The sequence below is a fragment of the Takifugu rubripes genome, chromosome 14 (genome assembly GCF_901000725.2).
Source record: "Takifugu rubripes chromosome 14, fTakRub1.2, whole genome shotgun sequence".
Classification (NCBI taxonomy): Eukaryota; Metazoa; Chordata; class Actinopteri; order Tetraodontiformes; family Tetraodontidae; genus Takifugu; species Takifugu rubripes.
The window spans coordinates 895730-964519 of record NC_042298.1 but is presented as its reverse complement, the minus strand read 5'-3'; the positions used below and the strand labels follow the sequence as shown (position 1 = coordinate 964519).

General features: G+C 41.2%; 7 protein-coding genes across 14 annotated transcripts; 3 read left to right on the top strand and 4 right to left on the bottom strand.

Annotated features, from left to right (window-relative positions):
• The first annotated feature begins 2205 nt into the window (after positions 1 to 2205).
• hars (histidyl-tRNA synthetase) lies at positions 2206 to 8187 on the top strand. 2 transcript variants are annotated; one of them, XM_029847305.1, is made up of 14 exons: positions 2252 to 2401; positions 3594 to 3918; positions 4039 to 4128; positions 4279 to 4398; positions 4506 to 4601; positions 5269 to 5394; positions 5497 to 5604; positions 5677 to 5775; positions 5904 to 5997; positions 6195 to 6322; positions 6401 to 6673; positions 6804 to 6920; positions 7007 to 7153; positions 7459 to 8187. In XM_029847305.1, exons 2-14 carry the CDS (start codon positions 3814 to 3816, stop codon positions 7513 to 7515), a joined length of 1560 nt encoding a protein of 519 aa, XP_029703165.1. In that variant the 5' UTR covers positions 2252 to 2401; positions 3594 to 3813; the 3' UTR covers positions 7516 to 8187. The 2 variants fall into 2 exon arrangements, with proteins under 2 accessions (XP_003977109.1, XP_029703165.1); XM_003977060.3 differs by lacking the exon at positions 3594 to 3918 and having other exon boundaries at positions 2206 to 2401.
• A 1895-nt stretch (positions 8188 to 10082) lies between these two features.
• On the bottom strand, positions 10083 to 18566 carry dnd1 (DND microRNA-mediated repression inhibitor 1). 2 transcript variants are annotated; one of them, XM_011618126.2, is made up of 5 exons: positions 18487 to 18566; positions 11972 to 12077; positions 11464 to 11789; positions 10890 to 11022; positions 10083 to 10793 (listed from the first exon to the last, which is right to left on the bottom strand). In XM_011618126.2, exons 1-5 carry the CDS (start codon positions 18490 to 18492, stop codon positions 10294 to 10296), a joined length of 1071 nt encoding a protein of 356 aa, XP_011616428.2. In that variant the 5' UTR covers positions 18493 to 18566; the 3' UTR covers positions 10083 to 10293. The 2 variants fall into 2 exon arrangements, with proteins under 2 accessions (XP_011616428.2, XP_003977108.3); XM_003977059.3 differs by lacking the exon at positions 18487 to 18566 and adding an exon at positions 14783 to 14938.
• An 8902-nt stretch (positions 18567 to 27468) lies between these two features.
• LOC115252367 (uncharacterized) lies at positions 27469 to 30147 on the top strand. Its single transcript, XM_029847313.1, has 5 exons — positions 27469 to 27568; positions 28041 to 28631; positions 28737 to 28949; positions 29033 to 29104; positions 29401 to 30147. Exons 2-5 carry the CDS (start codon positions 28065 to 28067, stop codon positions 29668 to 29670), a joined length of 1122 nt encoding a protein of 373 aa, XP_029703173.1. The 5' UTR covers positions 27469 to 27568; positions 28041 to 28064; the 3' UTR covers positions 29671 to 30147.
• Positions 30148 to 32061: 1914 nt separating this feature from the next.
• Positions 32062 to 50396, top strand: drc10 (dynein regulatory complex subunit 10). Of its 2 annotated transcripts, none has more exons than XM_029847318.1 (4): positions 32062 to 32167; positions 32266 to 32475; positions 32550 to 32621; positions 50226 to 50396. In XM_029847318.1, exons 1-4 carry the CDS (start codon positions 32072 to 32074, stop codon positions 50331 to 50333), a joined length of 486 nt encoding a protein of 161 aa, XP_029703178.1. In that variant the 5' UTR covers positions 32062 to 32071; the 3' UTR covers positions 50334 to 50396. The 2 variants fall into 2 exon arrangements, with proteins under 2 accessions (XP_029703178.1, XP_003977107.2); XM_003977058.2 differs by lacking the exon at positions 50226 to 50396 and adding an exon at positions 33446 to 34185.
• On the bottom strand, positions 34793 to 47743 carry trappc11 (trafficking protein particle complex subunit 11). 3 transcript variants are annotated; one of them, XM_029847288.1, is made up of 30 exons: positions 47658 to 47743; positions 46811 to 47039; positions 46511 to 46680; positions 46158 to 46228; positions 45849 to 45963; positions 45287 to 45386; positions 45127 to 45200; positions 44573 to 44669; positions 43790 to 43923; positions 42676 to 42817; positions 42453 to 42540; positions 42298 to 42377; positions 41463 to 41541; positions 41267 to 41321; positions 40709 to 40854; positions 40503 to 40564; positions 40193 to 40325; positions 39755 to 39885; positions 39258 to 39380; positions 38989 to 39182; positions 38757 to 38905; positions 38509 to 38630; positions 37539 to 37658; positions 37393 to 37458; positions 37101 to 37257; positions 36909 to 37023; positions 36743 to 36834; positions 36473 to 36606; positions 35136 to 35303; positions 34793 to 35045 (listed from the first exon to the last, which is right to left on the bottom strand). In XM_029847288.1, the coding sequence occupies exons 2-30, from the start codon at positions 47012 to 47014 to the stop codon at positions 35001 to 35003; spliced, it is 3366 nt and encodes a 1121-aa protein (XP_029703148.1). In that variant the 5' UTR covers positions 47015 to 47039; positions 47658 to 47743; the 3' UTR covers positions 34793 to 35000. The 3 variants fall into 3 exon arrangements, with proteins under 3 accessions (XP_029703148.1, XP_029703146.1, XP_029703147.1); XM_029847286.1 differs by lacking the exon at positions 47658 to 47743 and adding an exon at positions 47500 to 47643; XM_029847287.1 differs by lacking the exon at positions 47658 to 47743 and adding an exon at positions 47298 to 47630.
• setd7 (SET domain containing 7, histone lysine methyltransferase) lies at positions 48953 to 54757 on the bottom strand. The gene is made up of 8 exons (XM_003977057.3): positions 54662 to 54757; positions 53946 to 54075; positions 52497 to 52698; positions 52196 to 52385; positions 51719 to 51800; positions 51511 to 51628; positions 49608 to 49765; positions 48953 to 49498 (listed from the first exon to the last, which is right to left on the bottom strand). The coding sequence occupies exons 1-8, from the start codon at positions 54699 to 54701 to the stop codon at positions 49306 to 49308; spliced, it is 1113 nt and encodes a 370-aa protein (XP_003977106.1). The 5' UTR covers positions 54702 to 54757; the 3' UTR covers positions 48953 to 49305.
• Positions 54758 to 58199: 3442 nt separating this feature from the next.
• On the bottom strand, positions 58200 to 67095 carry LOC101062586 (alpha-1,3-mannosyl-glycoprotein 4-beta-N-acetylglucosaminyltransferase B-like). 3 transcript variants are annotated; one of them, XM_011618124.2, is made up of 15 exons: positions 66744 to 67095; positions 65354 to 65545; positions 65112 to 65222; positions 64808 to 64941; positions 64189 to 64235; positions 63556 to 63669; positions 63245 to 63320; positions 62877 to 62991; positions 61432 to 61562; positions 60792 to 60899; positions 59570 to 59763; positions 59264 to 59342; positions 58907 to 58982; positions 58528 to 58640; positions 58200 to 58445 (listed from the first exon to the last, which is right to left on the bottom strand). In XM_011618124.2, exons 1-15 carry the CDS (start codon positions 66835 to 66837, stop codon positions 58428 to 58430), a joined length of 1602 nt encoding a protein of 533 aa, XP_011616426.1. In that variant the 5' UTR covers positions 66838 to 67095; the 3' UTR covers positions 58200 to 58427. The 3 variants fall into 3 exon arrangements, 2 of the variants coding, with proteins under 2 accessions (XP_011616426.1, XP_029703161.1); XM_029847301.1 differs by lacking the exon at positions 58907 to 58982; XR_003890801.1 differs by lacking the exon at positions 58200 to 58445 and having other exon boundaries at positions 58530 to 58640; positions 58755 to 58982.
• Positions 67096 to 68790: the final 1695 nt, after the last annotated feature.

Sequence of the window (68790 nt, the reverse complement as noted above, 5' to 3'; positions counted from 1 at the left end):
CAGTGTTTGGGATGGCTGATGGAAGAGAGTACAAGAGCTGGTGCTGAGGCAGGCAGAGTTTGCAAAAAGGTGGATGAGGAGCAGGGCAGTGGGGGCAGTGAGAGGAAGCCCAAATATTGTGGTAAATATTGTGGATTTTCCATTAAAAAGAGCAACATGGATTCAGAGGTGACAGTAGAGTAGAGTTGAGAGTCAGGCGGCTGTGGAATGCCATTAAGCAGTCAGTGATTTGTTGTTTCCTTCTATTGATGTGATTAAACCTGAGGAATAGTTGTATTTGGTTTGAGAAACTGAGTCCTTGTAGGGTAACATATGGGTTTTGTGCATCTCTTTATGGATAGTGAAACCAATTGTTTTTTATAGAGCTGCTCAAGCTGTCGGGCTTCAGCTTTAAATCGGCGCTTGGACGTATACTGGGGCAGTTGAGAAGGAAACAGACTGTAATTACACTGGGGCAAAATAATTAAAAATTTTTTTGAACCATGGTTATAGTGAGCCACAAGTTCATCAGGGGTTATGCTAAATAGGTCATGCTCTTTTCTATGTTGTAGCAGAAGGTATCTATGCTGATTTCCTTCCAATTTTGAAACAAAATGAGGCTTTAGTGCAGAGAGGTGGGAAATGGTGGGAAATGAATGAGAGTAAGAAGTAGTCGGTTAGATAAAGTTCATCAGCTGTGCAGTTGGACTGGGTGGGTTCAGAATAACAGATTAAATCTAAAGTCTAAAAATAGATCCATTATGTCATTACTGGCAATAATGCAAAAACATTGGCTTCCGCTAAACATGTCAGGCTAAAGAATGTACTTTGTTTTGGCCACAGTCTAAATTTGGTCTCTCATCTTAGAATCAAAATTACCCCGGTCACTACATTTAACAGCAGTAAATCCAATAAATTACATTTTTTCCCAACTTAAATTCAATGTCTTTTCCTAATGTGACCCAACTAATAGAGAAAGTAAAACATATTTTTTTGGTTACATTTCTGTCAAAGCGTGCATCAATAGAGGATATCGGTTGCCTATGGGTCATTTTTGACCCATCAGTTAATTACAGCAAATCACCGTAAGAGTAAATTTTACAGCACAAAAACACAAGAGCACACAAACAAATCTATAAAGGTGCTACAGATGACAATACCCTCAGTTCTTGAAGAAACACAGCACGACATAGACTTGGAGCAACAGGAGATAGAGGACAATGAGCAATGAGGGTGGGTTATCTGAAGAGAAAGATGGGAAGAATAAAACCCAAAGCAGCATGCATCCTCTTCAGATGGGGGAAGGAGGAGGAATTTTCCCAAACTGAAAGAAATGCATACTTTAGGCAAAATAAAGAATGGCAAACTAAAGTGCAAAACTACTTTCTTCCTATTTTCTGCCTATTGTATTCGGACCTATGGTATAATCATTTGGTAAGATATTATCTGTGGACCCATGCAGGTTTAAAAAGGCAAATAAAGCATCATGGGAACTTGCATATAGGAAGGAGGATAAAGCTTCTCATAATCTGATTAAAATTAGATTTTAAAATTAGATGGAACATTTGTTTTCTTTATTTCATTACTTTCATTTGGATTTACTATATGATAATATGATATAGAATGTGTGTGTGTTCATACCTTTGTGTTTTAGGAATGTTTTAGATGGACTCATACAGAAAACATTCCTTGAGACAAAAACACAACCTTTTTCAAATTAGAGGTCAAAATCCAACTGCTGAAGTCTGACTCAACAGCAACGACCTTGGTTTTGAATAAAAATAAGCAAATTCCCCAAATCTGAAAGTAAATACATTTCCAATTTTGTCAGAAAATATGCTTGTATTTCAGTTAATCTTGCAAGAACACATCTCTATTACGTACAGTATTTAATAAAAAATTCCCTTTTTAAAAAAAAACATCAGTATAACATTAATGCCTTTAAAAGAAAAAAAACAGGTTTCATGATGCACATATACCTTTATTTTTGAACATAAATCACAATGTTATGTTGCGTAATTGCCAGCAGATGTCGCATATTTAATCGTAGCTAAATGTTAGAAACACGGACCCTATTTTAACAAAATTGCTGCCTCTTGACTCCTGAAGCTTATTAGATTATAAGAAAGTTTTTATTACTAATGCTTATATCACTAATGTAAATACTCTCCAAACCTACATCCACTTTCGAAATGAACACAAATTGCGTCAGAAATGTGACCAGGAAGTGATTCCAGTTTTTATTTCCGCTTTAGGTTACTCCTGTGGGTTTCATAGCTGTAGAGTTGACAGCGACGGTCCACGCTTTGGACAAATACATCATTGAAAAGTCATGGACGATAAAGCACAGATTCAAGAAGCGATTAAATGCCAAGGTGAAGTCGTTCGGAAGCTGAAGGCAGAAAAGGCGAGCAAAGAGCAGGTCAGTGTTAGTGGGTGAGGTCCCCGATATCCAGGTTGGCTTGTTCGCGTGGTGATCAGCGTGTCGTTTAAACATGACAGGGAGACACACCGTCAGTTTTACCTCAACCATAATCATTCCTTTAACCAGCAAAACTCATCAGATTTACAGGAAAAAGTTTCCAAAATTGTCCACTTATTGCGATTCTGTCAATTGACTCCGGTGTAGTTAACGTTTTAAAGTAAATCGAAAGTAAGGCACTGCCCTGATGAAGGCCTGTACAACTGAAACTGATGTTTTGTAGGATCCTGTAGGATGACCGAAAAAAAGTTTTTTAATAATCTCTCTGAGAGAGAGATTAAACTGTAAATTCGACCCCTACACCGAAGAGCACATCTTTTTTTCCAGGCTTTTTTTACTTTACGAAATGCAACACGAGACGCAACTCTTGAAACTAAACTAAAATCGATAGTAAAGTCGAAGTATTAAGTAGACTGTTCTATCGCAAATATCTGTACTTTAAGGGGATATTAGCTATTGCATCCTACCAACCATTATTTCACTCGTTATGCATTTATATTTGAGTAAAACAGGTCGTTTTTGTACGGCTAAAGCCAAAATCACTGATGCTGGTGCGGTAGCAGCTGACCGAAAATGAGCATGTAGTTCTGTTTCTTATAGTAATAGCTCCTGTAGTGGAATGATAAATTCATTAAACCTTTTAGTGATTGAAATTCAGTAACTCGTCCTTATTCTACTGATCGTTCAAAGTTAAAAAAAAAAAAAAAAAAGAAAGACCAATTGTTTTATCTACAGTACAAGCCAACTTTTGGACACACCTTCTCATTCACTGCCTTTTCTGGACTGACTGACCTTCATTTAAAAATTTCCTTTTTTGTGTCTCTAAATTGCTTAAATATGTCATTGGTGGAAACATGAGTTTTTTAAAAATTCCCAGTACTATTAAATGTGTAAATGGACCCAAACACTTCCTTAATCAATTTAGTTTTGGGAGTTATTATCCCCATAGCGTTTCCTGTTCTTTGATATTTAAATGTATTTTCAGTTTTGAAGAGTTATGATAGTGATGCTGTGTGAGTGTACTTGCTTCATTCTGCTCACTGCTTTGATTGACTTGGTACATCTCGTGTTCTGTCCTCCACGCTCTGATGATGATGATGATGATGCTGCATCATGCTGCGCTCTCTACTAGAGCTAAGGTTGCTTACCACTTTTCTCCTGTTCTTCCTGCCTGACCTTGGATGACCTTGGCCTGGCTGAACCTTCATCCTCTCCCTTACTATATGTGCATTAAACCCTGGATATCACCTTGGGTAATACCGACTCATCAATGATGCACCCTTGAACATTTTTGAACAATTTTGGACCCAATTTACCCTCCTATTGGATACCATCTGCCCTGTGGACTGAACATGTTGGCTATGCATTGTGCTCGTGTTTGCTCTGTTTTGATGGGCTGTCGGACCACGACACGTGCGCTATCTATACGCTCTTTTCCCGGGGTCACTTTGGCTCAGGTAGGCCCGTGGAACTGTTTAAATAAATGTCTTTACCATTTTAAAGGTGGTTTATTTTTGTTGCTTGTGACCATTGTTTTAATGTTCTAATCAAGGCTTTTTAAAAACATTTGTTTTAAGATTGATGAAGAGGTTGCAAAACTTCTGGAGCTCAAGGCTCATTTAGGAGGAGATGATGGAAAACATCAGTTTGTCCTCAAGACAGCAAAGGTAAGACAGCAGTACCGATCTGTTTTCATCCATTTACACAGCACAATACCAACACACACATGTGTGTGGAATTCTGCCATTCCTTCTGTCTTTGATTCTGCTTTTGACCTTAGTTGGATAAAGAATCACCTAACTGACTCAATGTTTCAGGGAACAAGAGACTACAACCCCAAGCAGATGGCCATCAGAGAGAAAGTCTTTAACACCATTGTTAGCTGCTTTAAACGCCATGGAGCAGAGACCATCGACACACCAGTGTTTGAACTGAAGGTGTAGTTTTGCACAAATTTGAATTCAAAACAGCTAAAATATATGTTAAAAAAACAAGTGCTCATTGAAACCTGACCCAGTATATGGTAACCAATGTGTGTGTGTAGGAAACTCTAACAGGGAAGTATGGAGAAGATTCCAAACTCATCTACGACCTCAAAGACCAAGGAGGAGAGCTGTTGTCACTCAGATATGACCTCACTGTATCCTTAAGCTATCACATGTGCACAGGTTGCATTAGCATCACTGCAGGAAATTCAGATGCAACATTTGATTGTTGCATACTGTTTTTTTCCCATTAATGTGGCACTACAATTATTTTAAACAAGTACAGTACAATCCAGTGGTTGTCCAAACAGGTGCTTGAAAATAGCATACAGTATAGACTACATTTAAAGACTAATACAGATGATAACAAATATATTAAACTTAATGTTACGGTGGTAGTCTTATTGAACTCATTGTATTTAATCTCATTTTTATTCTTAGGTTTTTGTTATATTACTAGTTCTTTAGCAGGATTATAGCTTGGTACTGCCTGTTCTTTTTAGTGGCAGCAATGATGAAAAAATGTTGCTCATACATACCCTCAAACCATTGGCATTGCTCACCAGTCCATTTACCGTCTAGTGTTTTACTAATGCTGTGTTTTTGGAGTTTGAAATCATCACATGATAATGCTGGTATCTGTATCAGGTCATCCTTGATGTACCGTAAGTTGTTGTTAAATCTCGCCCTTAGCAACAGGCATCAATAAATTAAGAAAAGTAAAATTTCCTAACAAAAAAATATGGTGCACATATGTTTTGATGATGAAACCCCTCCTCCAGAGCAGATTGCAGTCTCATCCATAACCAGTCGTTTTGCTAGGTACCCTTCGCCCGCTATTTAGCCATGAACAAGATAACCAACATAAAACGCTACCACATTGCCAAAGTGTACCGCCGTGACAACCCAGCCATGACCCGTGGACGTTATAGAGAGTTTTATCAGTGTGTAAGTCCTCCTTGAACACGTTTATTAGTCCTGCTGCTGCTCAAAATGCCCTTTGGTGTGGAAATTCTCAGTGTTGCAATGAGGAATTTGTATGATCTGCAGGATTTTGACATAGCAGGACAGTATGATGCCATGATTCCAGATGCTGAATGTCTGAAGATTGTCCATGAAATCCTCAGTGAGCTGGACCTTGGCGACTTTCGCATCAAGGTTCTCCACATCCTTTCATTTGCATTTTAAATCATTGCCTGGCATAACTCTAACTATTTTTTCCTTTTCCAGGTCAATGACAGACGAATTCTTGATGGCATGTTCGCTGTATGTGGTGTTCCAGATAACATGTTCCGTACCATCTGTTCCACAGTGGATAAACTGGACAAGGTGCGCTGATGCACTGCGGTGCTCATAGTGCTGATTTTAAATGACCCTCCTGCATGTGACGATCATTCAGGATCCAGTGCAGAGTTCAAGCCACCATTTTATCGTGTGTTTCTTTTATCCAAAACTAGCTGCCGTGGGAGGCTGTGAAAAATGAAATGGTGAATGAGAAGGGTTTGTCAGAGGAGGCTGCTGACCAGATCGGAGTGTATGTTGGTATGCAAGGTGAGATTTTTCTTAGATTCTCAATATACACGATACCGCAGTTGGTAATTGAGCTCTTCTATCCAAAGCAACCCTACATCTCTAAACAGCATACATAGCTTACAAATGGCGTGTGTTGCAGGCATCTGAGCTCCAGCATGAAAAATTGGTCTAAAGCACATGTGCATTGTCATGAGTCCTTGTCAATGTCTCTGTAGGTGGAATGGATTTGGCTGAACGTCTCCTTCAGGACCAGAAAATGTGTCAGAGTACGCAGGCTTGTGCTGGCCTCACTGACATTAAGCTTCTCTTCAGTTACCTGCAGCTCTTCCAGGTCACAGACAAGGTGTGACATGTTTTTTCATCATTAGCAAATGTAATAAGTCTTTTAATATTGCTAATGCATATGGTTATTTCATTATAGGTGGTGTTTGACCTTAGCCTGGCTCGAGGTCTAGACTATTACACAGGAATCATTTATGAGGCGATCTTGACTCAAGCAGGTGTGGCCCCTGTAGCACCTGAAACTTCAAATGAGGCACCAACAGAGGAGTGTGTCACTGTGGGCAGTGTGGCTGGTGGGGGGCGATATGATGGCTTGGTGGGCATGTTTGACCCCAAAGGCAGGAAGGTGCCGTGTGTGGGTGTCAGTATTGGCATCGAGAGGATCTTCTCAATCATGGAGCAGAAGGCCGAGGTGAGGCAGTTATTACCTACACAATGGATACATGTGTTGAGTAGGAAAAGGTGTAGTGTGTAATGGGTCTAATGGTCATGTCTTAATATGTGTCAGGGTCTCTCTCAGTCGGTTTGTTCTGTTGTTGCAGGCCTCAACAGAGAAGATTCGTACTACAGAGGTTCAGGTCATGGTGGCAGCTGCCCAAAAGAACCTGCTGGAGGAGAGGCTCCGACTCATCACTGAACTCTGGAATGCTGGTATTAAGGTGTGTGTGTTTAGGATAAGCTATCCAGAATAAACTGCTAATTATATCTCACAACAGTAGAAAAACGTGCACGTGTGTGTGCTTAGGCAGAGTTGATGTACAAGAAGAGCCCTAAATTGCTGAGTCAGCTCCAGCACTGTGAGGAGTCGGGGATTCCCCTGGTGGCCATACTGGGAGAACAGGAACTGAAAAATGGAGTGGTCAAACTCCGTAATGTCGCTACTAGAGATGAGGTACTGCTGACACAGAATACAGAAGTTGTTCTCCTCACATTTGGATTTGTTTTGAAGTTATCAATCATTTTACATGATAAGTGCAGCCTTAATATCATCCTCCAATGATCTTATCATTTCATCTTGAGGACGCTTTTGATTACAGTAGTTCTTGTTTGGCTCCTGTGTTTGTATTTGGTTTGACCCACGGTGAACAATAGCTAAGCTTTGCCTATGATTGATGATTGGACCTACAAACCAGTGGGACTTTTACACAGAAGAATCTGCAAAATTTAGTTTACAATTAATGTCCTATTTTTCCACAGGTTGACATTTCCAGAGCAGATCTCATAGCTGAGATCAAGAAGAGGACCTCTGCATAGTTATTCCCTGCTCTTCTGCTGCTGGATCATCATCATTATCATCATCATCGCCATTCAGACTCGCATTAACTCTGTGTAAATTGTTGCAAATAATGCAGCTGTGACAACACACATATGGACGCATCTACACAGCAACTGGCGGACTCAGTAGAGGAAATGATATTAATAAATTGGGTTCATGTTTTCATTTATGATCTTAATTAAGCATTTGCCTGAAAAGTGCAAGAAGTGGTTCTTAAGGAATGCATCAGCAAAAGCCTACCTGTATCAAATATTCTTGTACTCCTGAAATAAACATCACTCATTTCAATGGAAAATTGAGTCTATTTAAATTTAAATAGAAAACTTTTTTTACAAAAACAATTTGGGAGCCACATAATGTTCGTTTTACGCAATGTAAGTCAGCCTTTGCAACAGCAAAGCTTGTAATCAACCATCCAAATTCAGTGACCTTCTGATTCTGTGTTCAGAGAATGAGAGGAAATCTGACAGCTATTCTGAGATCTAACGTAACTCCTAGCTTGAGGTCCTTTTCATCAATACCATCTAGCTTCCACTCAAGTCTGTGATGTCACTCATCCCGCACCATTCTCAGTGTATATCTCTACTTCACTGTACTGCATCTACAAGGAGCAGAGAAAACAGTTTTATGAATAAATCAGCTGCAGTTGACCGAGTCTGTTTTCCTTCAGAGGAGTCAGTGCCTCCAGGATTACAGGCAGCCGGTAGCAGCCAGCTTTCTCAACATCCAGACCAAATAAACTACCGTAGTTGTTACAAAGGACTTTACTGTATCACCAACAAAATTCAATATGTGGTTTCCACAAGGAATGGATCAAGCTTTTCATTTCCAGCCTCTCCTTTGTATGGACTGCACATCACCGCCATTGTCGTGAGACTGACCACGACCGTTTGAAAAATCCAAACCAAAATTTTCTAGGTCTCCTATAAATATTAAACGTGAGCCTTTTGCTGATATGTCAGGTGCCTGAAGAAAATCAAAATCGTATTCACTCAATGGAAGTAACTTTTGAGGTCTCACAATTACAATTCAGGGCTCAGTCAAATTGCCCTCGATTCCGTTTGTCCCGGGCCTCAAAAAACATTTTCTTTGCAAATTAAGCTGTGAAATGTGGGTACTAATTGATCGTATTTTTACAATTTCTTTGACGATTGAAACATATCCTGATGACCCTGTTCATTTTTCCTTGTGGAACTGTGGATTTGTAGAAAGAATGTCCCAAAAATACATAATTGGGCAAAGCGAGGGTGATCCAGCAATAGAATCACACAAACAGAATTTTAACTTTTACAAAGGACTGATTCGATACATTTTTTAAAAAAAAAAGATATATTTACAAATACACATTTATTGGTAACAACCAAGACACACATTACTCATTACTCTAGATCGGGGGTGGGCATCGAAGGCCGTATCCAAGCCAGACTTTCTGTCCTACAGGTAAACACTTTCACCTGGGGTTCCATTTACCTTGGTGATTCCAGCCTTCATGGATTGGAGTTGCCCATCAGAGGAGGTCAAATCTATTCCTCTAGGGTTGAATTCAAGCCAGGATTTGCATCCTACCAGGCAGAAAACGCTTTCACCAAGGTAAATGGAACCCCAGTTGAACATATTTACCTGTAGGACAGAAAGTCTGGCTTGGATACGGCCCTCGATGCCCACCCCTGCTCTAGATTTGTGTTTGTGGATAGCAAAACATGTAAATCTAAGAATATTTGCAATCATTTGCATTTGCAGGAATGAATGAGACAAATTTATTCCCACATACAGGCACCAAAATGTGTGGGAAAATTCCAGAATGGTGTCCCTTAACTTTTATACCTACATCAATACAAGCCTCTCCTATGGGAGGAACCTCCAAATGGAGTGTATTTAGACCTGTTCGAGACACCACAGCTCTGCCATGCTCTTACCTAAAACACCCTTTCAACTCTAAAATATAGCCTTAAAAAACAATCACCATATTAGAGTTGCAATTCCTGTGATTGTCTTGTTTTCCACTACTACTGTCCTAAGAACTTTGTTTTGAAGCTTTTTTTATAGTGTGTGAATTAAGAACAAAACCTCAGTGATTGCTTTGAGAAAACTTTCTGGTACATTCCGGTACTTTTGGGATACATTTTCCAGTTTTTGCCCAATGATAAAGCCACCCATGGGTTAGAGTACTGCCCAGTTTTGAAGTAATAAGCACTTTTTTTTTTTAAATGACATGAAGGGAGGCCAGTCTGTTAAAACCAAACTGCATTTTTAACTACTCTTAAGCTAAGAGAAGGACCTTGGGAAAGGTGGAAAAGACCTTCTCACTGATTTACATCATATACACACGTGCCGGGCTTACACCATGTGGATGCGATAGCTGTGAGATTGCATCATGAACATAGTATTAGATTGCTATTTGTGAAGGCAGACACAGGTTATGAAGATAAAATTCATCATCTAGCGGATGCCTTTCTCCAGAGCGAACCTTAATTTGGGTACTGTTCTGAGATCCTTTTATGTATAAACAATCACTTTACAACCCCAAAGAATCCAACACATCAGATTTACTTTTGAAGTCACATTTACTTAAAATGATTAACTGAGCACAACAACAACAAGCATGCATAGAACAGAACAAACAGCAAATACTAATAAAACCATGCAAAAATAAGTTAACTGCAATAAAATATACATATCAATGTTTTTTGAACAACTCTATGAAATAAAACAGTATTGAGCGGTGCAGTAGAAGTTGCTGAACTGTGCAGGCCTGCTCAGTGGGAGACCTGGCGGTGGAAGACCTTCCTCAAGACCTGCTGTGCTACAGCCTCCCGAGCCTCCTCCATAGTGCTGGAGATGTTGGCACCAGGTAAGATCATGATCACCCCTTCAAGGCTCATATTTATCCCAAGGATAAACACTTGATAAGAAAAATGGAGGTACCCATCAGGTCCTGCACGGCTGCAGGAAATCTTATAGTGTGGCGGGCCAAAACCAGCTGTCTGGCACAAGTTATTGAGGAGCATCATGGGGGATGGAAGAGACGCACGAGAGGAGGGGGTGGAACATTCATAAGGCCGTGGGGTGATAGGTCCTCCGACTGCTTTGCAAAAACTAGGGGAGTGGAATAACGTGCCGGTCTGGCGAGGAAGCAAGACAGAGGACCGACAAGAGACATTTACAAGATTTTGTGGAGGCAGTAACAGGTTTGGACTGGCCTTAAAGGATGAGAACCAGGAGACTGAGACCCTCAAGGCATACTGGTTCTTGAATGCTTGGGGAAAAAAAGTAAATCTATTCAGATAAACATTAACTACATTAACAGTAATTCACTCATACACTCCAAGCATCAGTTTACCATCTCACATACCTTCAATCACCACTTTCTTTGCCATTGATGCTGTGTAATGGGAAGAAAAGGTAACTACAGCAGACATTCCAGCAATACCAGGCTCTGATTTTAGAGAAACTCTCTCTATTCCCTCACACATGGTGTGCATCACCTACAAGATCAGGACAGCAGTATGCAATTTAGAGGGGGAAAAAATCCAGATGTCAGTTTTCTAATCTGAGATTAATCCAAAAAAACTGAACAGACAGAAATATTCCAGGTGCTTTTTAAGCATACTTGCCACGCAACAGGCGCTTATTAAATCCTTTTAGTATAAAAAAAAAAAAAAACACCAGAGGAAGATGCTACAGGTGCAAAGTTAAAGACACAAAGAAGTCAATTTTTGCTGGAAATGACTTCTTAGCAAAAAGATATTATCCACAGCGCGGGAGAATAAAATCACACATCTCCATGTTCCAGGACTTCATATACTGGAGAGGGACTGGTAAATACCAATTTGATTACTGCAGAACAAAACTTTTTCCAACAAATCTAATGGAACTATTAAATATTAAAAAGAGGAAACAGGCGCCTTTTATCAAACGTGTCGTACCTGAGAAATGTCAGCTTGCTTGGTGCTCACTGGCAAGCCTCCGATGCACAGCTGTCGCTTCTCTGTGCTATGGCGAACACACAGAGAGACACCGGGCTCGATCATGTGACCATGCAGCAGTTGAATGGCACTGGCAGCGATGGCTGGTGAGCCATATTTGGCATAGGCAAAGCCGCGATTCTGACCACTGAAGTTCATCATAAGTCGAAACTGCCAGAGTGGCCCAACAGTGGTGAACAGAGGAATCAGCACGTCCTCGTAGGTATCCCGTGGAATATGAGTGATGTAGATTTCACAACGGGCTCCTGGAACTGGCCCGTCCCACTCTGGTGGTAGAATACAGATGTGAACCTTTGAATATTTGCTACACTAATTCACATGGTCTCACTAAAATACATGGTACTACATTAATTAGGATTCTACTCAGAAACACGTTGTTTAAATCATCTTATGGTATAAAACCATCCACCAGATTTCACCCTGTAATGGTACATAGAGCCTCTCTCACTGTCAGGTGGTCCTCCATATTTTCTCTGGCCATTGACTTGAGTTATCTTTGTGTTGGTTCTTTCCAGCCACTCGTGAAATGCCTTCACTCGGTCAAGGTTCAGAATCTAAAAGAACATAGAAAATAACAGGAGAGAAAGAACAAAGCTCCGACTAGCATATTGATGTACCCCTTGCATGTTTTGGCCCACAAATGGGGTACAGCAGTTGTCAGTCCTACTCCATCACAACAACAATGTTCTGATTTTTACGTGTCACTCTATAAGTTAATTTCTCCAGCTGCAGCTCCACTTTCCACCATGGCCAAAAACCTATGGAAAAGAGTCCCTGGCCACTTTATTAGGTACACGTGTTGTTGGTATTTTATCATTAGATCTTTATATTCAAGAGTGAAGCCAATATACAACCTAAGGTAACAAACACAAAGGTTTTTCCTTTGTTTCCAAAGCGATCCGCGTTCACCTGGAGACATACAAACATCAACCACAGAAAACTCAGTAGCGTGCATGTCAGGTGGCAATCTAGGCAACTGAATGAGACCTTGGCGAACAAATACGTCTCCACTGGCAATTTAATTGCCTGAGTTTAATGCAGCAAATCCACATTTTGTTAGAGCAAAACAACTTAGTAAAAACAAACCTAGTACGGTTAGCAGCAAACATGTTAGCTGTTGTTGCTTTTCCAAGTTGCGTGCTACCAGAGATTAATGCGAATGCAGTGCACATCACTGATTTAACTGAAAACTGCACTTCATGTTTACGCAAAGAAATAAAGATAACAATGTCAAAAATCTACTCTGGAGCCCGGGCACTCTGGGCACTGCTCTTGTGTATATGAGATTTGCAAATGCCATGAAAACTTGCCATTGTTATTGTCATGTGAAGAATCCCTTACACATATGTGTTTTTATTCATCAGGTTTTTCATTGTAGTCAATCTCTGCATTCTGGAAATCTGACACAAAACCAAAATACCTAAAGAAAACAGTCTTAAAATAGCCCTGATATGCCAACATTAAGACAGTAAGCAATCACGTTAACTTAAAACTGTACAACAGTACTCCAGCCATAATATTGCAAAGTTGTCAGCCAGTAAATATGTTTACAAAAATGTATTTTTGGTGTGTTTTGGGCTGTTCTTCAACCATCCACCTATCTTTGTTTCTGACTTCTGTCAGAAACAAATCAAGGATCTATACCGTATAAGAGATGCCTTTGAAAACTGGAGACGGCTGAAAGTAGAAAAGAATTCGAAGGCACGAAAGTTGCTAATTTTCTCCTTGACATGTAAGACAGAGCAAAGGGTGATTACCATAATCTTAATTAATGTAATTACTGAAGGTGTACAATAAATCATTAAAAACGTGACCATGATTCACACATACTCAGGATCTCATTTTCTATATGCAACGATTCGTTTTTGGCCTCCAAACACATTGCTGCAGGTGCCTCCTCCTTCATCCTATAACAACGTTTTCTAATATGAGATATTAGATATTTAATCTTAATACTTAATGAAATAGTATAAACTTTGCTGTGACAATGCTGAGACACTGAGGAAAATCTCCCAACATTTGCACGGTCTTTATGGCAATATAAAACCGAACAGAAGAACATTGGTCAAATGGAGACGTTCTTACTGAAGCTGGCTTTTGTATCTATCCGTCTTCTCAATCTAGTTTCTGTAACATGGCAATGAGTTCACAGTAGTCCAAGGGCCCTCACACTCCCCAAATCTCAATAAAATAGAGCACCTTTGGAAAGTGAACAAATGGGAGATTTAATTCATAAATGTGCAGCTGACAACGCTGTAGGAATTAGGTCAGGCATTATTTGGTCTTGTCAATATGGACCAAGATTGCTGAGGAATGTTTCCAACCTCTTATTTACAGTATGACAAGAAGAACTAAGGCAGTTCTGAAGGCAAAACAGTCCAATTTTTATTAGCAAGGTGTACCTAATAAAGTATCCTCAACCATGAAAACACTCAAAAGTTTGGATTTTAATGCTACAGTAAACACCTGCACACAATCGTAAGTTAATGATGGATCATACATTACACTATCACTAAAATATGGAGTTTAAATATTGCTTCTACCAATGGCCAAAATAATATATTAAGCAATTAAAACAGAAAAATTAAAAAGGCACTCGTGTTTAGAAATATGTCCGCTCTGACAAAAATGAGAAGGAGCAACATATTAAGAGAGATTTTAAATTAATGACATATTAAAATACCATAGTTGTATAGATGACAATCTAAAATCAAATAATCACTTTCATCCTTCGAGTCATAGTGCACCATTGCATTAAATTGCTTCGGAACAAAATTAAGTATACATAACAAAAGCTTAACTTTTTTTGTTAAGTTTTAGACCTATCGTTTATAATCATTGTTATAATAAAAGCTTACAAAAATAATACCGCACATCGCTAACGTTTTCCTGCGCAGATTTTACACGTGTAGCCAATTTCGCGTAACGGAAAGAATGTCACGTTTTTTTGTTTTGTTTTTTGATTGATTTTTTAAAAAGGCATCCGATGTCCGTCTACGTTGGTCGGTGCAATCAACGTAAAACAAAACCTACACTTTGGCGCTACAATCACGAAAATGGTTTCAAACAAACTAGCACATCTAAGGCACATCAAAGTTTTGCCGCTTTTTAGAACGCGTGACAACTCTTTGTTGTAGTTTTACTGTTTGCTTTCATTTCGTTTTGTTGGAAAAAAATACAGGCGTCGGCGAAAAAAAAGGGGAAAAAAAGGAAAAAAAAAAAAGCGACTGGCGATATTTCGCATTTCTGATCAGTTTACCTGGCTCTGGGATTCATCCATCATGCCCGCCGTTCTTGGAAATGAGGGAGCAGCGCCTTCAACTGACGAACCCAATTGGCTAACAGGTCACACTTGACACGGCCACGACGAAACGTCGTCTCCAGGCGCCATTGTCGACGCAATTCGGTGCCTCAATTAACATTTTTGAGCGATAATTCTGCCCCCTGTAGGCACGGCAAGGCAGTTTTATTTGTGCTTTATTTGTTTCAAATATTAATACATTAAAAGTTACATCGTATAACAAAAACCTTCATAAAATATATTTTGTCAAATGCTGGAGTGCAATTTAAAATAATGAAGTACTTTAGAGTGATTAAATGAGCAAACAATGTGCAATATCATCAAGGGGCCCAAAATAAACTTGTTGACTAGACAGTAGGCTAGATTACTCTAACTGAAAGCATGGATATGAGTTTTGCAACATAAAACCCTTCACTCTGCATGCGTTGATTTTTAGTTAATAATTTGATATGTCAACGGTCAAATTTAACTCAAGAAAACATTCCTAGCTTTAGGACTTGGTCTTTGGTTTTGGGGGCAAATGACTCAAGGTCTTTGCTCAGGACAGGAATCATTTTCTCATTTTATTTCCAAATACAGCAATCTGTTTTGTTAACATATGGTTAGCAGACAATATTGGTTCATGCAATTGTTAATTTGCTCTCAACACTGACACAGACTCATAAGACCCAGTTTGTCTAGGAAAAGTGCTAGATAAATTTGTGTGTCATCTGTGTAACTGTGATAACCAACATTAGTTAAACTGAACAGAGAAGACCTAAAGTCTCACCCCTGCGGGACTCCACACATGCATTTGGTCAGATTCATAATCTCTAGTGGTCACAAAATGACTCTACTCCCTCAAGTAAGACATAATTCTTTTCAAGAGAAAAATGATTCCACTGAGTCTTGCCCAAGTTATAATCATGTTTGCCCAAGTTTAAAGCATGTGTATCTGAATGTTATAGTATGTAGTGTCACATGCTGTTATTAGATCCAATAAAACCAAAACTCACACCTTACCACTGTTCACCCTAATCTCATTTAATAGTCTAACAAGAACTGTTTCTGTTCTGTGGTTAGGTCAAATGCCTGACTCTGCTGAGTCATTTAGGAATTAATTTTAGAGTAATCTTAGATATAAAAAGATTCGAAAGTGGCCTATAGTTAGTTTAGACAGAACCATTCAGTAACCATTCAGTTCACCCGTCTTCCAAAAGTGGCCTAGTCACAGCTACCTTCAGAGATTAGTGCCTGACTGAAGCAGCCTTTGATTTATTGACTGAAAATCACATTTATTTCTGCTTTACTAAATAAATAGTATTATTATTAGTATTAAAGTATACAGAATAATATATGTACATAACATTTAAGAAAAACACAAAAGGTACAGTAAAATACATAATAAAATGTAAGACCTAGAATATACACTGCTCAAAAAAATTAGAGGAACACATCAGATCTAAACGGGGGGGGGGGGGGGGGGGGATTATCTTGAATATCTGCCCTGATAAAAAGTAGGTGATGTATTAGTAACAAAATGATGCTACCTAATTGGATAGAAATTAAAAAGATCACCCTATAGAGGGGGGAATTCAAAGACATCCCAAAAAATGAAAAAAATAATGCAGCAGACTGGTCTATTTTGCCAAAATGTCATTGTAGCAACTCAAAATGATTCTCAGGTCCCCTGACTGCTTTGCAAAAACTAGGGGAGTGGAATAACGTGCCGGTCTGGCGAGGAAGCAAGACAGAGGACCGACAAGAGACATTTACAAGATTTTGTGGAGGCAGTAACCGGTTTGGACTGGCCTTAAAGGATGAGAACCAGGAGACTGAGACCCTCAAGGCATACTGGTTCTTGAATGCTTGGGGAAAAAAAGTAAATCTATTCAGATAAACGTTAACTACATTAACAGTAATTCACTCATACACTCCAAGCATCAGTTTACCATCTCACATACCTTCAATCACCACTTTCTTTGCCATTGATGCTGTGTAATGGGAAGAAAAGGCCCCCACGTGCTTGTACGCATGCCTGACAACGTCGGGGCATGCTCCTAATGAGACCGGATGGACCTAAACATAATGTCCCAGAGGTGTTCTATTGGGTTTAGGTCAGGTGAACGTGGGGGCCAGTCAATGGTATCAATTACTTCATCCTCCAGGAACTGCCTGCATACTCTAGCCACATGAGGTCAGGCAGTGTCGTGGACCAGGTGGAACCCAGGTCTCACTGCACCAGCGTAGGTTCTGACAATGGCTCCAAAGATTTCATCCCGATACCCAATAGAAGTCAGGGTGCCATTATCTGTGCGTCCTTCCAGGGATATGCCTCCCCAGACCATAGACCACCAGAATTGGCAACTACGCCACTGGCACCCTGTGCTCTTCACCAATGAGAGCAGGTTCAACCTGAGCACATGCGTCAGATGTAAAAGGGTCTGGAGATGCCGTGGAGAACGTTATGCTGCCCTCAACATCATTCAGCATGACCGGTTTGGTAGTGGGTCAGTGATGGTTTGGGAAAAATACGCTACCGCTGCTACTCGCAGCTCGCGGAGTTTAGCGAACGGTCCCACTGTATAAGGGCACATATAAAATATAAAAATCTTATTGCGTTGCGGGCCGGTAGAAATGGTCTCGCGGGCCGTATACGGCCCGGAGGCCGGGGGTTCCCCACCCCTGAGGTAGAGAAACCAGAAAAAGACTCTACTCGTGGAAAATGGCCTCAGGAGAGACTCATCAACCCAGCCACAGCACACTTTCTCTATCTGGTGGACTCTCACCCAACTGGAGCCAAGACAGCAAAAAGGCAAAGCGGAAACCTTTTCTAAACTCTGCTCATTCAATACCGCCAAGTGAAGGTTAAGTGGAAGTACATTGGTAGTAAGAGAGTATTCTGCTAAATATAAAATTGATTGAGGGTTATTTGACACCCATAAAATAGTTTTAAATCAACCCAAAGGTGGGGGGTATGCTAGGAATTATTACAAAAGCAAAAGAGGAAGAACACCAACCCCAGGGTACTCTCAGTGAGGTTGTAAAATTCTAAGAGCTGAGATGACGCCTTATGCTCCTGTTCGCTCTCTTATTCCCCTCTTCGCTCTCTTATGCTCCCGTTTGCCCTCTTAAAACTTCCGCATGATGAGCTGTGCTTTCAAAATGAAGCAGGGAAAGTTTTTCCGTCTGAGCTGCACTTAAAACTCTTCAGCATATGCTTATATGGAACTCAGTTATGGTGGTTACATCACATCATCATATGCTTACGTAGAACTCAGTTATGGTGATTACATGTGCAGTTATATTGGATAAAATATATGTGGAATCGTATCTAAAACCATATTCATACACACAAGGCCTGAGCTGTGGACCAATTAAGCCTAAGCTTTGCTGTTGACCTTAGCATCGAATATTTTTCTTCCTACACATCCAAAATGCGATAAGACTGGACACCTCGTCCAGTGCCACTCACTTGTTCACACATCTCACAGTAGTGGCATTAATGGAAAGCACAAATTTCACACTCACAAACCAAAAATATGATTAAGTGGCAGCAACGCTCAAACGACTCAGCATCAAATCATCCATTGGAGGTGTTAACATTTCCACCAACCTGCTGCACATGCAAGAAATTCATGACAGTAACAAGACAGAAGAGAACACACCGAGAGGTGACTTACATTCATAAATGGCAGCTGCGACAAAACATCAACGGGTAAAACTGAGCAACAACAGCTACACTATATTGCCAAAAGTATTTGACCACCATCCAAATGATCAGAATCAGGTGTCCTAATCACTTGGCCCGGCCACAGGTGTATAAAAATCAAGCCCTTGGGCATGGAGACTGTTTCTACAAATAATTGTGAAAGAATGGGCCGTTCTCAGGAGCTCAGTGATTTCCAGCGTGGAACTGTCATAGGATGCCCCTGTGCAACAAATCCAGCGGTGAAATTTCCTTGCTCCTAAAATATTCCAAAGTCAACTGTTGGCTTTATTATAAGAAAATGGAAGAGTTTGGGAACAACAGCAACTCAGCTATGAAGTGGTAGGCCACGTAAACTGACAGAGGGGTCAGCGGATAGTGCAAAGAGGTCGCCGACTTTCTGCACAGTCAGTTGCTACAGAGCTCCAAACTTGACGTGACCTTCAAATTAGCCCACGTACAGTACGCAGAGAGCTTCATGGAATGGGTTTCCATGGCCAAGCAGCTGCATCGAAGCCATACATCACCAAGACCTGCATGCCGAGGGTCGTGGTGTAGAAGTTGACCATGTCTGGCACACTTCGCACAGTTAGAACTAAATGATCCAAATGGCTCACTTCAACTGGGCAGGTCTTTCTTAACCTGAAACCCCCAACAGTGACTGTCTATAAAGGAAACGATGATTAAAATGTGCACCTTAAATATAGCTGTCAAGAAGGTAAAAAGGGAGTTAGCGAAACGACGCTACTCCGTGGCCAAAGGAAGTACTGCAGCAATGTCACGTTCCAGTCTAGGGTACGGAATTGTGAACCAGGGAAAAGTGAAGGTGGCACGAGGAATAACGCAAGATCAATAAGTGAATTATAGATTTAATGGCAAAAGTGGGGGTTGATACAAAAATAAGTAAGCACTTAAATTATAGAGGTCTAATCAATAGTTACAGGCACGTTGCATGGCAAACATTACAAAAGTAGACAAAAGTGGCTTCTCCACAGAAGCAGGCGAACTGCAACCGACGGGCTGCGTATCACAAAACGAAGTGGAAACTGGTAGCGCTGACGTGGCGAGTCACGGAACAGAACGAAAACGGAGCCAGAAGGATTCGTTAGGTGGCACCCCAGGGTTTTTAAAAGGACGCCAATCTCGAACCAGCCAATCACAGACCATGGCGCAGCACCTATTGAAACAGAAACACAAAACACGGGGGCGGGACAAAACGGAACCAAACGCGCAAAGGTGCGCAGAGCGCACAGTAGAAGCAAACTAAACCACATAACTGGGATCGTAACACCCCCCACCACCAAAAATCAACATAATGTTGATCAACAAGTGCTCTCTAATCAGTATCTCTTAGCGTGACAAAGCATCAGCTAGAACGTTCTCTTTTCCTTTCTTATACCTTATCTCCAGGTTGAATCCTTGCAGATATAAGGACCAACACATGAGACGCTGATTTGAATTTTTCATCCTGGATAGGAACAGCAAAGGGTTATGGTCAGTGAAAACGACAGGCTTAGATGTGGAACCCACATACACCTCAAAATGTTGGAGTGCAAACAGTAAAGCCTCCTTCTCAATTGTGCTGTAGTTAAGCTGGTGCTTCAAAAACGTCTTTGAAAAATAACAAACAGGGTGATCAGTCCCACTAGTATCTTCCTGCAGAAGGACAGCATCTGCACCAGTGCCGCTGGCATCAACCTCTAATTTGAAAGGCACATCAAAATTTGGAGACGCCAGAGACGCATTCGACTGACCAAACGAACGAGCAAGATTTCTTAAGCAGATTCGTTAGCGGTAGTATCACATCGGAAAAGTTGCGGCAGAAGCTACGATAATAGCCAATCATTCCTAGGAATCTACGAAGCTCTCGTCTACCAGACGGAATGGGGAAGTCCACGATAGCAGATACTTTAGCTTCCACTGGGCGCACTTGGCCTTGGCCAACCTGTTTTCCCAAGTAGGTTACGGTTGCTTTGGCGAATTCACATTTAGCTAGGTTGAGGGTCAGAGACGCATCTCTCAAGCGCGTGAATACCAAGCGAATGTTATCAATATGCTCAGACCAGGAGGATGAGTAAATGACCACATCATCCAAGTACGACTCGCAGTTTGGGACACCAGCGAGAACTTTATTCATAAGCCGTTGGAAGCTTGACGGGGCATTTTTAAGACCAAACGCCATAACCTTGTATTGCATGAAGCTGTCAGGTGTAACGAAGGCAGAAACTTCAGAGGCTCTGGGCGTTAATCCCACTTGCCAGTAGCCCTTGAGAAGATCTAATTTCGTAACGAAGTGGGCGGAGCCAACACGCTCAACGCAATCCTCCATACGAGGTAAGGGGAAAGAGTCGGTTTTCGTTACAGCGTTTACTTTTCTGTAGTCTGTACAGAATCTAAACGTGCCATCTGGTTTGGGAACCAGGAGACACGGCGAACTCCACGCGCTAGCACTGGGCTCGGCCAGTCCATGATTGAGGAGATAGGCTACCTCCGATTGCATAATCGCTCTTTTTGTCGGATTGACACGATATGCGTGCTGTTTTATTGGTGCCTGGTCACCTACATCAATGTCGTGGCGAAGTACATTGGTTAATGTCGGAACGTCAGAAAACAAACCTGGAAACTCATTAATCAAGGCACATATCATTAGATTGTTCCTCCCTTAAGTGCGACAAATTGTTTCTTAGTTCATGAAGCATCTCTGAATTTGGAAGCCTAGCAGAGGACACTGGGACATCACGCAGGTTTAGGTCATCCTCCTCCGGAGAATAGACAGGTGGCGCTGTTACAACACTGGTGACGGCCACAGGGGTGATCTCTGCATGGGCAACCTCTCAAGGCACATAGGCCTTAAGCATGTTAATGTGGCACAACCGGGTTTTTCGTTTTCGGTCAGGTGTCCTAATAACGTAGTTAGTCTCGCTCAGTTTAGACAAAACTTCGTAGGGACCCGAAAATTTTGCCTGTAACGCAGACCCCAACATTGGCAAAAGCACTAAAACTTTGTCACCAGCACTGAACGAACGTGCCTTGCAATGCCGGTCAAAGCGAGTTTTCATTTTGTCTTGAGCGGTGGCTAGGTTTACTCTAGCGATCTCACAGGCCTTATGTAAACACTCTCGAAAAGAACTCACATAATCCAAAACATGAATATTCCGATCGGCCATATCAGCCTCACATTGTTCATGAAGCAATCTCAATGGACCGCGCACCGTGTGTCCAAAAACTAGGTCAGCCGGGCTAAAACCTAGGGATTCTTGAACTGTCTCTCTAATAGCAAATAAAAGTAGAGGGAGACCATCATCCCAGTCTCTCAGAATCCAGACAGTAAATACGAAAGGAGAGACTTCAGACACTGATGCGCTATTTCCAAAGCTCCCTGAGATTCAGGATGATAAGCACTCGACACCTCATGTTTAACCTTGAGCACTTTCAACACTTGGCGAAACAACCTTGACAAAAAATTAGACCCCTGGTCCGTTTGGACCACTTTTGGCAAGCCAAACGTGCAAAAGAAAGAAAGTAGCGCTTTTACTATAGGCTTTGCCTTAAGAGACCTCAAAGGAACTGCCTCCGGATATCGTGATGCTGGACACATTAAAGTTAACATATAACGATGTCCGGCTTTCGTTTTAGGCAGCGGGCCTACACAATCCAATATTATGCGCTCGAATGGTTCCCCAAATACTGGAATCGGTTTAAGCGGCGCTGGTGGAATCTTTTGGTTGGGCTTTCCCGCTATTTGGCACTTATGACACGACCTGCAGTATTTGACCACATCTGACTTCAAGCCAGGCCAAAAGAAATACTTTAATATCCGGTGATATGTTTTAGTAATGCCCATGTGTCCAGCGAAGTCATGATCGTGCCCCAATGAAAGAACATGTAAGCGGTATTTAGCGGGAACAACTAATTGATTTACAGTATTCCAGCCCAAATCTGCAAAAACGGGTGGAATCCATTTCCGCTTTAATAAACCATCCTCCCAAAAATAGTCAACTTAATCTCAGTTGCCATATTTTTAGTAGCAGCAACGCGGCATTTAGCGAGAGAAGGGTCGCTTTCTTGCTCCCTTCTAATCAGCACTTCGTCAACGGGCAGCGACAGGTCGAGGTGCGCGTTTTCAGCACCATCAAGTGTGGACAGCAACGGAGTGTCTGCTGCCTGTGACCGCGGGCTGGAGGGGGACTAGAATGGATCGTCGGAAATCAAACAACTGTCGGACAAATCAATCACATCCTTAAACTTACGAGCCTGAGCTCTTGTCACAACGCATGCGGGGAACACATTTTTAAACTCAGGGTCCTCGTTAGTATTTTGTAACGGAGTAGAGATCACTTCAGGTATCGGAATCACTTTTCCGCCAGCCAAATCGTTCCCCAATAAGAATTCAACCCTTTTCACAGGAAGCTGTGCCCGAACAGCAACCTTCACAGGGCCGCTCACTAAATCGGTGTCCAGATAAATCTTGTGCAAGGGAACTTGTGTTATCCCCAACTCGATCCCTGTAAGTAAAACATCGGAGCCACAATATGTTCGGTCAGAAAACGGAAGGGCAGACTCGAGAATACAGCTAATTGCGGCCCCAGTGTCCCGAAGAAGAGATGGACTTCCCATCTCCACCGCTAGCAGTTAAAGAGACTTTTCCCTTCAAGATAAACGGATCATACACGGGGTCAATATGATTTAACTCATCAGCGCTGGTAGTACGCACAAATCCAACACTCTTGGGCTGGCGCTTAGGAGACTGATTTTTTCTTTGCAGCACAGGACAAACAGCGATTAAATGACCCGACTCATGACAGTAAAAACATTCTTTTCTCGGTGGGAGACGAGGGTCTGTTCGGCTTAGAATTTCACCAGCTGCGCTTAGGACTAGAAAACTGAAATGGTGCCCGACGAGTGAAGACTGTTTTATGCGTGAGCGTGAATTCGTCAGCACAAACAGCGGCCTGTGCCAACTTTCTGGTCATGAATATAAGTCGCAACCGACTCTGGCACACAATTTTTTAAACTCCTCAAGCAGAACAACTTCTCGAAGTTGGGCCATTGACTGCACTCGTAAAGAAGTGAGCCACCTATCGAAGGCATTTTCTTTCTCTCTCGCAAACTCCATATAAGTAAACTTATCATTTTTCTTTAGACCTCGAAATCTTTGTAGGCTTCTGGTACAAGTTCGTACGCGTTTAAAATAGCAGTTTTAACAATACTATAGTCTGCGCTCTGGTCAACAGTAAGAGCTGAATAAACATCTTGTGCCTTTCCCGTTAACACGCATTGCAATAGCAAGGTCCAAACGCCGACTGGCCATTTTAAAGTTATAGCGACGCGTTCAAAGTGGGCGAAATACTTCTCAACCTCGCTGAATGGTGGAACCATGCGAATATTTCGGCTCACGTCAAAAGGTGGAGCAGGTGAATCAGATGACGGGAGGTTATGTGGTGCGTCTTGAGGCAACTCTGGTAATGCAGAGGCAACGAAAGGGACAAGCTGTCGTTCCTGCCACGCCGTAGACAGGAGAGCTTGGAGGACGAAATGGAGACATTAATGGCAGAGTATTTAGCCGAATATTCCAACTCAAGTTCTCTCAAATTAAATTCTCGCTCCTCACGCTCGCACTCCATCTTTTTCTGATTCTCTCTTGTTCCAATTTCCTTAATTCGATTTCTTTATCCACCTCTAATTGCTGTAAACGAACCTCTTTTTCGAGTTCTTTCTCGAAGAGCCATAGCCTCACGGTCTGCTCTAAGTTGTGCTGTATGGAGCTGCAATTTGCAACCTTCCAAATTATACTCCTGCATTTTAAACGAAAGCTCTGCAGTTGGCGATTGGGGCAAATTTGACGGGGAGCCGACACTTTCAGCTTTAGCAATAATATTTTTAGCGATCAAGCTCTTTTCTACTTTCTCCAACAATGCTGCCTTAAGCTTTTTATCGTCACTAGTAATAGTTACAGAATAATGTTCCGCAATACTAATTAGCTGCTCTTTAGTGCAGCGTAACAAACTATCCGTAGGATTCTTACAAAAATCTTCAGACGCCATCCTGTAACACCAAAAAGAAACTTCGGTTAATGGAGAATTCAAGCAGAAATGTACAATGTAGATCAGAAAAAAGCCAAAAACCATGCAAAATCTGGTGCGTAAAAACGCGTGCGGTGTGCCAAATGCCTCCAAAATTAGCATTAACAAAATCAAACCAAATTCGAGAGACTGCCCTGCAACCACCCCAAGGCGCAGGATTTCAGAGGGTCTGGTCCTGACTGCCTAACCAGGAAACTAACTCACCTATCTAGCTCTTCAGAGCGTACCAATTGAAGGCGCTTAACGTCATAAGAGGACTTTATCTTAAGTCCACTCTGACTAGCGTACCTCCCCCTGGAGTTACTCCCAAAAAGGCAAATTAAAACATACAAAAAATAAAAACCCAAATAGTGCCCCGAAGGAAGGGTTGAAAACAACCCAGCTGGGAACACGCTGACTCACCAGACCTCTGGATTGCAGACGCACACCTTCGGAAAAAAGAAAAAAGAAAAGACTAAGGGCGCTAAACAAAATTACAAAAAGCTATGGGATCAAATATCCCGGACGAGCCCCCATTTGTCACGTTCCAGTCTAGGGTATGGAATTGTGAACCAGGGAAAAGTGAAGGTGGCACGAGGAATAACGCAAGATCAATAAGTGAATTATAGATTTAATGGCAAAAGTGGGGGTTGATACAAAAATAAGTGAGCACTTAAATTATAGAGGTCTAATCAATAGTTACAGGCACGTTGCATGGCAAACATTACAAAAGTGGCTTCTACACAGAAGCAGGCGAACTGCAACCGACGGGCTGCGTATCACAAAACGAAGTGGAAACTGGTAGCGCTGACGTGGCGAGTCACGGAACAGAACGAAAACGGAGCCAGAAGGATTCGTTGGGTGGCACCCCAGGGTTTTTAAAAGGAGGCCAATCTCGAACCAGCCAATCACAGACCATGGCGCAGCACCTATTGAAACAGAGAAACACAAGACACGGGGGCGGGACAAAACGGAACCAAACGCGCAAAGCGCACAGTAAAAGCAAACTAAACCACATAACTGGGATCGTATCCACAAATCTGCTCCTATCCATGTATAAAAATAATTGATCTACTTTATACGACATTACTTCTCAAATCTCTGCTGATATTTTCACTGTTAAGTTAGCTGCGCAAAAATTCAAAAGAGAAACTGATTAGGCCATTGCCACCCATCGGCTGCCAAACAATCTGAACAGGCAGAGTCCCTGTGGGGTCATCCTTATTCGTCGTACTCGTCATCCATGGCGTATTCACGCAGTTGAGGCGACGACGGGATTTGCTGACCTTTGGAGGCTGGGGATTAACTAGAACACGTATTATAAAAGTTAGTGTTCAGAAGTTTCTCCCTTCCTGGGACTTGCATTCGTTTCACAACAAAGCCAGAAATTTACATTTCAGAGTACAGACCGGCTGGTCTTCGGTTTGCCACAATTCCTCAGTGTGTTCCCCTGTTCAGAAACACGATCCTCATGATCATCACCATCTAATTTATTGCTTTCACATGTGAATTATGGGTTAATTTCTTCTCACCAGAGTCTGGTGGCTGGCCGCTGTTGGTTTCACTGCTCGGGAACAGAAGCAGTCCTCCAGGACTGCAGAGAGCTCGGGAACAGAAGCAGTCCTCCAGGACTGCAGAGAGCTCGGGAACAGAAGCAGTCCTCCAGGACTGCAGAGAGCTCGGGAACAGAAGCAGTCCTCCAGGACTGCAGAGAGCTCGGGAACAGAAGCAGTCCTCCAGGACTGCAGAGAGCTCGGGAACAGAAGCAGTCCTCCAGGACTGCAGAGAGCTCGGGAACAGAAGCAGTCCTCCAGGACTGCAGAGAGCTCGGGAACAGGTTCTGCACTTCTCCGGGCCAGCAATCAGCGTGAAGACCTCAAACATGCAGGGAAAAAGGACCAAGCAAAGCCACAAACCAACACTCTGGCACTGACAGGCAGACGCACTCACCTTAAGTAGGCGGCAGGATTTAAATTGCCGACAGGTGCGCCTGCCTGCAGTGCCAGCTGCAGTCAATCGAGCTCAACAACGCCCCCTGCAGGACAAAGCAGACACAACCCTGGACCCCAACAAATGAGTTGGGTTGAAATGAAGAGAAATGAAGTAAAAAGTACACTCTTTAGGGACGAATCTGTAGTAATCAGGGCATTATAGATATTTATCTAGATTTGCCACTCACAGATTATTTGGTGGAGACACATAAAACAACTTTTTTTTTTTTTTACCCAGAAACTCTGGAAAGCGCTCTTTTTCAGATTTTAATCTAAATTGCCAATATTTAGCTTTTACAATAGGGATAATGAAAAATAATTTCTCATACTTTAACCTTTTAGCCATCAAAATGTTTGGTGTTTAACTCAGTTTAACAGTATAGTGTGACGTTGTGAACAAAAACAAACATCTGTTTGTCTTGAAATGGAATGAAATTCAATTAAATTGAATCTTCTATCTATTTATTCGTTTATGTTTTCCCTTTAATTATTGAATGTTTCAAATTATTTATCTCTATTCTTTAGTTGGTTATTTCCATGTTATTGTCACGTTTCTCCTTCTTATATAAATCATGAAAAATACACGCGCAAGCGCGCAAGTTTGCGCATTCGTAGATATGTATGTAATATGGTGCAGATCAGGCACAGGGAAATTGTAGCTTATCTGCCCTCTCGTAGCCGCAGACTGACGGTAACACATTTTTTAAATGAAAAACACGCCCCCCTGACTTTTTTTTTTTACGTGAAATTACCTAGTTAATATGTTACTTAACAATATGTCCAATTTACTCAACTTGATCTAATGTTAAATGGTATCTATTGTAACCGTATCTTTCAGTGTTGCAAAAAAAAAAAAAACCCTAAAACGCAGACGACGTTTTTACTCCAAATGGGCGTGGTGTTGAATGCAGTTTCTTTCTTCTGTGTCCTAGGAAACCCTGTGTTTACAGCGACGTCCATTGAAACAAATGCTACAGCATATAGTTCCAATCGTCCCCTCGAGGTAATTTTTCAAATTTGTGTTATTTTTACAGCTTGACAGACAGTACTATTTTCCCACTTGAAGCTAAATAATGATAAAGATGAACTTTGAAGGATTAATAAATTCAATCCTAAAGTTAAAACTCTGAGTTACGGCCCTCATATATTCATCCAAAATAGTCAACTTTAACCATCACTGCTATGATCCATGTAAGCATGTACTGGTGTGTTTCTGTTGTAGACGATCATCTCAGTGCTGACAGTTCATGCTGAGTTTTGAACGACATACATGCATTTTGCAATGATAAGTTGTCTGCTAGGCCTCCGGTGCCTCGTGTCCTTGGAAGATGCTGGAACAGGCAGAGATTGTTCTGAAAACACAAGACATGTTGAGGATAGATCTGGTTGTAAACTTGTCTTAAGTGCGTTCCTAAGTGAATATAAAAAATGGCTGCATCAATTTATGTTTGTGTATTATTTGTTTTTGTTGCTAGTTCTACACAGCATCCAGTATCAGAATGCATGGAAATAAAGCAAGAAGATTCACAAAGATGCAATATCAAGATCCACAAGACAATGAAATGGTTGAGAGGACATATATCTCCTCTGAAAAACACACCATCAACAGCATATTAAGGAACCTTGTCAGTAATGTTGAGTTCATTGCGATTCTGCCTGGGGTCCTAAAGGTAAACTGGGACACTGATGTCATGGACAGTGAGGTGATCAGAGCACTTCAGGAACATCTAATGTTAGAACAAAGGCTGGAGATGCTAGAAGATCGCAACTTGGTGTCAGATGGGAAGAATGAGAATACTCATCTTGAGAAAAATCTGAAGATCTCTTTGAAAAATTTGCTCAGGCTCGTGAAAGCCCATCCGCTTCTCCTTTCTGCTTGGAAGAAAGACTTGCCAAAGGAAATAGGGAAATGTGAAAGGTGCCTAATCAAAGAGATTCATGTATTGGAAGGTCTGGAACCCAGGCCACAGCAAGCTGCTCCTAAACTGCTACCTGTTTCCTATGAGCTGAACGATACTCCTTTACTACAAGACTTTCCTGCAACAATAGAAGAAGTAACTACAAAGGTAAGATCCGTGAAAATAAAAGTAAGACACGAGCTCAATCCTGCCCAGTCGACATCTGCTCAGATTTGGCAAAAGATCACAATTCTTTATTCCTTTTGTGTGTAGCAGATTTTTCAGAAGAGTCAAGACATTGAAACTTTGCAGAGTTCTCTGCAAAAGCAAAGAGGAGAGGAGAGTGCATTGGAGGAGCAGCTACAGACCACTATTGAGGAATTGGAGACAGTGCAGAAAAAATTACTTCAGGAAGTTGATCAAATGAGCACTGAGCTAAATGATCTAACACTGAGAAACTTTGAAGAAGAAGCTGCACTTCGACGAGTGTGTTTGTTACACCTGTTATTTAAAATGTTATATCACATTTCAATTTCATTAAAATTAGACTTTCTCTCTTCCATTGTCAGGAAATCGTCATGGTTGATGCAGCTACTGCTCATTTGATTGAAGATTTTGATGAAGCAATAGAGGCCCTGCAGGTACACAAATATACTCAATTTAAATTATTTGTTTAAATAGCTAATCAGCCAATCGCATGGCCACAACTCCATGCATTCAGTACATTTATGCATGCAGACATAGTCAAGAGACATTCATAACAAGCAGGAGAAGAGGGAAGAAAGGGAGTGGCCAGTCTGATCTACTGGGAATTTTACTCACAACCATGACTGGGGGTTTACAGAGAATGAACTGCCTGAACTATAAAGAAGGCAAGTCCCTGTCAAAATTAAGTTATTAAATATAACCTACAGTCTCCCTCTTTTCTCGACCACAGGCTAGCTTGGAGCTGAACACAATGAAGTATGAGCAAGAAGTGGAAGAAGTGAAAAAGTTGGAGATGCTTTATTCTGAACTAGATGTGGATTACAGATACATTTTGGAGAAACACCGGCAGGTAGAGGAGAAGAAGGTGAAGGAAGAAAAGGAGCTGGTGTTAAAGACAGAAGCTGCTCTTCTTATCCAAGCATGGTGGAGGAGTTTCTATGTCCGCAAGGCCATTAAGGGGAGAGAGAAAAAAGCAAAGGCAAAAAGGGCAAAAAAGTGAAAGCCTTGAATGAAAGACAGAAAATAGGCAAAGGCCAAAAGGACACAAAAGGCAAAGCAAAAGCCATTGGCAAGAAGACATGTAAAGCACTTTGCTGCTAAAGAAATTATTTCAAAGGTTCCAATAGGCTTTAACACCAAGACCAATATTTTTTAATTGTGATGACTAGATCTGTCTTCCTTTTATTCACCATATGATAAGTTTAAATATCATGTGGACCTAAGCAAATCTACATTGTAATAATGAAAGAAATACTTCAATTTTTAGCAATTAATACATTATACAGAAGTGAATGCAACATGATCATATGGAATAAACTTAACTCTTCTGTCAATGACAAAATATATTGACATTCTCAATTTTTAAAAGAAGGGACAAAATGAAGGGATGCTTGGACAGACAGTTTATTCTGATGGATCTCAGCACATACTGAGATAAATGTTGCTCATTCCCTCGTCTCCATGGAGATCCATCAGATCTGGCAATGTGTGGACAAATGTGTCACTGTGATTATCCTGATACGAGAGGATGCTCTAATCCAGCATTGCTCAGATAATGCCCCCCCCCCCCTTTCTTTACAGGTAAAAATCTGTTACACTGTTGACCTAGCTGACTTAGTCAGAGATGTGACTGAGGCTTCTTGAAGGCTGTGCTTACCATAGCCAACTGACTGACCCTCGACGTTTGGAGAGGGCACTAGTGCAGTAGCTCACAGCTGAGAAAACGTCCTAGTTCCCAATGTAGTTAACCGGGTCCCTCTCTTATTCTCGTGACTTGCAACACACCGAGCACGTTTGGGCACAGCCCCAACACATTCCCGCCTCTGACTTGATTAAAGTACAAGAGGAAGCGTGACAGAGGATACTACAACCTGGACAATTGAGTTGGTCAATGTCTTGGCAGCTCTTGTAACAGAATCTGCAATCGTGCTGTATTCTCTGTTAACCCTCCACATTCTTTATCCCATAATAATGTCCCTGAAACAACAGAATAAACAGTGGGTCGCCGCAACGGGGGTAAGCCGACACAGATGGGCGTAGAGCCCTGTCATCAGACCCCCTGTAACGCACCATGATTTTACGCTGAAGGACACGTTCAAATTTCTCAATGTCCAAAAGGTCATGATCTGCCCCTCCTCCAGACCGGCGAGATGCTCTCTCCCCCTTTCCAAAGCCTCTTCGCGCATGAGGTCAGGTTGTAACAGGGGGTCCAAGTTCATGAAGAAGCAGAGGAGAGTCTGAATCAACTCACACCTAGAGTGTGAGTTGATTCGGACTCTCCTCTCCGATGTTTCTCGGGTGGAAAAAGACACTTCTAGAGACAATTTTAATATGTGAGTTGAAGGACAGATCTGATCACATGTTATGTTGGGGCACATGTGAGAAAAAAAACAGCACAACCCATCAGCACATCCCGAGTGATTGCAAGTTAGCCCAGATTTTCTCCAAGTCTCTGTTAATTCCAGTTGATGCAGCTATATGAACATGTGCCAAAACATTTGTCAAAGGTCACCTGGGAAAATATCACTTTAATCTTTTAGGATCTTTACGAGTGAAAAAGATCAAAGACACAAAACAAAAGCATATTAAGGCTTCAATCTGCTTTCAAGATGGTTTTGTTACTGGCTTTAACAATAATTTAAACACTGCACAAGACTATACAAGAATAATAAAGCCTGATCAGCCCTCGGGTAAAAGGTATGCATCGCTTTTAGAATGCTGTGATTGTGGTTAACCATAAAATTAAAATTTGGCAATGTGCCAGTTAATAAAAGCCAGTGCACGGTGATACTGTCTCAGGAAACTATTAGATATGAATGGATCAATGGAATAATGTTTGACATCCTCTTGAATTTGCACATAAATCTGTAAATAATTGTCCACATATACAGATATATTTTGACATTTGTTTTTGCTAGTTTTTCCACAGTGACAGAATGCCTGGAAATAAAGTAAGATTTACAAAGACTGAATATGATGATGCAGAAGATGATAATATAATTAAGAGGGCTCATATCGCCTCTGAACAACACGCCATCAACCACATATTGAGGAACCTTAACAGTAACGTTGAGTTCATTGCAATACTGCCTACTGTCCTGCAGTTAAAGGTCGACTCTGTCATAAACAGTGAGTTGAGCAGTGCACTCCAGGAACATCTAATGTTAGAGCAAAGGATGGAGATGCTAAAAGATCACAAGCTGGTGTCAGATGGGAAGAATGAGACTACTCAGCTCGAGAAGAAGATCAGAAGCTCTTTTAGGAATCTGCTCAGGCTTTTGAAAGTCTATCCTCTTCTCCTTTCTGCTTGGAAGAAAGATTTGGGTAAGGAAATAGGGAAGTTTGAAAAGGCACTAATTAAAGAGCTTAATATATTAGGAGGTCTGGAACCCAAGCCTCAGATGGGTTCTCCCAAACCAGTTTGCTCTGATCCAAACGACATTGATTTTGAACAAGACAAAGACCAAACTGCAACAATGGAGGAGGTCATTATGATGGTAATATTCATGGGGAAAAAAAGGATTCAACTCAAGCCAATCCAGTGTACAACTGCTCAGCTGTAACTAAAGAAAAAATATTTCTTTTTGTGTAACAGATTTCTCAGAGAAGTCATGGTATTGACCATTTGGAGCGTTCTCTGCATAAGAAAAGAGAAGAGGAGAGTACATTAGCGGAGCAGCTACAGGCTGCCTTTGAAGAATCTGAAACAATGCAGAAAAAACAGCAGCAGGATGTTGATCATATGAACGCTCAACTCAACGATCTCATGACCAGCAACTTTGAAGAAGAAGCTGCAATCCGATGGGTACGTTTATTACACCTGTTATTGCAAATTTTACATCACATTTACATTCAATTATTGCTTGTTTTTGTTATCAGAGAATCAAAAGGGTTGATACAGTTACTGAACGCTTGACTGAAGATTTTGATGAAGAAATGGAGGCCCTGCAGGTATAGCCATATACCGCACACACACACACACACACACACACACACACACACACACACACACACACACGCGTATACAGTCCTGGGTAAATATTAGGACACCCCATTAGTTCTTTATCAAGAAGTGTTTACATACCAGTACCCAATCATTCATTTATTGAACTGGAGGTGAAAAGAGCAGTGTGACCTTTAAAGGTTTTTGGTTTTACCGTTGACTTGTCTAGCAATGAGGCAGGCAGCATTAGCATTGGAATGGATTGACAGATTTTACTTGGTGAGGATGTCTGTTTGGCTCACCCTGTGTTAAATGTGTCCAATAACCATTATTGCACAACTTCTGGTTTTTGACTGCGTTCTTACATCAGTTTGGCTTTTCAGTTTCTCATAGAGACACAAAGATTCATCCTTGCACACCAAAAGTGGCATCATGTCATTTAAGGGCAGGTTGGAGACTTCTTTGAGGTTTTTAAACTATTTTTTTTCTGTCCAAATGTTTAAAAAAAACCCACACAGGCAGCTTTCACGGGTATATACTGTATATAGACGAAAAGCAAAAGTTACTTTCTTTCTGTTGCCAATGTAGAGCTCATCACCAAAAAGAAGTAAGTACATAAGAGGAGTTCTGTGCTGATTACTCACCAAACTGAAATGGAGAACCTGTAGCTTTTGTTGTATGCGTGTGAGAGCCTGGAAAAACTCATCTGTAGTTTCCAGACTTATTTTAAGTATGTCGGCAACAGTGCAGCAGAGTACAAGTCTGTCTAAGCTGCTGTTTGATTTCACGCTTCACTATCACATATAGTCTCTCTTCTCTGCCACAATCTTAGGAGAGCTTTGAGAGGGTAACAAAGGAGTATGAGCAGGAGGTAGAAGAAGTGGAAAGGCTGGAGATGCTTTATTCTGAACTAGATGTAGAGTACAGAAACATTTTGGAGAACCGCCGGCTTGCAGAGGAGAAGAAGGAGAAGGAAGCGAAGCAGCTAATGTTAATGACAGAAGCTGCTCTTCTTATCCAAGCATGCTGGAGAGGCTATGGTGTCCGCAAGGCCTTGAAGGAGAGAGGGAAAAAAGGCAAAGGCAAAAAGGGCAAAAAAGGTAAAGGATCCAAGGGGAAGAAAAAAGCAGGCAAAAAGTCATAGAATTGGAGGTGACAACACACAGATGAAGGCAAAAATGACACAGAAGAGAGAGAAAAGAAACCAGAGAGAGAAGAGGTGTGCAGAAATGGCAAAAAGACACCTTTGAAAATGTCAGAAAAAAGCAGATGAAGGCACAAACAACATAAGCTTGAAGGAAATCGGCAGCATTCACTTCAATCCTCTAAGAGTTTCACATTGGATGTAAAAAGAAACGTTACCTCATTAAAAACATCTGTGTAAAACAAGGAAGCAGCAAAAACTCAGTTTTGTTTAAAATGTGGTTCACTTCCATCGGCTTTTCTCTGCTATTCTGTCTTCCATTTATAGATTCGACACATCGGGGGTTTTTTCTCTTTATGTGGAACTCTACAAATATACACTGCTAAAAATTAAGACAATACAAAAAATTGTCTTCTTAACCACTATATCCTCTCGGGGAGGGTCCACAAATGCTGGGATGAGTCCCCAGGCCATCGCAGGGCCCCATGTGAGCTTTGGTGGGTTTGGTACCTTGCTCCAAGGTACTGCGGCAGTGCTCTGAAGGTGGTCTGATGCCTCCCCCTACTAGAACACCTTCCATTTTTTGTCTGCTCTGGGGCCCTGAATCAACAAACCTCTGCTCCTCAGCCCAGACTGAGCTAACAACCCCAATGTAACAATTTCCCAGACCTCAGACCGGACCAAGGATTTACCTTTCATAGGAACAATGACCTAAAGCACACAGCAAAGATACCAGCAGGTTCTTTGGGACAACTCTGAAAAAGTCTTTGAGAAGAGCAGCCAGATCCCAGACTGGAACTTCTCTGGAGAGATCCGAAAATAATTGGATCTCCATTACAAACTGATGGAGACTGAAAGAACCTACATGGCCCAGAATGGAGGCTGTTACTGCTGCCAATGGTGCATCAACAAAGTAGGAAATTTGAATACTTATGTACACATTTTGTATGGTATACCGTCATCTAATTATGTGATACATTTTCAATATTATTTTAATAATATTTTTAATATGACAGGAAAAAAACAGGACGTGAATAGTGATCCATTACTCCCGTTTAATTCAAACTTCATTTCCATCATGAATTTGACATCACCAACAGTTTTGAATGACAAACCTCAAGAGTCCTTCACATTTACTCAGCATAAACGACATGACACTCACATGTGTTCATCTTGCTGAAATATTGGGAGGGTGCTAAAATGGACACCTTTGCGTTGTCATAGTTACATTAAATAGCTTGTGTTAAGCTGCAGCAATGGATGGAGCGTCCAACTGTCGACCCTGAGGCTGATGAGAAAGAAAACAAGAAGCTTTAGAACCTTTGGAAGTCTTTCTCTGCTCATTCACTGGCCCACATGTCATTACTGTGGAAGTTACCTTGACAAAGATACGTTGGGGCAGGAATCGTCTTAGTGTGTGTGTGTTACTCGAGGGGCAACGAGGCAAGCTGATGTTGAGCTGTGGGAGTGTTTGGTAACCAGCCATCAGTGGGTAGTAGTTATACAGCATCTGCTGCTCCGAGCCTGGAAGGATTCGCAGACGCACCTACACACACACATGCGCGCGCAGATATCAACCACCACATTAAAGAACATATACAGTAGAAAATACATTTTCATTTTAAAGCCAATTATTTTGACCTGAGTATAATACATAATTCAACATCTATACTCCAGTCACAACTGCTGTTGTTCATTTTGGTGAATGTTCTCAGTCTTTTAGTTTGAAGAAATCCTTGTGCTCAAAAAATCCGCTGGTTATTCTTTAGATTTAACTATGAGTGCGACTGTTCATGTTTCTGAGCTTTGCTCAGGAATGCAGGAAGATGGCTCAGATTTTGGGGGGAGCACTGTCTCCACCCTCAAACTGTTTGGATTTTCTTGTCAAAAGGGATACATTTGGCTCCTTATTCAAGTAAAGCAGACAGTCAAAATCTTTAGAATTATCTTTTTGCATATATCAACAGTACAGGCAGAAGTTTGGACACACCTCATTCAAGGCATTTTCTTCATTTTCATGACTACACTGTAGATTCTCACTGAAGACATCAAAACTATAAAAGATGTGGAAAAAATGTGGAATTTGGTACTTAACAAAAAATGTGAAATAACTGAAAACACCTCTTATATTCTAGTTTCTTCAAAGTAGCCACGTTTGCTTTTTTTGCAAACCCTGGGTGTTCTCTCAAAGAGGTGAGGTGGTCTTCATGAGACCACTCATGAGGTGGTCACCTGGAATGGTTTTCACTCCACAGGTGGACCTTGTCAGGGTTACTAGTAGGATCTCTTGCCTAATGGGGTTGGGACCATCAGTAGTGTTGTGAAGGAGTCAGGTTGTTATACAGTCGACAGCCCTGTTGGACAACTGTTAGAATTCATATAAAGAACCAATAAACTAAGGGAAGATAAAGGGGTGGCATCATTACTTTAAGAAATGAGGGTGAGTAAGTCCAGAAAACGCACTGATTGAGAAAGTGTGTCCAAACTTTGGACCTGTAGTGTATGTGATATATTTCTGTTGCTTCACAGCTAAATCCTGCAATGGAGCCAGGTTTTCCTGCTGTCCTCACCTTGATGCTGATGATTCAAGCGCTAACCCACAGGGTTGATGCCATAGGTGCTCAACAAACACTCGTCTTTACAAATGTCACCTACATACAGACAAATGTTGCTGATCTCACGTAGTTGCTCTGCCAACGCTGACAGCAGGGTTACCTGTTTGAGTCCGGAGAACATGAAGGCATCAGAGGGTTCTACAGCCATCTCCACCTCCTGCACCAAAGCTGTTCTGTTCTGGATGTGGTAACGGACAGAAAGAGACTCTCGGACCCGCCCAAATGATGGCAGATCTGCGAGAAATCCACAACATTCGTGTTTGATCGTACTGGTGTGCGTGGTAGGCTATAGCTGAATGGTTGCTAGCCTGTGTATGTTAATTCAATCAAAACCCTCATTTTTAAAAGTACAAAAAAAGGACTGGCTGACCAGCATAGATGTATAGAGGAATGGAGTCCAGGCTGACAAGAGGAAGAGGGATTGCAGTCTGGGTGAGTGGACTGTCCTCCGTTGATGACTTCCTGCTCCACACCATGAGGCACATTAAGAGGTCATGCTTACTCATCATTGTGTGTGTTTGTCTGTGAATACACACCTCCTCCACGACAGCAAGTATTGCCCTGCAGCTATAGTCTTACTACTGCTGCTCTTCAGTGGGGGACATCTGAGACAGAAACACTCCGTGGCACACTCGCCTGTCTGTAGAACCACTGAACACACACCACGACTTTTACAGCGTTCAAATCAAAGATTTGAAATGTTAAAAGCCTTTTTGAAAACCTTGTACCTCCCTGCAGTTGGGATGGAGCTTGTGGTGTGTTGCTGCTGATAGTAAGCATCTGAAGGGAAGACGAGGCCAGCAGCAGGGGCCAGGGAGACGATGACTGAATGTCTGCCATTAGTAAAAATGGGATGTCCACCACAACCTGCTCCAGGGGCTCAAACTGAACATCAGTGACATTAACAACAGGTGTTAGAATATGTCCAAGAGTCCTCAATGTATTCACATTTACAGAGAGAAAAAGACCTTAAAGATTTCAAAATCTGCTTTGTAAAATGTTAAAATAACAGCTGCAGACCTTTGTGGACATGAACTTCAAAGACACCTCAAAGGGAAACATGGTCTCCATAGTCACGGTCTCATCCTGAAAAACAACACAGCTAGAGTTTATTTAAAAAAAAAAAAAATGAAGAACTTGTGTTCTTGGGAAAACAACTTATTTACCTTGTGACATTTGCAGAGGAGCTGTTGTTCTCCCACTTCAGTATTAATGGTGTATGCCACATGGAACAGGAAGACCCTCAGTCCAGTTGTCATACACTTCACATACACACTTTTCTCCAACTACAGACAAAAAGACTTGATTAGCAGGTTGATTATGAAAAGCCTGGACTCCCTCTCTCTATAAGCATCACTGATCTTTTAATTTTGCATCCAAAACATTTGGGAGAGTGAAGCTTTCGTAAGGTGCCCATTTGGAGCCTATTCAGACTGTCATCGCAGCATCAGTCCAGTCCCACATCAGCGTGGCTGCTCGCTTCCACCTCCTGCCCCTCTCTCTCCGTCCACACTGCCTCCGTCCTTATTCGGGCTCAAATGGGTCAGAACAAGAACTCATCATCCCATCATACCTCCATCCTGCAGAAGCTCAAGGCTCACCTGTTGAACTGCTGCACTGTTTTTGATTTCCTTTTACTTTATGCTGATTTTATCCTGGAGATTTTATTCATCTTTACAGTGTCCTTGAGTTTCATGAAAGGTTCTTATGAATAAAATGGGTTTTATACGTAGATAATAAGATTATAGATATAATTTTTATCTTAGCTCTAAGCCATATTAATCAAAATTCAAAGAATTAAACTTGAAATCTATGTTTGTGTGTAATTAATCTGTCATATATGACTATGACTTCCTGAAGGGAACATTTTGATTGATATTCCAATTTACTGAGATGTCCTCGTATGGCAGGATCCCTTGTATAGGTTAGACAGTTTCACATTAGTACTTAGCCAAACATTCCAATTACCGGAAATATAAACCCCCTCAACGTAGCTAATTAGCCAATGTAAATCTAATGTACCGGTACATTAAAGGGATACTTCTTCCCTGTTTTTATTTGGTACTTCCTTTAAACACTTTGTACTCGACTCAGCAGCCTGGTTTGTAGCTGACAGGAACACAGCGGAAAACGTACCTTTTGTCCTGGTTTCAGGTCCCCTAGAGGTACATCTGGGAGCAGGGCCGGTGCGGCGTCATCGCAAACGCTCAAACCATCCAAGGTTACATGTGTGCTCTGGCTTAGATTAGCATCCTGGCCTGGATAGACAAAATAATCCAGAATCTCAAATAGCATGGAACATTTTTGTGCTAAAGAAAGAATAAAATCAATGAAAAATCTGTAAATGAGCCAAAACAACGAGAACGCCCGTGGGCTCCGTCTACCTGGTTTTAGGCCGGCTGTCAGTTTGACATCCTTGGCCACAGCGTTCTCCTGGGAGTGCACAGTGATGCCAATGTGGTACATTTCACTGATGAGCGCAGGGGGGTCATGGCTCAGCTGCACAGAAATCTTTGGGACTCTTGGCATTATCCTAAGCAGGCAGTAACAAATCAAACATTACATTTGACCTTGCTTCCACTACGAATGAACTTTTGATCCTTAACAGATGATTACATGGTGCAGGGCTGCATGGCCAGGCTATCCCAGTCCACCTCTTTAGGTGCCTCGTTGCTGCGATCCCGTCCCTGACAGGACCGGCTGGCCTGCAGGGCTTCATGAGCAGAGGCCACGTCTCCCCCAGCCCCTCTCCAGGTCAAAAAGACACAGCGGCCACACTCCCTGCCCAGCATCACCTCGATTCCTGTCACCTATTGGCAAATTCACAACAAACGCATTGTAACTAAGAATCCTTTTCTTGTGTGCAGACACACACAGTTCCTCACCTCTATCTTCTTGCCAACATCTTCTGTTTTTGCCACAAAACTGAAGCTGAAGCTTTTGGATTTCCCCGGCCAAAGCCTCATACTCTCCTCCCCTGAAGACACCACACACCACTGGTTGTACTCCTACACACGCACACACATACACAAATTATCAATACTGAAAAAAGGTTTTGCACAAACAGCTCAGATTACAATTGCCTGGCAAAAAGATAATGCCTCCTCGTGTGAAGGAGAGTAGTGCTTAATTATTGGGAAAAGGCTGGGAGCTCCTGAAAAATGTCAGGAGATATACTGACTGAATTACTGCCAAAATAGCTAAAAGCTGCTGCACCCTCTGCTGAGGGGGTTGCTGCAGTGGCTAAAAATGTGAAAATTTAGATTTAATAACTGTCCAGCAACACTGAAAATCCACAGAGGGAACAATCACAGCAGTAGTTTTGGGAACTACCCATATTTACTGAAGTAAATGTGCTAGTTTAAAGAATGCTTGCAGGTACCTGGTTGCTGAGGTAGACAGACAACTTGTTAAATGAGACTGGATGAGGACAATCTGCTCGAAGGAAGACCAGCAATGTGACCGCCTGGTCCACATGAAAACTGGGGGCCAGGAACTTTGCTCTACACTGAACTGCAATCAGAGGTGCATGCATATTGAGGTAGGAGCAAACACACAATTTGGATTCACACGATTAAAACTTGGAATTTACCAACTATAAAAGTGTGGAAACTGACATAACATTTAAAACATTCAAAAGTGGCGGTGCTCAAGTCCCCTACAAATTTAGGTGGTAAGAACACAGAAATTTCCTCTTCACTAAAAGCAATTTCTATTCTTGACTCCAGTCCATCTCTTTGGGTACACGGTGAACCCAGACAACTGGGACACGTTATTGTGCTCAGCTGTTCACATCATGATGTTACTCGGTTTTACATACTGAAAGGAATGTAGTCTTGGACTTCTATGGTCAACTCAGTGGATGCAGTTAAAGCCATCCTGTCACCCCACAGACAGCGGGCTGTTGTGAGGGAGGATGAATCACACTCCGGCTCAGCATCAGGGACCTCATTCTACGAACACAAATGTCAGGTTTTAGCTTCAGATAAAATTAATTATTTCACACTATTCAATAAACACATAAATAGAAACATTTGGAATGAAACAGTGCTGTAATAGTTTGTTATAATGATCCTAAGGGTAGTTTGCATATTAGCCTATGGATATAGACATAAGCTCTTTGATCTCACCATTAAGACTTTAAGGAGATTCTTTTCAATCCTTGACTTTTGTTCCTCCTTCAAGTTTGAGGCTGAGTACAGATGGAAGATGCTTATATTCCACACTCATATTAGGATGTCAGAAATATATGGAAGCAAAAGTCACATTAAGTAAGAAAAAAAAAAGGGAAATTTCTTTCCCCGTGAATAAAGAGCGCTTCAGTATAGCTCCTTACCTCTGCCCAGCAGCTCCATACAGTAGATAATATAGTCTTTGATACTGGCCATCAAGTAAGCGCATCGCAGTGCTGTGGTGAGTATCGCTGTCAGAAGGCCCCACCAGCGCTCCGAGCGATAGTCACACATCACATAGTCCAACAGTCTGTTCCAAAACCAGAAACACTCATAATACAAAATGATCTGAAAATACTCTTCCAAAATTCATGAAATAATCATCCTTAGGGTGTGGGGTTTATGTTAAATAATAACAGATAGTTATGGACAATCTTCAGAATGATAAATCCTTACACCCTCCGCCAAAGCTAAGAGACCGCTGGCGCTGGTTTCACTTTTGGCAAAATAACCTAAAAGGTTCAACAATGTGTGAAGGAAGAGCTCAATCTGTATTTATTGCTCTGGAGTATGGAGGGACATTGACCTTTGATCTTCCAAAGCCCCTTGACTTTGACCCTAAAGCTAGCTAATATGGTATGTAACCTGTTCCTACTACCTTTACGTGTAACCTATGAATGTACGTCACATTAACAGTGACCAAGTTCTGCATTTTGACTTACTTGATGGCTTTGCTGTAGTCTTTAGCGTGGTAGTACTCTTCCCCCATCTGCACCACTGCAAATAATGTTGAGAGACCGATGTGCTCGTTGTGATCGATGCGACATGTCACTCATAAACAAAGGCCTTCAAATGTTCCTATCCTGACAGGATCCCCCATTTAAGGGCCCCTGGAAATCCCCCAAAACAAACACTCACTGAGGTGGCTCTTCATTCGAGGACACTTGTACTTCTTGAACTGAGCGACAGCGTTACTAAGCAATGCTATAATCAGCTCCTGAATGGGGAGACAGAGAGAAACAGATTCATACAGAAGCTGCAGCTTATTTTATTTTCCATGTTAAAATAAAGCAGTTGAACACTTTTAACTTGTTGCCACAGGCTGCAGACGTTTGATGTGTTGGTGGGGTGTGCATGATTCATAACTGACGTTACTGATTTTCTGTGAATGTCAGGGATTTGTTCTGATAAACAATACGTTAGAATCCCCTAGACTTTTTTACCAGGCCCGGTGGTGAGCACCAAAACACCCCATGAGAGAAGAGTCCAGTGAAAATTCCTAAAGTTGTCCACTGTTGCTTGTTGGGGGTCAGGCCCTGGGATTCTGCAAAGCGCCTAGAAACAATTTTGATTGTAACAGACGCTGTATAAATAAAGATTGATTGATGTAGCCACTCTCCACTTTTTGCAAATGTGTAGTGTTTACAACATGGATGTTTGGACATCAGAACACTACATTCTTGATGCTTGAACCAAATCGTTTCCACCCGAGTCCGATCGATCGTGTGATTGGCTTTGGTTTCCCGTCACTGATCAGATCGAGGATATCCCTTTTAGGTAACGAAGCAGGCTGAGAACAAAGGTTCCTCAATGATTATTGCCTTGTAAATTAATGGATATGCCGCTCATTTTTGGCCTCTTGGTATTTTTTGGCCTGGCAGGGGCACTCGTTGGCCCGGCAGATCACAATTGAGGAGAAACCCTGATTATATCCCAGCAGACAAACATGTTTGTTCAGTGTGGATGTCCTTACAGAATGGGGAGCATCTCTCTCTTTAATTTGCAAAGCTAGAATCCCCATCTTCTCCTTCTCTGCATCTGGAGGGTCGATACCTGCAACCAGTAACAAGTCATATCTTTATTTTATCCAAAAACAGGAATGTTTTGTGATTGGACACATGAACGTACTCTGGTGTCCTTGTCTCCAGTGTCTCTGGCCATAGAAATCCAGGCCTCCAGGCTGAATGTCTAATGGTTCTGAAGAGCTTTTCCCAGCCTGGAACAAAAAACACATCAGATCAAGGTTTAATGGATGTCTGGTGATAAGGAAGTAAGACAGTATTCCTCTTTATATGGATGCCTTTTGATAATGTGAGTAGTTTAACGATTGGGACAGGTAAACTGGGTTCACCTGACAAAGCTGCTGAGCCAGCTGTTTCCGCTCCTGACTGTAGCAGGCAGCTTGCTGGTAGTAGAAACCTGGATTCTGGGTCTGGATTGCTGTTAAACCCAACTTTATGGCTTCATCAAAGAGCTCTCCAAATGACTGGAATCTGTTGGGAACCAGTGAAGCATAAAGCTAGTAGGAGAACATAAAATAATTGCTTTACATGTCCACTACTGTGAAAATCCTGGCACCAAAACAACTGTCTACAGTCAAGTATGGTGGAGGTAGCTTTGTGGTCTGTGCACGAGTGCTGCAGCACTGGGCAACTGTGATTCATGAAGGGAAACATGAACATTTCCATCCTAGCATGAACTGTGACATTCTGAATCAGAGCATGATCCCCTTCCTTCACAAACTGCCCTGTGTGGCATTTTTCAACATGATAATGACCCCAAACACTCCTCCAAGACGACTGCCTTCATGGGGAAGCCAAAGGTAAAGGTCGCAGACCGACCAATCTGTCATCGAGGTGAAGTGAAAGAGGACTCCAGTAGCAACCTGAGCAGCTGTAATGAATCCCGTACCAAAATGGTAAAGGTGGCGCTCAGAAATGATGGCGGTCACACAAAACATGAGCACAATTTAGATACCGTATTCAATATGAGGGGTCCTCACTTGTACTGCTAGCTTATTTAGACATTAAGGGCTGTATGTTGAGGTAATATCAGAGTCTATAGTCTTGTCCCATGAAAAGATAAAAAATATTTGCAAAATTTCCAATGTTGTACTTTTTGTGAAATTAAGTAAAGTTATGTTCAGGGTTACAATACCTGCTGTAAAACTGCTCACAGAACTGTTTTCTTCTGTCAGTTAATCTCCTACATTTTCAGTGGCATAGAACTGACATTTTAACTCACTGAAATAGTAATAAATATTCTCTCTGAACACATTAAAGAGTATATAAGGCGTTTGATAGCTTTCTCTCCGTTTATTTTCTGACTAAAATGAAGTAATTAACGCTGAACACTCAGAGCCAAACTGAGTGAATGTGTATATACAGTATATAACTAACTGAATGTGTAGTTGCATACGTCCCAAAGACCCCTCTTGTGTTTTTAACATGCAATTTGATTCTCACTGTTTTGACATCCATGCAGCATGTTCAAAGGCCAGTTCTGGACTCCCAATTTTCTTCTTGCAGAGGTCAACATGCTTCCTGAACTGGGCTATGGCATCCAGAGGGGTGTTGTGCTGAAAACAAAGTCTGCAGATCTAGAGAGAAAATGTTGGAGATAGAAGAGGTGGTCTTCAGTAATTTCTGGTGAGGGGGCCTGAAGACTCATACACAAATGAGTTAAATGGGTGAATTCAATCTTGTAGTCAAAGCATTTTGAAAGATAACAGTCTAGTTACCGGTACTTGCAGAAAGAAGACGCAATTTTAGGGCCAACTAGAAATAAAGCACTCAGAGTGCAGACCTTTGGTGAGCAGGGAACTAATGGAATAAGTTCCATGAATTTCAGCAATTGTAGCCAGATGTTTGTTTGAGGGATAGCCTCAGAGAAAGGATTGCTGAGTGAGACAGCAGATTATAGACTGAAAGAGACCAAATTCCCTCTGAAACTCAAAACATCACCCACCTTTAATGAGCTCTACCTTGGCCCAAACCCAAAATTTCCTGAAAATGCCATTCAAATCCCATCATAAATTTTTGAGTTATTTTGTTAAAAGTCAAACAAATGCCATCTGTCATATAACCTTGGTGGAGGTAATAAAAGTGACAAAAACATTTGGATAGAACAGCAGACTACAGTGTGAATAGTACGGTATATTAATGTAAGTATGTCAAGCTGAAACACGCCAATGATCCCAGGGGATATTAGCCCTTTGTTTTTACCCTCATGTACAGAAAAATGTCTACCTTATAGTTGATGAAGCCAGCCAATGTTTTGATCTCCAACATGTTGGTCTCATGAGCTCTGAGCTCATGAATAAGACTGTATGCAGTTCTGTAGTACCTACAAGTAAAAAAAAAGTGCATTTCTTCAAGAAAATACTGTAGAGCTAGGGTTAGCTATAGTAGTACAACCCTAACACCAGTAGTACACATTACCTGTACTACTGGGAACAACCTGTCTGTCTCAAAATGGCAACAGTAGCTCCGCTTTCTGCACATCTTATTAACAGTTCTTAGAGATGCAAGAACCACGAGCAATGCTGTTAAAAGTTTTCCGCTTGCTGCTTGTCATTATGTTAACTTTCTCCCAACTACCAGATGCACCTGACATCTCCTACAACTACTTGATTAAACGTGCTGGTAGAGGTCAGGGTCTTTAAATGAGGCGGCCATCACATCCTTTATGTAACATTGATCGAGTCTGGGATGAAAGCTTTTTTTTTTTTTTTTTTAAAGAATCTGTAAAGTATGACTACTTATAGTAAAGACTTCAGTCCATTAATGAGGTTTTGACTTACTTGAGAGCATTCTGTGTGTCCTGTTTCAGTTCACTGAAGAAAGCGATTTTAAACTGGTGTCTAACAAACAGTAGCTGGGAAGAGACAAAGAATGAGAATGAGTGTGTGTGTCTGTGTGTGTGTATATGATGGGGTGTTGTGCCTGTGCAGTGACACCTACCTGATGGGTCGTTTTGTTGAGGAATTCTTTATGGGATTTAACACGACGGATCTCAGTGTAATAATAAGTCTGTGCATGTTCATAGAAAGCATTTTCAAGTCTAAACAGAAAAAAGAATAAAAAAATGAGGTAGGTATAGGTTCAAAAGATCATATCAAATACTCAACACCAATATTTTCAACATCAGACATTAAATATTTCAATTTTAATTAAAAATGCATGCACGTATTACTTTATGATGTATACCAAATGATTTAGTTAGGAAGAAAAATGCTCATTTTCCAATTTAAAAGCATTTTATCATTGACGCTTGAAGAAACTGGGAGTCAAAGAATTAACATGACCACAAACTACCTCTTTTCTATGAGCACGTGGCGTGCACCCCTAGAAGGGCCACAATTGTCACATAGTAATCCAACACACTGATATTGCTGACTATAATAGTTCACATTTTCCAATTTTGAGTTTCCGAGTACTAGTAAAGTGAACAGTATGTCAAGTATATTAGTATAATAAAACCTTATCAAACTAAAGACTGTAGAACTGTTATTCAAGTGAGCACCTTATAATGTAGCCCACAAGGTGGTCAGTGTGTGGCAGCACAAAGAGGCTCTTCCCAGACAGGTCACAGGCATTACAAAGAGCTGCTGCACGCTCTGATGCCACCAGGTCTTCCCCTGTGGAAATAAACCGTTATTAAAGACGTAGTGTTGGGTAATTGTCACAGCTTGTTGTTAGCCAACGCTACCTTCATTTTTAATGGCAATGTTCAGATTTTCTTTTATTTAGTTGAGGGTACTTTAGCAGGCAATTAAGTTCAAGTCAGGATAATAAGATACATGTTTAGAAATAACTTCAAGAAAGGATTGACCTGGAGGTAAAGGCGTTTTCTTTTGGATAAGAACTACAGCCACCTTGGTGTTTCTGCCCTGTAGACTAGTCCTGGACAAGGAAGCAACCACAAAAGGACTGAGCGCAGAAAAACCAGTCGTTTCAGTACAGTTCAACAATTCAGGTTCTACTACTTCGGGATTATGCGTCTGGAAATAACAGTTGGGACGCGGTCAATTTTCTAATGCTTGCAAGCAAAATTATTACTTTCGAGTGCAAGTCAAAGGATACTCTATCACAGCATATAAAGAACATAAAATGAGAACACGGGTAGGTGTTGCCCTGCTGTGGCATCACTTTACCCAGATTTTAAAAAATAAAATAGTCATCTACCTGACAATCTCCACTTTAGTTGCACATTCGGACTGTTTTTCTTTCCACTGTGCATCGTCCCAATCAAGTTCATAAAAGAGCACTACAAGAGCTGGTACAAGATTCAGATGCTTGTTCATCCAGCTTGTTTTCAGGATGCCTTTCGGAATGTACCACTCATAAGATGTCCGCTGAAAAGTCAGAAAAATGAAATCAAAGATCTACAATGATTTTCTTAAGAATAAGGAACGAATGCCATCCCCTTTGGTGCTGCAGCTTAGGGGACTGGGACAGTAACCTGTAAGTTCTTCAAATTCTAACCTTGGTGCGGCATTTAGGGTATTCATGGTCTCCTGGAAGGACTTTGAACGAGATGGGAACTCTGTCAGCTCGACGGTTGGCACAGAAGGCATCCCAAATTGCACGATGCACAGCATTATATACCACATCCAAACCAGTCAAAGCAACAAAGGCCATGGGCCGACAACAGAGCTCCGATGGAAGCTCCCACTGGGAACCTGCCATCACCGGTCTTCTATTATGGATCCACCTAGAAAACAACAAAAAAATAACATTATGGTTTATTTGGTTGACACAATTCAAATGTAGACATAAGCTTAAAAGGACCTAAATTTAAAGCCAAGATACAGTTTATGCTAGGATGAAATTTTCACATGTTGGAAATTATTTAGTGGTCTTATCACAACAAACTCATGCTGTTATAAAGCATGAATAGAGCAGTGACAACATGGGTCACGACCAGAGGAGACAAGATACTCTCTCTATATATTTAGCGTTATTAACTTACCTGGAAAGATATAAAGAGTAGTTCTACTGATACATCAAACGACAGAAGCGTACATAAAATGCAGCATTTTAAAATCAAATAACTGTTAAATTGAGTGAACGTGTATTTAGATTATTTAGCCCAGTAAAATTGTTTCAGCATAGCAGTGTAAACATCTATCCGATCGCAATGCTAGTGGGCGAGGTTGCAAATGCAAACAAACCCTTTATTTTCCGTTAGCATCGTATTAGGTATTTTTTCTGCTAATGAACCACGAAATCTAATTAAAATAAGCAAAATTTTCCAAAAAGAAAAATATAACTATTTTGCTGGGGTTGATAAACCAACCAAAACCTAGCTCACAACTAAGAAATTAGCTACCTCTATTGAAGCTGGGGTATCACTTCCTGTTTTCGTCGTCTTCTTCTTGTTTTAATGGCGGTTGGCAAACATCTTGTAGGTGCATTACCGCCGCCGTTTGGAATGGAGTGTGAAGGACTAAATTAAAGGTACTGTATCTTGTTCCTCTTAAATGTTTCTTTAACTGTGAATCTCTGTAATTAATACTATTATCTCTTGTTTCTTGTTGCTCCTATGGCTTTCTCTTTGTACACTTTAAAACTGCTGACCTTAGCTGGGGACCTTGGCTCTCAGTCCTGATGCGTCTGCCGTTTCTTCATCTCTGACTTGACTATACTATATACTATACAGTATAGTAGTATAGTCTATACTACTATACAGTCAGTTCCAGAATCAGTCTGCGGGTGGGTGGGGGGTGCATGGATGGCAGTTACTCGTGTGCACATCAAATCTTCTTTCAGGACTTTCATCTCAAGTTCCATTCGGATTTACTCTTCTGTGGGCGGACAGAAGCAAGATGTTTGTGAACGATAGATGGTGTAACTCTGGGCACATCACTGTCAAGGAGCAGCACTGCAGTAAGGACATTGAACTGTTGGGCGTTAGCACGAGGCCTCACTATCTGCCAAGGGAGTTCACACACGCCCTCGCTGTGGTTGTGTACAGTACCGTACCATAGTACCAGTACCGTACCACAGTACCATAACTTTCATGAAAACAAGACCATTTTTTTAATTTAATATCTCTGTTATCACATTTGAACTCTAAGAACTGGAGTCATTATTAGATTATTTTATAATCGGATCTTTGTGCTTCCTCCATTCCCCTGGTCGCTTTTACCAACATATAGCTTGTTCGCTGATGATACCATGGTCTTCCTCAAGAGAGCAGTCCACTCCTGTGATAATAAAACATGACCTGCAGCATCAGGTTTATACTTAGAACAGGCTCACCTGTCTGGCCAACCAACCCTTCAGAGCAGGGTTGGGAAACTGGCACCTATAGAATCTAACTGCTTTCATTTGTCTTTTTTTTCTCCGACCAGGCGCATTAAAAACATGTCAATGAAACATCAAGGAACAATGCTAACTTACAGAAGCGGAACCCAACATGTCAGCTTCAAATCAAATTCTGTTGTATTGCAATTTAACCTATTCAAAGCAACTAAGATTGGCTGAGAACACCACCTGTGTCCATTTCTAAGCAGCATGTGAAGCTCTTTATGTGGTTGTGCTTCATGTTACCAAACATGACAACATGTTTCTTACTCACCTGTCACTATGAGGACCACGCAAGAAGGCTGGACAATGTAAATGTCACTTTTACTCATTCATTTTCAATTTATTGGTCAAAACACCCCCACAAATGCTAAATGTCTCACTTGTAATCATACATTTTTAGAATTCATGAATGCAGAAAAACAAGTAGTTTCTATCATTTATGTCAGCCATTCTGCTCCTTTAAAATGGGCTACAGAATCTCCGACATGTAACAGCCTGTCTCCAAAAACAATAGGGTTTTTTGCATAGCTTGGATGTATTAAAAGCTTTTTTCATTAAAAATGACTCTTTGTGAAGTATAAGAAGCACTCCGACTTCTTGAGAGTGATATTCTAGCTGTTGAAAACGTCACCCATTAAGTGCCAGTACAGGTGAAGACAGCTGTGTTCCTAGCAGTCAGCAGCGGCTGCTTGGCTCTGCTTAAACTCTTCCAAGTCTCGCTTATACCAGTCAGGAGCCTCTGGACCCATCCCCCCCGTTGATTCATGATTATAACCATAAGCAACCGTGACCTCCTCATCTTTCTGCATAGGCCTCAATGTCCGGATACATTTGATAGTTCCAAAACGAGGGTGAACAAATCTGTAACAAAATCACACCATTTTACTGAATTGCATAAGCTTACATACAAAAATCACAGTAAAGCCACATCGTTGGCTGAGGATTTGTTTTTCTCAGGGGGTGAACTCACGGGTCATATCTGCAGTTTGGAGTGAAGGAGTGGTTTGCCTTATGACCCAAAGAGGCACAATATCTCAAAATGGCATCAAATGGCTGAGGAACATCAATGACGGTGTCCTCATCTAGAGAGATGGTGTTGCCATTCAGTGCCCAGTCTCTGCTGTCCACCTGATGACATGGAACAAACAAAGCAAACGTTGACTACAAACTGCTATTTACACTCGCTGGCCACATTATTAGGTACACAATGGATGAGACTGAACCCCTGTTTGCCTCCAGAAGTGCTTTAATCCCTCTGAGCATTCTTTCAACAAGGGGCTGGAAACCATCCTCAGTGATTTTGGTCTGATAGCATCATGCAGTTTTCTGCAGAGTTGCACATTTATGATGGGAATGAGATGTGGTGACTGTGGGGGCAACCGGAGCATGGCAACGAGCAACAAGCAATGACTCAACCTGAACCGTCAATGCAAGGCAGGATGGAGCTGTGATTTCATTGCGTTTCCAGCAAATTCCGACGCTGCCATCTGAATGTCAAAGCTAAAATCGAGACTTGTCAGAACATGCGATGTCACTTGTCTGATTTTGGTGAGCCTGTGCAAATTGTAGCCTCTTTTCCTGTTCTCAGGTGGCAAGAGTGACACCCGGTGGTGGCGTCCTACTGCTAGAGCCCAGCGTCTTCAAGGGTTTTGGTGTGCTGTGTTCAGGGATGGTATTCTACATTCCTCGGTTGTAACCACAGTCTGGCCTGCCTCCTCTGCCCTCTCACATCAGCAAGGCACTGTCGTCCACACAAGTCACTGGGAATTTTAGTTTTTGGACCATTCTCAGGGATACCAAGAGATGGTTGTGTGTGGAAAATCCCAGCAGATCAGCAGGTTCTGGGTTACTTAGGCCAGACCAACAACACTGCCAATTTCAAAGTCACTTAAATCCCCTTTCTTTTCCGTTCTGATGCTGGTTTCAACTTCAGCAAGTTTTCCACAACTACTGTCCTAAATGTATTGAAATGCACCCATGTGATTGGCTAACTGGCTATTTGTTAATGAGCAATTGAGCAGGTTTACAAGTGGCTGGTGAATGTATGTGGTATCATAGTTGGCCCGATATGTGGCTAAATATATACTAATATAAGGGACCTTTAGTGCAATCCTGAAGATTCCAAACCCCTTTGCTCTTTTTTTATATTTTGCTATGTTGACTTTTTGCAAACACAGCAAGGAAAACTACGTTTATATAAAGTGCTTCATATCAGGACACATGATCAAATCAAACCTGATCAAAACTGAAAACTGCTGTGTTTGATTAAGATTTTATTCTATGTTGCACTGGAACTTTTGACTTTAAAATATTTTCAGGGGATTTCAGACAGCATTCTCCAAAAACATACAGGCAACACAATATGAAGGCATTCAGAGCCTGTGTGACCCTTGATATGTGTTGGCTTTTTATGTTCTGGGTTAGTCCAAAGTTTTCAAGGACACGCCCTGAGTCTTGTTAAGTGGCAGCATGAAGGTCTTTATGCGCACAATATACCTCCATAGTAATGACAATTGATTGGCAGGATGATGATAAGAGCAGTACATTCAAAGCAGACAAAAATGACCGAAAGAAAATTGCTTTGTTTGACCAGAAAATCTAAAGAGAAGCTTTTTTAAGTCCTCCTTTTTTAAGTCATCTAATCTTTGTTAATGAGACTGTATTTATCAGAGTGTGACTCAATAAGCCGCACGTTTTTTTGGCTTAACTATGTTTCAGTTAAAATACATCAAGATCAAGATTATGCTCAATAAAAAAACGATCAATTAAAACTGGTTTAACATCTAAAAACACTACTACAGAGGGTGGTTAGCTAGAATGCACATTGAGTTGGACAGCTTTACAGAACCACAGACTGTTTGTGTAGATTTTACCTCAGTGTGTGTGATGCGTACTCCATTGTAAAAAGACATTACAGTGTTGGCCTCAGCATTTGTCTTGGCAAACAGGCCTTGTCCTGCTCCTTTAATTAAGGAATCTGCCACAAACACCCTGAAACAAAGGGACACATGGTCAGTACAGCAAACAGAGCTGCAGTGGCTCCAAAATCTTTCTGTTTCTGAATGAGGGCATGAAGCCTACCTCTGACTTTCATAGGGATCAGGCAACAGAGTGTGGGTGGCGATGCAGGTGGATGTGGACTTGTCATAAGAGTACAAAGGGGCTACAAATCACAGCATGGCTGTTAAGACATCTCCTAATGTTGAAAAGTGGAGGAATGTTCCAGCATTTGACACTAACCACACGAAAAATGCATAAAAAAAACAATTGAACTGGATTTACTGACAAACATTTCTTCCTCCAAAAAAAAAAATATATCAGAACTTGAGCAGAAAAACTATTCACACAGAATTATACAATAGACAATATCATATCTTTGATTTAGGATCCAAGTGTCAAATAGACTGAACTGCTGAAAGCATCTGAATTGCTTCTTAGCTCTGACAGCACGTGCCTTCACAGCCAGGAAGCCCCAAAATGAGAGAACATCAGGAGATTGTTCAGCTGCACCAAAGAACCTAATATGGAGAACTTCTTGAATATGGAATTTGTTCTTACAGTTGGGCACGATTTCAAAGTGTGGCCTTCCGCTTTTGCTGAAGATGACAGTAGCAAGGCGAGCCGCGATCAGCTCCCCATTCACGAAGCTTCCATAGAGTGCCGTGCATCTGTCAGGGTAGATGTAAGCTATAGCTTCACCAGTCATCTCTCCATCCTTATTCACCTCCCCAAATATGCTGCCACCATCCTAGACACATGCAAGACATACTTTCATTTAGCGAATGACATTTTATTGAAACGAAACAAGACGCGTCAAAACTGTGAACATGTAGAACGTATGAATGTTGAATCAACTCACAGGATTGAATAACCAGCATTCTCCACAGCGATTGTTCTCTTTGTACTGACCCCGAAACACCAAACATTCCTCTCCATCAAACTCCTGAGCAGGGCCATTGAGTTCACCATCAACATATGTCCCATATAAGATGCCACCATCTTCATTTGTATATATGCCCTGACCCTGCAGAGCATCCTCCACAAAGTACCCCTCCAGAGTGCTGCAAGAGAGAACAATTCATTCACTGTTTGATCTGTACAGCATTTCTGACATACAGGAAGAATGTTTACCATATTTAGCCATAAAGTTATTTAGTAATTAGAATTTTCCAACATGTTGAACCTGTGATTTTTGCAGTTTATGGCTTGATTGGTTTATGACTTTATCAGCTGGTCAGCAACAGCAGTCAGGAAAAAACCCATCATGTTATCCTATAAAGAAGGATGACACGATGCCGACATCAATGAAAATCTGCTCTTACTTTACTTCTTGAACCCCTTTTTCATGGAATATTTTTTCAAAGGTTTATTTTTACACATACATCATGAAAGATAAGAAACCATTATCGAAAATTCACAGAAGGGAAAAAAGGGGAAGAAAGAAAAATCTGCCTCAGAAAACCCTCATGTTGGACCCTTTCTACTTTTGAGAAAAGTAACCCCTTTTTATCCGCAATAATTGCAATCATGTGTGTCTTAAAAACATGTCTAAACAACTCATGTATCTTGTAAACAACTCAACTCTCTAAACACTGATATCTTTTATGGGGTAGCTTGGCAGAAAGTATTTTTTTATTAGCTGCATCTGACAGCGAAAGCCATGGTCCACAAAGAGTTTCCAAAGCACCAGAGGGCTCTCACTGTTGAAAGTTTCCAGTCAGGAGAAGAAGATAAGATACAGTTCCAAAGCATTCAATTGTTCATATTATAGGTTGGACTAATAAAAATGCTGACATGTCATTTTAACAGGGGTGTGTTAATTCTCCCAATAATAACTTATTTTTATATTGAATGTAGTATGACAGCTTCTGAAAGCTTAAAATATGTATCTGGTCACATTATGGATGTTAAGGTGTCTACACACTATAAATCAAAGTACCGGTAAACAGCAACCAGCCACAGGTTAAATTCCTCCTAGAGCTGCTCAGTTGGACTGAATTCATTTTCTAAGCTACTGAACTTAAAGAGAACCAGCTATGATGCTTTTTCCTCACATTTCAGTACGGAGAGTAGGTAGAGACAATGGAAGTAAAGTTAGGCAGAAAGGAGACACAAGATATTAAAACTAAAGACACAGATAACTCATTCAAGCATTAATACACCTGCTGGCTTTAGATATCTGATTTCATGATATAGACAGACAGTGATGCTCATTAGTCCTGATTGTAAGCCAAACCAAGCCATCACCCAAGCAAAGTAATACACTATGGTAGTGAAAATAAAGCTGTATACACAAATATGCAAGTACCTTCCATCAATGAAGAAAAATTTGCCCTTTCCATTCTTTTCTCCATGAGTGAAGTGTCCTTCAAAACGATCCCCGGAGGAGTAGGTTACAGTGCACAGCCCATGAGGTTGAGCGTCGTCATCTAATGGACCTAAAATGTGAACAAGACATGGTTTTGGCCAGACTGTGCATAGAAAACATGGACAAGGAATAATATAATCTTAAGCACCCCCTGTGTATCAATAAAACATGATAAGGTTTTCAGGAAAAGAAAACGTTCTGAAGAAAGGTTATGGGAGGATATAACGTATATAATGTCCCCAAATTTTCTGATAGAGCTTTTGCGAAGGTTTTTTTTTTTTTTTTTAAAAACCACACACACAGAGAGAGAGAGAACGTCATCAACCTGCGCCCGTTCAAACAATAACAATGCTGAATGTAATGATTACTTTTAGACAAAAATGAATGACTTTGACCATGTTTAGCATTTAATGGCTGGCAAAATCATTGATACGCCACGATAATGTTACAAATTTAGGGAAAATAATGCAAACTGTTGATATAAGTCCCGAAAACGTTCAGGATTGTTAGTCTGGGACGTCGCGTCCCAAAAAAGAATATGGTAAATATCGACTTTACATTTGATCAACTGAACCCAAACACCAGAAAAATGAAAGGCTCAGTCTTAGTTTATGGGATGCCAGGACATTATAATCAACAGCTTTAAAACGCTCGACCTTCCACGACGTCGTCCGTGTTGTCATCTTCGCTGTCCATGCTGCAGGCCGAGACACTACTACGTCAGCCCGTGAACGTCATACACGCACACGCACGCACGCATACGTTGCCTTTTTTGACACAAGGACACGATGCAAATGACTACTAAAATGTAACTGAGCATTACACATCAGCACCCTCTCTGTGTAATCTCAGCTGTCTGCTGAGGCTGAGGTTTAAAACAATGACAAATAGTTATTCAAATAAATCATTTATGTTGCTCCGATAAACTATAAAGAGAATTGACTATTTTTTCTCGAACTATTAGATTTACCATTATTAGAGACGGAAATATAGAAAGAATAGTTTTCTGTGGTGGAACTTTTTATCGGCCCTTGGTGGCCCTGCAGTGAACATGACGAGTTCTGCAAGGCAGACTCCTCATTTGCATCAGTGTTCCTGAACATTACTTCTATTGCAGGTTGTCATGGCAATCATCAAAATTATTTTATTTTAACAGTAAATTTAAGAAAAAAAAAATTGGTCTCTGAAATATGCAATGTTTTGTAATGATTTTAGCCACTATATATTGAATATATTCAGTTAAACATGAGTTATTTACTACCGGTACTTTTGAACTTTCATAGCTGTTGAATTTTTATGCAAACTCTAAAAGATTAGGAAGAACAGCATGAGGAGGAGGTGCAAGGCTGTTGTGACTGTGTGTGGTTCTACAATACCGGTACTGTTTGTTGGCTGGATAAATGGCTCAATTACCAATATGTATTTTTTATTTAGTCTTAAACCAGGCAATCTACCAAATTTCACAAGGCAACAGTCAAGGGCAGAATTAGCTGTTTGGCTTTGGTGAGAATATCTGACAAATTGTTAATGGGTAGATCCTTCTGCTCGACTCACAAATGCATGTTCCGCATGTGTTCATTTAAAAAAGAAGAAAGAAAGAAAAAAAAAAAATTCTAAATTCCTCATTTGTGCTCTTTATGTTGACAATAATCAGGAGTTTATCTCCTCTTTAACCCATGACAGATTAAAAGAGGTTCAAATGCTGACTCATCTGTCCTCAAGACATTTCAGCAGAGACTTCGAGCAGTGTTTTAATGCAACTAGGTTGGAAGTGATCAGCCATCACACATTTGTAATGGACGTTTTTGCCATCAGACCTTTGGGCCAGAGTAGACATTGTCAAGGAATTGAATCTGAAGCTGAAGTCAGAGAAGCAGGTCCTTGGTCAGCACATTGGGAATTCTGTCTGCCTACAATGTCTCCCAGACCACAAACACCACGAGCAAAAGAGAGTGAGGAGAATAAAGCAGGCCCTCCCGCCACTCAATAGCCAAAAAGTAGTTTCCAGAACAGTGGAGGGCTTCAGAGCAGATGTTGATGTTGACACTAGAACCACATTTTCATGCCTGCTGCTTGTTAAGATGCAACCACTGATAGTGGATGGAGCTATGCGGTGGACAACTGTTGACACCTTTTCCTCTGAGCATCAACCAGGTTTGACTCATTGTTGTAGGTGTAAATATGGGTTATTGAGTCACTGTAGGACACGAGAATTAGTCGTGCAATGAACCCCTGGCACACATGAGCCTGCAGTTTCTTCTATAAATAGAGGTTCTATGCTATATTTGGAACTGGAATGTTTAATGTTTACATCAAGCCTCCTTGTTCTTGGGTCATTAACAGAGCTGCTTTGAACAATTTAGCCTCAGAACAGAATAGAAAATAGAATTGTTTCATTAATAGAAACAAATAAAACTTATTTTAATGTGTTCGAGCCAGTTTTGCTGCATCAGGGTGGGTGCGAAGGCCAACTGTGAACCTCTGCTCGGTGTCCTACTGTCAATTTCTGTTGCCATGGTTGCTGCTTCTTCTATGTTGTGACCAACTGAACTTTTATTGTAAGTTTATGAGGCCATCACTATAAACCTAAATAAAGATGCCAGATGTCATCCAACTTTAACCACACCACAGATAAGACAACTGGAAGTGGACTAAGATGGTATAATGACCCAATAAAGCACAAATTGCACTTTGACCCTTCAGACTGCTTATCAGTTCCCAGAATCACGATCAGGATCTCTCTCATTCTTCATTGCAATGAGAAGGGTAGCTGTTTTTATTTGGGTTAATAATTTTACTGGTCATATATGTCAAATCAAATCAAAGTCAGACACCATTTCAATATATACTACTTTGAACTAATTTTAACCAAGTTACAGTTGCAACATGGATGTTGCAATGTTATTTGGAAGAAATCTTGTTAAAATAAAAGGACACAAATTTGTGTCTACTAAGTTTTTCTTTTCCCTATAATCCTGGTAAAGCATGCTGACAGAATCACAAAGGCTTTGTGCATTATCATTGGTGTGTGTGCCACATAGAGTAAAAGCAGGTGACCAACGAATGACCATTTGACAGAATTAAGCCACACGGGTATGGTCTGTTGCTTTACCTTTCACCTGTCTGTAGGACTCTAGACACAACCCACTTCCTGTTTTTCTCTTTGTCTTTAACTCTGAACGCAGTCATTTGGGCATAAATGCAGACAGATCATCCAAATATGTAGCTGTTACATGATTCTTCTCTAGATCAGTGGATCGCACACTGAGGTGTGCCTCCCAGTCAGGTGCCACTGATTTCAAGCAGTGTTCAGAGCTTGGTGAGGTTAGCAAAGTTATATTTGTCTTTTGTGTATTTCCTGTCTAATAGTGGTATAATGGGATAAAACCTGGTCAAGTAACTGAAAATAATATGCTCTCTCTATTTTAAGTGCAGATTATTTTATTGACATGGGAACATTATTGTGCACACAAATGTCTCAGTATTATAGCTCATGGACACTTTATTAGGCACAAACCGCTCGATTCCTTGTTAACACAAATAGCTAACCAGCCAGTGACATGGCTTTTAGAGATGGAAACATGGTCAACAATGGAAATGTAACTCTCTCTGGACATGGTTGTTGGTGCCAGACGGGCTGGTCTGAGTATTTCAGAAACTGCTGATCTACTGGGAGTTTCAGTCTTGACAGAATCTGGTGCAAGGAAGAGAAACTATCCAGTGAGCGCCAGCGTGGAGGAAAATGCCTTGCTGATGTGAGAGGGCAGTGGAGAATGGAGGCACACGTTTAAGAAGATCGGAAGGCAACAGTACCTCAAATAATTCACACAGACTCCCCAAAATTAGACATCCATCCATCCATCCATCCTCTACCGCTTATCCGGGGTCGGGTCGCGGGGGCAGCAGCCTAAGGAGAGAAGCCCAGACTTCCCTCTACCCAGCTACCTCCTCCTCCAAAATTAGACAATAGAAGAAAAATGTAAACATTATGAAAGCATGGATCCTTCCGACCTTGTATCAACACTGCTGTGGTGAAAAGGGAGATTTGCATCACAGATGTATAGCCGGTGCATATCATCTCAATATGGACCAAAATCTCTGAAGAATGTTTCCAGCCCCTTGTTGAAGGCATACAAGAATTAAGGCAGTGTGGAGGCAAAAGAGGCTGGACCCTTTTACATTTTGTCCCTAATACATTGGCAAGTGAGTGTTTTATTGCTTTTAGTCATAAAAACATTATTCTTTTAACAGCTCATTCTAGCCAATGGCACAGTCAATTTCCAAGGGAAAAGATTCCCCTACAAAAGTTAGAAGACAAACACTCAAATTAAATCAAGTTTCATTGTCCAGTATTGTCTGACCCGGAGCTCAGAAAAAGCATTCCTGTAGCGACTGTCCAGCAAGGGGATTCCACCAATGTCATCAAACCTTAATGGATATCTGAGAGACAAGAACAGGACTGTGTGCTAGGGATAGTTCAGCCTAAATGAAAGAAGAGACACGCGCATCGTGCAGAGCAGACCTCACTCAGGATCGCCCAGACATCCGCATCAGACTGGAACACCAGGCGTATTGCACAGATCGGTTGCAGCACGTCTTCAATCGCCCCTTCAGCCAACCCACTGGCAAAGGCACCTGAAGCACAAAATGATACAGTGACCTTTGAAACCCACGGCTCTAACCAGAGGTCACGTCATTTGAGTTTAGGAATGTTAATGCTCCAATAAAATGGTGACCAAATCCACTTTCCAGTTTGGTGCCTGTTTCCAGCTGTTGAAGACTTTCTTTTTGTTTCCCAACAGCTGCTGTACCAGTTCTTCATAGCTTCAGGCCTCATATTCATATCTTTCCCAGCACTTGCGTGTAAAAGTGCGCTGTGTTTGCTAAATGGGTTTGTTTACCGACGATAATAAAGCCGTTATCTGATTCTTTGTATGCAGAAGGCAGGCTAGTCAGGAATTTCTGTCTCACTGATGCCTGAAGGAATAAGAACACAAAGACAGGTTTTTCCTCACTCAGAATGCTCACTGTAAAGCTACCAAAAAAAACCCTCCCAAAACATTCAAATGTTAGCAGCTGCCTAATAGCTTCTAATTTTCCTGTCTGTTGTGTTTTGAATAAAAATAAAATCAGGTTAACAATGCTATTTGCAAGTCAGTTCAATACACAACACACAGTATGGTTCCTTCTCCATATCTACAGAACATTGCTCTGAGATGATCACCAAACTAAAGAGTACAGAGAGGACGCTTACTCACGTTTCTGGGGAGAACTTCCACAGTGGTGTTATGGAACTTGTCGGTACTGGTCTCGATATTCCCACTGCGAAACAGATATCTGGAATATGGAAGACATGAGGAGAGTCAGCAATGATGGAGTTTCCTTCACCTTCTCACTTCATAACCATCTGAAGTGATAATGAGGTTTCCTCAGAGAGTCTGGAGCTGCTGGTCCTTCACACTGAAGGCTCTCGGCCAAGTTTGTTTAAGGCATTTGTTGCCGAGGAAGTTTGAATACCAAATTTCTTAATATTGTTTGGGTTAATTTGCAATGATGCAACACACCCAGAAATGTGAATTGGTTGTAGGAATTTGAAAAGTATGTAGTCATTCTGAGATGGCGTTAATGCCCAGAAGAAGTCCACTCCTTTGTAGGCCCTCTCCAGGCTGTGCTGCTGGTAGTGTGTCAGGCTGCTGCTCAGCTCCGCTGCTGGGTTATTATGGGCCTGATAGAGTTTTGAAGTCTCAAAGGCCTTATCCTGGAGGAGCGACACACATGCACAGCATTAAAATCACCTTCTTCTGAATAACATCTTGGATGTCTGTTTCAAGATTGGCACATTATCTCTTTTTAACTCTGCAAAATTTAACTCTGCAAGCCACATATTTGTGGTGTAGATCCAGACTTGTGATTCCTTTAATCAGTAAAATTCATCAATATTTTTGCTGTATTTTAGTAATAAAACGCCTTTGAATTCTATTGAAAAATTAAAGTAAATCAACGCACTGACTAGTATGAAAGACTCCTATGTTTATTTTATTTTTTAATCAATTATGGCCATAACATTCAAAAACAATATGAGATAGAATATTTATAGTATTCCATTATACTGTTTAAGCAGTTTTTCAGATTGGTTGATGCTCTTCCTCAATGTTACATTTTAACATTTCCTTAAACATCGAATCATTTGTTTCTTATACAGCAGTGCTAAACAACTAGAACACGTCATGTTGACAAGACTCCCTTAAGCTATGGGATGTTTCTCTCTCTGTGTCCTCTTTGAGGTCCTAACATTCCCCCCTCCCGTAGCAGGTGTTACAATTCCTGGAGATGTTTCTCTAACTCCAAACCACGCCAATGAGGTGGGCAAAACAAATGATTAATGTTTCACTAACACAACACATGCTGTTCAAGCTTTAACCACTCACAGAACAGATCTTTCAAACACTTTATCATCCTTTTTCAACCGTGTTTGCTCTCTCTCCATATTCTCTCTCTCTCGTGGTTCCTGCCTTATGCCTTCTACCTTTGGTTGTGTTCTCTTTGCCTCTTTATTGCTCCCTAGTTATTGATAAACCATGCAAACACTGTGACTCTCTCCAGTTACCACAATGCCAGTGTGGTGACACTTTGCCCTCATTCTTATCACCTTGAGTCCTCAAACTCTTGGCTTATTGGTTTTGACCTCTAGACTATTAATTGCTGATTGTCCTGCCCACTGTGCATTTCTCAGCTACATTGGATTGACAGTCTTCTTTCCTGCTGCTGTGGTGAGGCTGCTCTCACCTTCAGAGGCTGTATCTTCCCAAGCAGAGAGGAATGGAGGCCGACATGCTGAAACAGGGAGGGCTTGTACTGGCGTTTTAGCAAGGCCTTCTGGTCATTACAGTGTTTCTAGGTGAGATAACACAAGGCTCCTTTCACATGAACTCCAAGATAATCAAGAATAATACCCGCCAGCACACTGAATATTATATATTCTGATATGTATATTGTATACACCCTCCGTACTATGTACAGGTATACAAAAAGGCTGATTATCCATTTATCTTGGATTATATATATATACAGTATATATACACACACACATTATACATATATATATACACATTATTATATACGTATATGTTCATTCTTTTAAAATATATTTTCTATTCTTATTTTTTTTAAATTCTGCGTGCTTTTTGTGCTGTTATGCTGTAAATTTCACCGTGTGGGACAAATAAAGGGATCTAAATCTGAAACTGAAGCTACAAATACATAAACAAAAAACCTGGTTTCTTTTTTGCCTTTTTTACCCTCTAGCTGTCTAATTTATGTCTCATATTCATGAAAAAACAATTTTTCCAGTTGTACCAAACGTGTTTTGAGCTAATAGAATGTAAAATGTTGTGTAGACCATCCAAGGACTTTACCACCGACTTACTGCATTTTTTTCTGGGTTGCAAGTCTTCACCCAGAGGATGTGATCTAAGAGCCAGTCCACCGGTTTGTCTTTGTGGAACATAAGGAAGAATTCTGAGATCATATGGAGGTCACTGGTCCGGAACATTTTGCCTGCAGGTCACATCACATGTGTCTTATGGACAGTGTTTCTGACAACAAAGAATACACCCTCATTAACTAGCAATCACCTTCATCAGACATCTCATTCAAGGCACAAAGCTCAAATTCTGGACATTCTTGGCAAGATTTCAAGAAATCTAAAGCAAACTCATGATTTGCTGTATAACATCAGAGGCATTAGAAATACTGTAGTGATTGGTAAATAAAATGAAAAAGGCCAACATTTGACAGTTTGACAGTCCCAGAGTTGAGGGGAGGTCAGATTTTGTTGGTACTAAAATATCTGGGGTTTCACCTTTGAGAGACTCTCAAACATCAATGAATTCAATTGCTCTCGCAGACTGAAGTTTCGCTCTAGCTGTCCCTCAACTCTTCAGCATGAAGTTTGAGTGGACAGAATGGAATCGCCATGAAATTAAAAGATCAAATTTGAACAAAAGGACAACCATAGTATAAGTAAAGCATTTAAGCAACAACATTTCCATAGTAGCCACATGTACAGTGTGTTAAATAATAATTAATTCTGCATGACTAGAAGTCTGCTATGATCTGATATGCATTAACATAGGGTCATGGTTTCCTCTCCTCTCCTCTCCTCTCCTCTCCTCTCCTCTCCTCTCCTCTCCTCTCCTCTCCTCTCCTCTCCTCTCCTCTCTTCTCCCCTTTCCTCTCCCCTCCCCTCTCCTCTCCTCTCCTCTCCTCTTCTCTCTCTTCTCTTCTCTTCTCTTCTCTTCTCTTCTCTTCTCTTCTCTTCTCTTCTCTTCTCTTCTCTTCTCTTCTCTTCTCTTCTCTTCTCTTCTCTCCTCTCCTCTCCTCTCCTCTCCTCTCCTCTCCCTCTCCTATCTCTCTACTCAGCCCCCCCATCAGCAGGAGGGTCCCCCCACATTAGCCTGGTCCTGCTCAAGGTTTCTTCCTGTTAAAGGGGAGTTTTTCCTTGCCACTGTTGCTTGTCTGGGGTTAGGCCCTGGGATTCTGGAAAGCGCCTTGAAACAATTTTGATTGTAAAAGACGTTATATAAATAAAGATTGATTGTAACATAGCAAATACAGTATATATGAAGAAAAATGAGAATAAATAAATCAAAAATCCCATTCTATTACATCTTTTCAGAGGGAAAAACAAGGTGAACTCAGAAATCCTTCCTTTTATTACATAATGTTAATCCAACAAATGGTACATTAGAGTGCTACATTGTGTCCAGGTGATGTACATTTGGTAACTGACTGGTGCACCAGAACTCAGCTACGAAATCATGTCTGTACCTAATGAAACAAAAAATAATTCTATGGAAGGTACATACACACCTATGAATCCTAGCTGGGAGAACTCCAGGAACAGCCAATCTTTAGAAGCCTCCTGAGCGGTGAAAGCCTTAATTTCATCGTAGTACCCTGATTTTGCAATAACATCATCTTCTAACTGGAAAGACAAACACTCACTTTTCAAATGTTTTAATTTCCCCCTTAATTCCAATATGGTACGATGGATATTTTAAATGAGGTCCTGTAAAGACCCAAATTGCTGGGGAAAGCATTTTGCTGTGTTTTGGTCAGTATTTGATTGGTTTAATATCCTTTAGTTTTCTCACACATTCCTCTTCAATCAACACTACATCTCATGCTCATTGCTAAAATATATTTGGTGAGGTGACTGTGGACTGTGATGAGCCAACCTGAATATAATAGCTTCCTTTGTCCTGAGCATAATGCATGAGGTAGCTGAAGTCCAGATTCTGCTTTGTTCTCCACCTGAAGACCAACAAAAACTGGGTCAAAAACTGTGAGTGCAATGGTAGAAGTGATGAGAGTAACTGGTTATAGTGGGACAGAGAGGATGAATGGACTCGTATTACCTTGCAGTATTTGTCTATATTTTCTTACTAATTCTTGAAAAAGGTTTTAATTTTTCCAATGATCCAGTGCATTCATGTGTCCAAATGAACGTGTGGAATTTCAAGTAACCAGTAAGAGGTGGGAGATGTACCTGACTCTGTCCTTGGAGTCTCCTAAGCTCTCTTTGATGGTGCTGAAGTCTGGGTAGTAATGAGGGGAGGGAGAGACCACTTCCAGTAGCCCAGACTGCACATCATCTGGAAAACTCCAGAGGAAGAACTGGTTATTTTCATCAGTACACATCATAAACAGCGGAACACAGGGAGACAGGAACGGGAGCGGAAGAGGGTCAAATCAACCATAAAATGAAGACTAATTATGTGTTCCGATGTTCCTTCACCGTTTTTAAGCGGCTTTACATGTGTCTTTACATTACATCCTAAGTATCACTGAAGCTTAACATCTACCTGAAGCCTGGGCCACTTTAAACTGTTGTGAGTGGATGTTTAGTTCTTGATAAAAAAAAAGAAAGGAATGTCTGGAGGCCACCTGTCTTGCTTTTCTCCTTCATTAAGCCTAAATGCTAATTTGCCGCAGAGGAGTTCCTGATCATTCAGAAGCAAAGGTCGCTGTTAAACAAACAGACTTGATGCGCGTCAAACACTTGCATCTTTACAGACTATCTTAATCTTTACATTTTATTTCACACCAGGAACCAATAACATGAACAACATGTGCGGCTGACCTTTTAAACTGGGATGGGAAGGACTCAGTATTGACTTACTGCTTCTTAATGGTCTCTGCTGTGCTGTGCACGTATTCTGAGTCTGTCTGTGTCAATAAAAAAAAAAGTCTGTCAGGCAGGAAGTTTGTGATGCACGGCAAATGGATGTTGGATTTAAAACTAACATTAAGACAACATGACTTAACTCAAATCCTTTTAGAAATTTCAACACACCCAGATCATTCCGGTGTACTCACAAAGGCAGAAAACTAAAATCTGACAACCGTGTTTTACTGGGGCAGAACTTTGAAGAAGCTTTGAGAGACACCTGATCTAAAATGGGCAAAACTCCACAGAACTGTGAAAAGCTTCGTACGGATCGTACGGAGCACTGTGGAAATGTGTCTAGAGGCTAACTGCTAACTCATAGTTCCAGTCAACATTAATTGAGGCTTATGAAGCACCTACGGGGAGGGAGGGGGTGCTCTGTCACAACCACTGTTCTGCATAGCTCAGCCTGGTCACTGCTATGCTATCATATGCTAGCTTCCCCTAGGTCTGGTTCTGCTAGCGTATCCTATTGAAAATGAAAGCCCTATTTTATGTGTGTGTCTGTGTGTGTCTGTGTGTGTGTGTGTGTGTGTGTGTGCGTGTGTGTGTGTGTGTGTGTGGGAGTAACCTCAGCAACGAAGACAATAATAAGCAGATGTTGGCGATGTGCCTGAGTCAGGCTGAACAGTAATGAACTGAGTGTATTCATCAGGTAGCTCTGCTTTTCCCGTTTGACTGTAGGAATGCCCATCACCAGGAACACTGAGGAAGGAGCACATAGAAACACAGGTGTGGACAATGACAATTAGCTGTTCCTTCAGTTTCCCCACATTGATTTTATTAATTCAGTTGAAGGGAAATGCTTGCATCAAGGTATTTATGTAAACCTTACATATCAGCACGTGTATTTGGGCTTGTGTTGATTCGCTCACCTCCATGCCTTCCCTGACCCAGGACTACATTTGGGGAGAGGCTGTCCAAATTCTGTCTGAGGTGGGGCAGGTAGTGGTGAATGTTTGGCCTCTGGAGAACCTGCTGCATCTCTTTTTAAATTCACAGCAAACGTAAATACATAACTACATCAAAGGACAAAATTCAGTCCAACACATTAGATCACATTCATAGATACACACACACGTCAATGAAATGTGAAGAGCCAGTTGCTCCATCTTACCCTTTAAAGCAGAGACGGCAACATTCTGTGGTAAAACCCTGATGTTGTTGACAGGTTGACAAATGCTGTTCAGCTGTTGTAGCACAGCCCGGAGGTCTCTGCTGACCTCTGCTTCCATCTTCTTAGCCAAATGCAGATGTCCATACAGATTTTGCAAGTCTGTCCATCTTGCTGTACCAACAGCTGTTGAATCTATGGCAAACAAGAGACTCTGAATTTGTGTCGCGGTCTAGATCCCACTCATTCATTTTATAAATGATACAGTTAAATACACTGTAAACAGTTGGGTTTGGCTAACCCTAACCCTAACCCTAAAATGATGACAAGTGCACCATTCAGTCAGACAGCAACAACAGGGAAGCACTTGTCTGCAGTACTTTAGATTTACTACCTGATTAAAATATAGAAGTTGCGAGGCAGAAAACATGAATATTGTCAGCCTGAACAGACACTGGTATGTATGGTTAAGTAAGGGTGCTCCCAAATGGCTTCTATATTCACTCGGTGCTTTGTCTTTTGTCCACAGACAGCATCAGTCCTCAAGTCACTGCAATGTCATAAAGCTGTCACATCGTTGAGCACCGTTGGACAACTATAAACATGCACATGGGTAAATAGAAGAAAATGAAGGCCATAATATGGGCTTGTAAGAGTGAACGACTACCACCTATAACTGCTGTTCTGGTTCAAGTTTTATAAAAATGCTTCAATACAATGAATATGTATGCAAATAAAAGTAGAGATCAAACATTTAATCAGATATGCAGCCAACGAGCTGTAGCCCATATACAGAGTAGGATTGAAATAATTCATGCAGGTCAAGCAACATGAAAATCAAGAGTTTTGCGACAGTGGGTCACAACATATTGGACTTGTTGCGACCTCACTCACTCACTCACTCACTCACTCACTCACTCACTCACTCACTCACTCACTCACACACTCACACAGGAAATACAGGAAAACCACTACTAGACAGGAAATGGAATTAAGAAAAAAGAGAGAAAAAATAAACATAAAAAAGAGAAAACAATTGCACCAGAGCATGCAAAGCACCTGTATACCAAGGCCCTCGGGCGAACATCAGGACACCCCCCCCAATCTCTCTCTCTCACACACACACACACACACACACACACACACGGACGCACAGTGACCGGAAGGATTATGTTGCTCTGTCAAGCAAATTTCTTGTCAAGACCTCACTCTTCTACCAACTGTTGGTCCGCAATAAAATGGCTTTGAACATGAACACTGCATGAAGCGGTAAAGCCCGTTTGTAGTGAGCGTTTAAAGAAACAGTGGAAATAACATGTTTCGCACACCCGCATTTTAAGGTGGTCAAGTTCCTCTGTGCTGGAGTTTTCCAGAGATTAGATCTATATGTTACCTTTATCCCTGGGAATTCGTACAATCCAAATCACCATAGGAAAACACGTTAAAGCAATTAGCACCAATCCACATTTAAGATTAGAAATCCTCATTTTATGTCTTCTGGACAATCTGTATATTTTACTGTGTAGCCTTTCCGCCTATATATCCTAAAAGCTAAACGTTGAGACATGCAGGTACGAGCGCAGGTGAAGCGTTCAGGTACGAGCGCAGGTGAAGCGTTCAGGAACAAGCGCAGGTGATGCGTTCAGGAACGGGCGCAGGTGAAGCGTTCAGGTACGAGCGCAGGTGAAGTCCGGTTTCACAGGCTGACGGTGATTGACGTCACTAAACAAACACGCGTCCCCGTTGGTTCTGTGCGCTGTTTAAACTGTCAAAGTTATACAAGGATGTTGGCCCCCTGTTTTTTTGTTTATTTGTTTTTAAACTTGCTTGTTTGTTGCTTTGCATCATCGTTATTATCAGCCCTTAAGTGACAGTTCACGTTTGTTAACAAATAACCCGGATTTTGACGGATTTTAACGAAAATTAAACGGGCCAAAGAAAGATAATAATAATTTTGTCCTCCGAATTGCTGAGGCCCTGAGCATGGGTCTTCCAAAGATCCAAGATCTTCCAAAAAAGAAAAAGAAATCCAAATTTAAAAATAACGTTTTTAAATCTTTTTGTAGTATTTGAAATAATTCGACAAGAAAGCTTCCTCTTCTACGTCCGCTCGTGGCCATCTGGGGTCGCTGCTGTAAATCATCTCCGACATCATCCTCTGCTCTCGCTGCACAAAATTCGGGTTTCCTTTTAAAAACAACACAACACGCTTAACAACTGCTTGATTACAGCGACACCCGGGGGTGTACGCACAACCCACCTTCATTCATTACAAAAGATTCTGACATACTTAAGATTAAGCATAATTGTGCTTGATTTAAATGTTAAAATTATAGTTTAGGATGATTTTGCATTATATCAAAGTTGAGGAGCCGTAGCGTATTGTAGACCATCTCTTACTTGAGGTTCCACATTCGATCTCTGCCTTTTCATTTTAAGGGGTTGAGTCTGCTTTTTATTCACATCCAGCCTGCACATACATACCGTTCAGATACTTCCTTCTTTAGTTCAACCCACTTCCTGTCCAGGTGCCTTTCCAACTAAACGTCCTGCTCTATCAGTAATATTAAACATTACATCCCCATTCAATGAAAAATAGCAAATCATCAACCGGATATGCAAGGTTCAGACCTGTCTTAAAGACATAAAGTCTTGGATGTCCTCAAATTTCCTCCTCCTTAACTCAGGAAAAACTGAGGTCATGGTGTTTGGTCCTGAACCTCTCAGGGATAGATTAGATCACATGATCACTCTAGATGGTATCTCATTAACATCTAGTCTCTCTGTGAGAAATCTAGGGGTAAATTTTGATCAAAATCTCTCCTTCAACTCACACATTAAATTAGTCTCTAGAAGTGCCTTTTTTCACCTTAGGAACATCACAAAGATCAGGAAGCTACTGATGCAGCATGATGCTGAAAAGTTAGTCCATGCATTTGTTACTTCCAGGCTGGACTACTGTAACTCTTTATTATCAGGGTGTCCAAACAACTCTTTCAGAAGCCTCCACTTGATCCAAAATGCTGCAGCCAGAGTTCTGACAGGTATTGACAAAAGAGATCACATAACTCCTGTAATGATGTCTCTTCATTGGCTGCCCGTTAAATTTAGAATAATTTTTAAAACCCTTCTTTTGACCTACAAGGTCCTCAGAGGCCTAGCTCCATCCTACCTGGAGGAACTAGTGACACCTTACCAGCCCAATAGACCGCTCCGCTCTCAGAATGCTGGTCTACTTGTGGTTCCCAGAGTTTCTAGGAGTAGAATGGGGGGCCGAGCATTTAGCTACCAGGCCCCCCTGCTATGGAACCAGCTCCCTGTCCAGGTACGGGAGGCTGACTCCATCGCTACTTTTAAGATCAGACTTAAAACCTACCTCTTTGAAAAAGCTTATTGTTACTAATTCTGTAGTTCCAGTTACTATCATAGACAGACAAATG

Coding starts and splice junctions, on each gene's coding strand:
- hars (XM_029847305.1), top strand. CDS start 3,814: ATGTTGGCTATGCATTGTGCTCGTGTTTGCTCTGTTTTGATGGGCTGT. Junction 4,129..4,278: donor TTGTCCTCAAGACAGCAAAG/GTAAGACAGCAG, acceptor TCAATGTTTCAG/GGAACAAGAGACTACAACCC. Junction 4,602..5,268: donor CACTCAGATATGACCTCACT/GTATCCTTAAGC, acceptor TCGTTTTGCTAG/GTACCCTTCGCCCGCTATTT.
- dnd1 (XM_003977059.3), bottom strand. CDS start 14,806: ATGATGGATGAATCCCAGAGCCAG. Junction 12,078..14,782: donor TGGATGAATCCCAGAGCCAG/GTAAACTGATCA, acceptor ATGTTCTTTTAG/ATTCTGAACCTTGACCGAGT. Junction 11,023..11,463: donor AGCAAGCTGACATTTCTCAG/GTACGACACGTT, acceptor CTGATCTTGTAG/GTGATGCACACCATGTGTGA.
- LOC115252367 (XM_029847313.1), top strand. CDS start 28,065: ATGCATGGAAATAAAGCAAGAAGATTCACAAAGATGCAATATCAAGAT. Junction 28,632..28,736: donor TAGAAGAAGTAACTACAAAG/GTAAGATCCGTG, acceptor TTTTGTGTGTAG/CAGATTTTTCAGAAGAGTCA. Junction 29,105..29,400: donor AAGCAATAGAGGCCCTGCAG/GTACACAAATAT, acceptor TCTCGACCACAG/GCTAGCTTGGAGCTGAACAC.
- drc10 (XM_003977058.2), top strand. CDS start 32,072: ATGGGTTCTCCCAAACCAGTTTGCTCTGATCCAAACGACATTGATTTT. Junction 32,168..32,265: donor TGGAGGAGGTCATTATGATG/GTAATATTCATG, acceptor TTTGTGTAACAG/ATTTCTCAGAGAAGTCATGG. Junction 32,476..32,549: donor AAGAAGCTGCAATCCGATGG/GTACGTTTATTA, acceptor TTTTGTTATCAG/AGAATCAAAAGGGTTGATAC.
- trappc11 (XM_029847286.1), bottom strand. CDS start 47,519: ATGCTAACGGAAAATAAAGG. Junction 41,322..41,462: donor TCGAATGAAGAGCCACCTCA/GTGAGTGTTTGT, acceptor CATTATTTGCAG/TGGTGCAGATGGGGGAAGAG. Junction 40,326..40,502: donor ATCTCCTTAAAGTCTTAATG/GTGAGATCAAAG, acceptor TTGTGTTCGTAG/AATGAGGTCCCTGATGCTGA.
- setd7 (XM_003977057.3), bottom strand. CDS start 54,701: ATGGACAGCGAAGATGACAACACGGACGACGTCGTGGAAG. Junction 54,076..54,661: donor CACGGACGACGTCGTGGAAG/GTCGAGCGTTTT, acceptor TTCACATTTTAG/GTCCATTAGATGACGACGCT. Junction 49,766..51,510: donor TACGCATCACACACACTGAG/GTAAAATCTACA, acceptor CCATGTCATCAG/GTGGACAGCAGAGACTGGGC.
- LOC101062586 (XM_011618124.2), bottom strand. CDS start 66,837: ATGAGGATTTCTAATCTTAAATGTGGATTGGTGCTAATTGCTTTAACG. Junction 61,563..62,876: donor CTCCCAGCTAGGATTCATAG/GTGTGTATGTAC, acceptor TGTGACCTGCAG/GCAAAATGTTCCGGACCAGT. Junction 59,343..59,569: donor CAACCAATTCACATTTCTGG/GTGTGTTGCATC, acceptor TCCATATTCCAG/ATATCTGTTTCGCAGTGGGA.